Source organism: Emys orbicularis, chromosome 2, assembly GCF_028017835.1.
Source record: "Emys orbicularis isolate rEmyOrb1 chromosome 2, rEmyOrb1.hap1, whole genome shotgun sequence".
NCBI classification, from domain to species: Eukaryota; Metazoa; Chordata; order Testudines; family Emydidae; genus Emys; species Emys orbicularis.
Genome location: NC_088684.1, coordinates 118,571,624 through 118,643,712, shown reverse-complemented (window position 1 = coordinate 118,643,712; position 72,089 = coordinate 118,571,624). Strand labels below are relative to the sequence as shown.

The window sequence follows — 72,089 nt, the reverse complement described above, 5'->3', positions numbered from 1 at the left end:
GGACATGTCATACTTTCTCATTCCCCAGCATTCTGCACTATAAAGTATTGTTGAAAGTACGCAGCTCTAATAAATCTTGAGTTTGGTTTTGGTGTTGTATTTAAGCTCCTGAGGGTGTTCCGGGCTTTATCGATTTTGTTCCGGATGTCCTGACTTGTTCCACCATCCTGGCAGATGGTGCTGCCTGAGTATGTGAATGTTTCTATATTGGTGAGAACATAATCCTCTATCCATACTGGTGATGGTAAGGCAATATTAAAGGTCATGATATCTGTCTTATTGCGGTTGATTTTCAGTCCAATTTGCTGGCTGAATCTGTGAAGTCCAGGTCTTCAAGGGATGAGAAGAGTGTCCATTTAATGCCTCTTGGCATGTCTTCTGTTGTACGCCGCATTACCCAGTCGATGGCAATGTTGAAGAGGACTGAAGACATGACACATCCCTGACGTACTCCTGTTTTGACTTCAAAACTGAGCTCACTGTGATCAACACTGCATATAAAGTTGAAATAGAACTTTTGATGATGTTGATTATACGGAAAGGAATTCCATATGCCCGCAGAATGCGCCATAGGCTGGTCCTGTGAATGCTATCAAAAGCCTTCTCAAAGTCTATGAAATTTATGTAGAGTGCTGTTGCCATTCTAAGCACTGTTCTATTACGTTTCGTAGAGTGAAGATCTGGTCTGTGCATCCACGCCCTTTCCGAAAACCAGCCTACTCTTTTCTGAGAACACTGTCAACTGCCTCTGATATATGCTGGACTGTGATCTTACACAATACTTTGCTTGGCACAGATAAAAGTGTGATACCATGCCAGTTATTACAATCACTGAGAGTTCCTTTCTTTAGTATTTTCACTATAACCCCATTGGTCCACTTATCGGGCACTTTTTCCCTTTCCCAGACTGATGTAAATAGAGGGGCCAGGATAGATGCTGCTAATTTAGGATTTACCTTGAACAATTCTGCATTCAAGTTATCCTTGCCAGGAGCTTTTTTTTTTTAAGGATTTGATAGCTTGAATGATCTCCTCCTTAGTTGGGGTGTCTGTGTTGATATCAAGATCTTCTTCTGCCTCCTGGATGTTTGCTTCCTCTTTAGGTGGCTCCCTGTTCAGCAATTCTTTGAAATGCTCTCTCCAGTGCATTTCTTGTTCTTTTTCGGTTGTTAGTAGGTGCCCTTGTTTGTTCCTGATGAGAGTTTTTGTTGGTGTCTGCCAATTACCACTGATAAGCCGCGTCATTTTGTAGACGGTTCCTTGTTCACCATGAGCAGCTGCATCCTCTGCTTGTGTTGCCAGATTATCAATATAATGCCGTTGGTCCGCTCTCACAAGGCGTTTGACCTCCTGATGTGCCTTGCTATACTGCTCATGGTATTTGTCCTTTAGCTTCTGGGATTTTGTGTCTAAAACTTTTTTCTTCAGCGCTGGTCTGGTTTCTATGGCATTCCATGTTCTGGGTGTAATCCACTCCTTCCTTCTCTTCTGCCTGTAGCCTAGACAGGCTTCACTACTCTGTTTATACATTGTTGTTACTTTGTCCCACTTCTTGTTGGTCTCCTCATCTGCATTCCCCTCCTTTTCATCAAGGTCTGCAAGTGCTTGAAACCCGTTCTTTAACTGCAGAACGAAGGCTTTCTGTATTTCAAGGGACTTTAGCTTGTCCATATAATAACGTCTATGTCCCTTGTTTGGTGAACCCACACTTCTCAGTTTTAGCTTGATGGAGGCTGTCACAAGGTGGTGGTCGCTGCCAACATCTGCTCCCCTTCTCACTTTCACGTCTGTCAGTGAGTGTCGCCATTTGCCATTGATCATGATCTGGTCAATCTGGTTCTTATCTCTGCCATTTGGAGATCACCATGTCAGCTTGTGAATTTCACAATGTTCAAATAGGTTTCTGCCAATGACTAGGTCATTCATATTAAAGAACTCAACAAGCCTTTCTCCGTTTTCATTCATAGTGCCACACTCATGTCTTCCCATTGCTCTGTCATTGTTTGTGTTGTCCTTACCGACCTTGGCATTCAGGTCTCCCATGATGATAGTTAGGTCGTAGCGTGGTATTCTCTCTAACTCCGCCTGTAGTGTAAGGTAGAATTTGTCCTTTACTTCTTCATCATTGTCATTTGTCGGAGCATAACACTGAATCAGGGTGATATTATTATGTTTCCCTTTCAGTCTGGCTCTCATAAGTCTGCTGCTGATGGATTTCCATTCAAGCAGGGAATGCTCCACTCCCTTCTTCAAAAGGATGGCAACACTCTCATGGTGTTGTCCATCATCCCGTCAGAGAACAGCAAAGTTTCTCCCAAGGCTGTTGTTAATCTTCCTGATCCCGTCCATCTGCTCTCGCTGACTCCCAGCTGTAGCATCTCATCTCTGCTATGACCTGAGCTAGCTTCCCTGCTTTGTACATTGTCCGTATGTTCCAAAAAACAAGTTTGGTTTTTGTCTTGGTGTTGAGCACTGCAGTCTTCATGCCAGTGGCTTCCTTTCGGCTTTCACCACTGGCAGTCATACGGGTCATTGACTCCTGAAGGCCATCACACACAGTAATAGTCGATTTCTCCGTCGCTGTTTCCGTAACATATTTTGTTTTTTACGGGACAGGGTTGTTAGCCCTGTGCCTAACCCCCAACTTGGAGGACCAGGGTCTCTGTTTTGTCTGGCCCCTCCCCCACAGACCAATCCAGCATGGTTGAACCTACCAGGAGCAAAAAGCTGCTGCCGACACAGACTCTGGGGATCGTTAGAGCACGCAAGCTGTCCCACCACGAGAAGGCACGGACACCAGAGGACAGATCGTCCACCTACTGCCTGGTTAATGTGTATTATTAACCCTGATGTAAGGGCTGAGAGGCCTATTCAGTCTCTACACTCATGCTGTATTTGGCTTCTCTGATGAGACTGCTAGCAGAGGTAGCAAGTGGCATCTGTTGTGGTGGTTGGCCAATTTTATGATGTGGACCGTGCCCACTGGGAAGGGGTTGGAAGCCACCAACTCATTGCAAATAGGTCACAGGCCAGCACTCAGATGCCAAATTATCATCACAACAGACCTTGGCTGAATATGAACTAGCATTTTGGAAGTGAAAGGCCAAATTCTGATCTCCTTTACACTAGTGTATATAAGATCAGAATTTGACCTGAATGCTCTCCAAAACTCACCCTTCACCCTCAACTTCAGGCTCTATTCATGGCTGTTTAGAGTTTCTTTTCTTGTGAAGAATATTACTTTATTTACATTCCCTCCAAGCCCCAGTAATGCAGAAACCATAGGCGCCGACTCCGTGGGTGCTCCGGGGCTGGAGCACCCACGGAGAAAAATTAGTGGGTGCTGAGCACCCACAGGCAGCTCCCCGTGGCCCCGCCCCACCTCACCCCCCTGCTCCAGCTCACCTCCACCTCTGCCTCCTCCGTGAGCGTGCCACCGCGTCCTGCTTCTCCCTGTTTCACGGGGCAGGGAGGGAGGGGGGAGGAGGGGGAACGTGGTGCGCTGGGGGAAGAGGCGGGGCTGGGACGGGGATTTGGGGAAGGGATCCAATAGGGGCAGGGAGGGGGCGGAGTTGGGGCGGGGACTTTGGGGAAGGGGTTGGAATGGGGGCGGGGCCAGGGGCAGGGAAAGGGTGGAGTCGGGGCGGGGCCAGGGGTGGCACCCACCGGCGCCAGAGAAAGTTCACGCCTATGGCAGAAACAGACAACCAAAGCAATTAAGCAGATCCTAGGTCATAAGGTGGACTTCCCATTGGTTATGGCTGATGTTGCATCTTTTGCTCTTTACACAGCAAAAATAATTTGAAGAAGCCACATTAGCACCATTGTGACATCAACAACTGTGTCTCCTAAATGTACACAAACACGCAAGGCCTAGTTACATATACACTGCTTCTCTGGCGGACTTCTGGCAACTTCAACATAAAACACAGTGAATGCCACTAAAGGTTTCACAAACTATTTAAAGGGATATGATTCTATTCCTATACACTGCAGCTAGAATGAAACACATCTATAGGCAAAAGGTATGATCAGTTCTTAAAAATCCAACATATTGTAGTAGAGGTCATGACGATATACTGCCATTTTACCCTGAACAGGGATCTAAGATAAACATAACTGTAATTAAAAAAACTCATTATTAGAGAGAATGATACAGTGTAGTCGTTAGTTGGCATTGAAAATAAGCAAGCTGCTCACTTCCTTTTTATTAATTATTGTTGTTGTTATTTTAATGCACAAGTTTGATCCAAGCCATCCGTTAGCATATCTCTTACTGAAAGATCGTCCACTGGCTTTGAGGGCCTATTTAGAAACTGTGACAGAGTGCAAATTAAACTCAATCATTTTCCTATAACATCTTTAAACAATTAGTAGAAATGTTATTAGAGCATATGACTTATCTTGGGCCCAGAAATTTGTGCATTAAAAAAAAGCAAGTTGCTCCCAAAACACCATTTGAATGCAAATTTGAAAATATGCATCAGGAGATCAGCATAGGAAAAGAGCTTTTTAAAAAAATAGTCTTGAAGTTTTATTGTGAAGGATTGGAGAGATACATTTAGAAGTACCATCGTGGCTTAATAAATCTTCATAAATACCATTTATTTTGAGGGCAGGCACCCTGTCTCTTTAAATAGATTACATCTTGGTATAATCTCACAGGAACATTTATGTGGAGATTTTATTTAATGCAGTCTGTGATCTGTATAAACTTCACCATGACATGAGTCTAACCAAGCACTGAGCAGAACCGGGAGTCATGTGGGAGCTATATTTGCTATATTAGAGTAGCACAGTTCAATATACAATTTTATCTGCAGGAGCCTGCTGGGAATTAGAGATTAGTCATATGGGGATCTTTACAGCAGTGAAGTTTATGAGGGGCTGACTCAATGATTTTGGTCTAGTAAACTGTCACACAACTGTCCTGTTACTTAAAATTGTGTAAGATTTAGAAAACAGGGACTTAAAGCACTAGAATAGGGCTTGAAGTTATGGTGCAGGGAGAAAAGAAGGGCACAGAAAAAGTAAGTGAGAAACATAGAAAGATGTAAAGTGTGGTTTTACAGTGTTTGGGAAAGTGACTAGAAAAATGGAATTGGGGGTTCTATATTAATTTTTTTCTTAAAGACTCAATATCAAATTTGCTGTTTACAAGTCCAGAAAAAAAAAATTTTAATTGCTAGTCCTGAAAACTCCACTTGGGACCCACAAATCAAACTGTGGCTCTTTCTGCCTCTTAAATCTCCAGTAATGGAAAGTCTACCACTGGAATTTAGTTATCGGTTCTGGTTGAGATCCAGAATAGAATCCGGCTCATTCACCAATAGCAGTGTTGATCTGCTGCACTAGCAGGAGCAAGAACTCTTTAACAAGAATGTAAATAGATTTGATACAAAGATACATTGGGCCAGATCCTCTAACCTGCACCAAACCCAAATGAATAGACTTGGCATAGGACGGGAAGGGGTAGAATCCCCATCCCTGCCCCAAACCATGGAGAAGAACAAGAGCCACTCCATGGCTGTTACCCTACACTCCTTGGGGTGTTTCAGCCAAAAGTTCCACCATGTCTCAGATCCACCTTCAGACCCAATCCCAACAACTCCTCTATTTGGTGGAACACAGGTCTCTGTAACCCCTAAGGAGACAGCCCCAAACCTGCCCTTCCCCCTAACGAGATGTACATGCCAGTGTGGAAACAGGACAGGGGCAGGAATTGCCCTGCAGTAAGCAGACTGGTTGAGTAAGAACGTATTATTGCATAGTCACTTTTCTGACCATATCTGCACTGAAGGCCATTCATGATCAGCACCAACTACAACAGCCACTAATTAATGCTCATATATTAAATTGCAGTTTCCTTTACATCTTGGTCTCCATTAAGCTTCATTTCACAGCTCACAATTCTACTAAAGTACCTTAGAACTATCTAGGTGCTTATATGCCCCCTCATAACTGTAGTGTCTGAGGGCCTCCCAAATGCAAAGTATTTATCTTCACAGCATGACCAAGAAGAAGGAAAGCACTGTTATGTTTGTCTTTACAGATGGGAAACTGAGGCACAGAGAGATTAAGTCACTGAGTCACACAGGAAGTCTGTGACAGAGCCAGGAATTGAACCCATATCCATCGAGTCTCAATGCACTGCTTAAACACAAGGCCATCCTTCCTCTTTCCTAACACTGAATACTAATTCCTAAGCAGATTTATTCAACATATTTTTGCTTTTTTCTGATCACAAACAGCTTGCAAAATTCTTTGTTAGTTTCTTCAGGGAACAATTCTTGTCCTGCTGATTGTCCACAAATTGCAAATATTTACAAGTCACAGTTGCACTGTGTTAGTGCCTCACCAGCTCCACCATACCTGAGATTATTCAAGTTGAGCACCATACTAATCTATCAAGATACTATAATCAGAATAAATATCTCCTGCAACTGCATTTAAGAGAAGTTTATTTGCCAAGTGGTGTTTCCTCTCTTCTTTGTTATGCTTGTGAAGGAGCACTTTTGTTTAAATGAGAAGACAAATGATTAAGTCTCCAGGGTTCCCCTCTTCTCTGCAAGCAAAAGTATTCATTGTACACACATTAACCAGGGAGGGGGAAGGAGAGAATTGCAGAAGCCCCTTCTTCAGATATGGTCAGGACATCACTGAAGGAAGGATCTGTGCAGGAGCAGCTGCTTCTATGCCCTCAGACTGTCTGGTGCACATCCCAGTGGGGAGTTCAAAACAGCAGGAGAGGTTCTATGATCAGAACAGCTTGGCAACCACAGTAGGGCATTGAGGGGCACTTTCAATATGCCCTTAATTAATGAGGCTTTAGCTAATGAGCACATGTGATGCTACGGTGAGTTGCAGTGACCTACCTAAATTTTTGGCCTATTGCCACCACTGCTGATAGCTACTAGTTGGTAATAAACTAAAAAGTAAAGAGCAGACTTATAGTAGCTCATACTTCTATATGTTCTGAGCTTGATTTTTATCCCACCCACATCAGGTTTCACTGGTGTAACTCCACTGTGGACTTTGACTTTCGGAACCCTGACGTGGTTCACACCAGGAAGTGAAACCAGCTGGATCCAGGAGTAGGGCATGCAGAATGATCTGAGTGAAAAGCAATGAAGATCTGGTTTTTTTGAAACGTTCTTATCTGTGTCTCTGATAAGAAATTGAATGGCTCTGAGTTACTGCCTCTAGATCAGATATAATACCAGAAACATTACAAACTCTATCATCTTAAATATTATTATTCCTAATTTACACCAGCATAAGCAAAATCATGGTCAGGTATTTTATTTGTAAATCACACTAGACTTTGAGCTATCGCCAAACTCCTGGGCTGGAGACTTTTCTCATTTACATTACCCACAGACCAGCTATTGGCACTCATAGTGCAGTATGATTAATATTCTGTTGGACACAACTGAACTAAACTTGAAACATTTACATTTAATCAACCAAAATAGGCTGTTGACTCCAAACCCAGTATTCCAACAAGAACCATAAATCTCTGCAGCATAAAACTTTGGATGACAACACAGGAGTATGAAGTGGTACATGGGTTTCAGTCCATTGGTAACCAGTCATCAAATGGCTGCCAGGGATGGGGCGTGAAGAGAAAAATCATTACACAATCATTAAAATTAAAAAACATATGCCAGATAGAACTGAAATAATATGTATTTTAATATGGTCAAAGATAAAGTCATACAACTAGGAATAAAGAATGTAGGCCATACTTACAGGATGGGGGATTCTATCCTGGGAAGCAGTGACTCTGAAAAAGACTTGGGGGTCATGGTGGATTATCAGCTGAACATGAGCTCTCAGTGCAACATAGTGGCCAAAAGGGCAAATGTGATCCTTGGCTGTATAAATAGGGGAATCTCAAGTATGAGCAGCTAGGTTATATTACCTCTGGAATACGGTATCCCGTTCTGGTGTCCACAATTCAAAAAGGATGTTGATAAATTGGAGAAGGTTCAGAGAAGAGCCACAGGAATGATTAAAGGATTAGAAAATATACCTTATAGTGATAGACTTAAGGAGGTCAATCTATTTAGCTTAACACAGAGAAGACTGAGTGACTTGATCGCAGTCTATAAGTACCTACATGGGGAACAAATATTTGATAATGGGCTCTTCAATCTAGCAGAATAAGGTATAATAAGATCCAATGGCTGGAAATTGAAGCTGGACAAATTCAGACTGGAAATAATATGTAAGTTTTTAACAGTGAGAGTTAATTAATCAATCAATCAATCATTGGAACAACTTACCAGGGGTTGTGGTGGATTCACCATCACTGGCAATATTAAAATAAGGATTGGATGTTTTTCTAAAAGATCTGCTCTAGGAATTATTTTGGGGGAAGTTCTGTGGCCTGTGCTATACAGAAGGTCACACTAGATGATCACAATGGTCCCTTCTAGCCTCGGAATCAATGAATCTAAGAACATTTTAGAGGCAAATGCCTACACAACACTTGAATTTATCATAGGCACTGGATCTAACCTATCAACTGCAAACATAAGGCTTTTCCCAATAGACTGTTATCCCAGTATATTTCAGATAGATATTCCCATATAAGCTTGCATTTCCCAGGCTGAATCCCATTTTATTTCCTGCCCATATTTCCAACCTAGGTAAGTGACTTTGTACAGGACCTTGTGATCTTGAAAAGTAGCTCCCATTCTACCAAGTGCCATTTTTAAATCACAGGGACAAAGAGTCAGGAAGGAGGGGTGATGGTCACTCAGAACGTAAGTGTCCTCCACTGGCTGAGGCGTGCTTGCTCACTATTTGAAGAGGTCATATAGGGACCAGTATATTAGGTGGGACATTCTAACCTGCCTTAGCACTGCATGTGCTCATTATATAAGGGCATTTTAAATATGCCCCTGGTATTCTTTTTGGCTGATGATGAGCTATTCAGCGGAGCTTCTGGTTTGAAGCCCCCTACAGGAATGTGCAATTATGCTCATTAATTGAAGGGTACTTTTTGGTGATGGATACAACAGCTGCTTCGGAGTTCCCTACTGTAATGTGCACACATTAACCACAAATTCTGGGGCACTGGTGTTGCTGGACCCACAGATCAGCTTGCAACAACTATTTAATTACGTTAACAGCTGGCAATGGCATGTTGACTTGGGATGGTGGTAGATGTATTTTATTTTATTATTTTGCTGAGATATTGGTAATGGCAGAGAATCCACTGACAATAGGATGATTCTAACAAGCAAAAACTCTATTTTATTGAAGAAACAAGAACAGATATAATGAAGAAACTTCAGAAATGAAACATTACTCTTGAGCTTTAACTTTTGCTTGTTTTCATTTTAAAGCGATTAGACAGAGAGATTGGACAGTGAATTTTGTAATTACTAAGAAGGAACTGAAAACAACCCAGATCAACCTCCAGTGACTTGGCAAATAAGGGAAAGTTATGTGTAGTCTTTAAATTTAAAACAAAGAAACAGAGTTTTTCCTGGAATAAATATCTCATTGTTCAAGAAAGAGTAACAGAGTATGTATGCCCGCTCCCCTCACGACAGAAAGGAATGTGTAAATGAGCAAAACTGAAGGCAATAACTTTGTAATATTGTTTTTTCCCTGTTCCCCAGCATATTTAAGGCATGAGGTCTCAGACAGGTCCAGAGGAGATGCAATCACCATCTTAATGGCTAGAGGGCAGGGGTATAGGCCCCAAAACTTTGGGGGGTTTTAACATAGGATGAGGGTATGGAAAAGGTTGAGAACCATCAACTTTTTTGTGTAGTGCATGCACACACAAACTACACCACATGTAAAAGCATAAATATGGACATATGTCCGTTGAAGGGTACGAATGAGTTTTGTTTGTTTATTGTCAAGTGTCCATCTTCCAACGGATTAACGGGAATGCTTTACAAAAAATAAAACAAAACAAAATTATGCCACAATTTGGGCCAGCCCAGGTACAAATAGCCATGTAAATTGGACAAAAACCCTACAAAATGAGAGCAAAAGAAAAGGAAGACCTGGTCTAGAAAGGGAGACAAAAATAAGGTCCCACATGTACCAGTCTGATTACAAAAGCCTTTGCAGGGAGCAGCCCAGTCAATGTCTTCAGAGTAACAAATTCCACAGATGGGTCTCTTCCCAGCTGACCCTGTCACCAGATGGAACCTCTGAGAAAAACAAAGCTACAGAACCATAAGGGATACAAACCCAGGCACATTAAAAAGAGAAACTTGGAGAAATTCAGCTGAAATCCTGGCGTATCCTAGGAAATGGAACCCACTGCTGAAAATGGTGTTCAGCCTTGGTGTGAGCAAAGCTGAGCATGTCTAAATAACACCGTGTTTAAAACACACTTACTGCATCTTGGGTAAAATTTTCAAAAGCACTTAAGAGACTTAGGAGTCAGCATCCCATTTTCAAAAGTGACTCAGGCAACTGGAAGCCTAATTCCTATTGGCTTTCAGGGAGATGTAGGCTCCTAAGTGCCTAAGTCACTTTTGAAAATGGCACTCAGGCTCTTAAATCACTTAAGTGGCTTTTGAAAAATTCTCATCCCTTGTGTTAACATGAATTGTAAACTCTTCAGAGCAGGGACCATGAAATCAGTGAGAGTTAGGCACCTAAGAGTATGTCTACATGGGATTAAAAAAGCATGGCTGGGCTGGATCAGCTGACTCAAACTGGGGGTGGGGGCACTCGAACTCCAGGGCTGAAAATTGCTGTGTAGATATTTGGGCTTGGGCTGAAGCCTAAACTGTGGGACCATAATCCAAGCCCTGTTCAGCTGACCTGGGCCAGCCGTGGCTGTGCCTCAGGGCTTTTATCACCATGTAGAAATACCTTAAGTATCTTTGAGGATCTGGGCCCATGTCTTATATGTTTATACGGTACCTAGCAGGAGGCCCCAATTTAGATACTATCAGAATATAAACAGCAAGAGGAAGATCAGTTTCCAAAAGAAAAAGAAAAAAAAGACAATGGGTGAAGCAGAGTAAAACCCCATGACTGAGCCCACAGACAGGCATGTATAATAAAGTCTGTTTCACAGTCAGGGGAAGCTGAAATTTAACTCTCATTAATAGTGCAAGCAGGTTGATGGAACAAATTATTACCCAAAAGAGATATCCATCAGCACCCAAATATTTTGCACATTTAAGTGTGTGATCATTTGAAAAGACCTATTTCCTGCACTTGGGCTGTTAACAAGGGAGTCACTTGCGTACCTGTGATTGTGACTATTTACTATAATGTCAAACTCTTGGATGGAATCTGTTGGCTTCGTCATGGTATTGCTGTGTACAATACTACTATTTCCATACCTTTGAAAGGCCCTAGGCAAAATATTCAAGGTTGACAAGTGGCAGGGTGAAAGGATGTGTTGGGAAGAAACAATTAAATATTGATTTTTCTGGCCATGTGCATCAAGATAGATGCCAACACCTCATCCTCCTCAAGCTGGCCTGAAAAAAGGTGGCATCATCAAGTTTCAGAGGGTAGGAAGTGAGGTAGGGGCAAAGAACAGAGATGACAAAAAGGTCTATGCCAAGCATTGTCAAGAAACTCTTCTTAGCTCATCAAAAAGCTAAAGGTCTTTGCCAGCTCTCCAGGCTGGTGTAAAGTACTTTGCTGTGTACATTTAAAAAGCTGTTTCAATCAATATTAACTTGTAGGTATAGGCATCCAAGCAGCACTATCACCCTTCCACACTTCTGGGAGATGGTCATCTCATCAGGGTCCCCTCCACTCATGAAGCTGGAGGGAGCCATTGGGCCCTGATCCAGCAAAGCACTTATCTTTACATTTGTGAATAGTCCCTTTGACTTCAAAGGGAGAACCTGTGTTTAGAAGTTAGGCATATGCTTACATGTCTTGCTTATCCAAAGCCATCTACTCTCTGACCTTCTGCCTAACTGAGGCCATAAAATTTCACCCAGGGATTCCTGCATCTAGCTCAATAACTTGTGACAGCTCACTGTTGAGCTGAGATGCCACGGCAATGTTACTAACTCATAAGACAATAGTCATAGGCGTGCGCAGCCCATTTCATTAGGGTGTGCATCCAGGGAGCCCCGCCCCATCCATTCCCTCCTACTTCCCGCCCCCTGACTGCCCCCCTCAGAACCTCCAACCCCCCCTGCTCCTTGTCCCCTGACTACCCCCTCCTGGGACCCCTGCCCCTAACTGCCCCCCAGGACCCCACCCCCTATCTAAGCCTCCCTGCTCCTTGTCCCGACTGCCCCCCTAGGACCCTACCCCCTACCTGTCCCCTGACTGCCCCGACCCTTATCCACACCCCCGCCCTGGGACTCCCACGCCTATCCAACCGCTCCCCGCCCCCTGACAGAACCCCCAGAACTCCCGTCCCATACAACCCCCCCTGCTCCCTGCCTCCCCAACCCATCTCCACACCCCTGCCTCCTGACAGCCCCCCCCAGAACGCCCAACTCATCCAATCCCCCCCCAGCTCCTTGTCCCCTGACCACCCCCTCCAGAGGCCCCCCCACCCTAACTGCCCCCCAGGACCCTCCTTGCTCCCTGTCCCCTGACCCCTATCTACCCCCTCCCCCTGACAGACTCCGGGACTCCCATGCCCCATCCAACCCCCCCTGCTCCCTGATTGCCCCCTCCAGAGACCCCCCCGCCCCTAACACCCCCGCCCGGGATCCCACCCCCATACAACCCACCCTGCTCCCTGTCTCCCCCCACCCCTTATCCAACCCCCTGTGACGGGTTGGATCACAGAAACCTCCTTGGGAGCTGCCACCTGATGTGCAAAGACTACCTCTGCTCCTGTTTTCCCTGCCAGCTCAGGACTCCAGCACCCTGTCTTGCTGAGCCAGACACTCCCGTCTGCTCCAACACAGACCCAGGGTCTGAATCACTTGTCCCAGAGCTGCAAGTTTACCCGAAAACAGCTCACAGAAGTGTGCTTGTCTTTAGCACTCAGATGCCCAACTCCCAATGGGGTCTAAACCCAGATAAATCCGTTTTACCCTGCATAAAGCTTATGCAGAGTAAACTCATAAATTGTTCGCCCTCTATAACACTGATAGAGAGATCTGCACAGTTGTTTGCTCCCCCAGGTATTAATACATACTCTGAGTAAATTACTAAATAAAAAGTGATTTTATTAAATACAGAAAATAGGATTTAAGTGGTTCCAAGTGGTAACAGGCAGAACAAAGTAAGTCACCAAGCAAAATAAAATAAAATGCACAAATCTATGCCTAATCAAACTGAATACAGATAATCTCACCCTCAGAGATGCTTCGGTAACTTTTTTCTCAGACTGGACACCTTCCAGGCCTGGGCACAATTCTTTCCCCTGGTACAGCTCTTGTTGCAGCTCAGGTGGTAGCTAGGGGATTCTTCATGATGGCTCTTCTCCCCCATTGTTCTCTTCCACCCCTTTATATATCTTTTGCATAAGGCGGGAACCCTTTGTCCCTCTGGGTTCCCCCCCCCCCACTGGAAAAGCACCAGGTTAAAGATGGATTCCAGTTCAGGTGACATGATCACATGTCACTGCAAGACTTCATTGCCCACTTGCCAGAACACACATATACAGGAAGACTAACAGGTAAGCACAGCCATCTGCAGACAATGGTCCTGGTTAATGGGAGTCATCAAGATTCCAAACCATCATTAATGGCCCACACCTTACATAATTACAATAAGCCCTCAGAGTTATGTTTTATATTTCTAGTTTTAGATACAAGAGTGGTACATTTCTACAAATAGGATGATCACACTCAGTAGATTATGAGCTTTGTAATAAGAACAGGAGTACTTGTGGCACCTTAGAGACTAACAAATTTATTAGGCTGTAGCCCACGAAAGCTTATGCTCTAATAAATTTGTTAGTCTCTAAGGTGCCACAAGTTCTCCTGTTCTTTTTGCGGATACAGACTAACACGGCTGCTACTCTGAAACCGAGCTTTGTAATGATACCTTACAAGAGACCTTTTGCACGAAGCATATCCCAGTTGCATTATATTCACTTATTATCAAATCTTTATAACACTATCCCAGTTACATTATATTCACTTATCATCATGTTTTTATAAAACCATATAGACTGCACAACGTCACACCCCCCTGGCCCCGGACACCTTACCATGGCATGAGATGAGGCTCCTAGCCTCCCTGCGGAGCCAAACGCTGCCCCGCGGGAGCGCACGCAGCCCCGGCTCCCAGAGCACTGCACACGCGGCGGCATGGCTCCAGGAGAGGGGGGAGGGTGTCTGCCTCCCCGCGGAGCCAAACGCTGCCCCACGGGAGCACACAGCCCCGGCCCCCAGAGCACTGCACACGCGGCGGCAGGGCTCCAAGAGAGGGGGAAGGGTGTCTGCCTCCCCGCGGAGCCAAACGCTGCCCCGGCCCCCAGAGCACTGCACACGCAGCGGCAGGGCTCCAGGAGAGGGGGGAGGGTGTCTGCCTCCCCGCGGAGCCAAACACTTCCCCACGGGAGCATGCAGCCCCGGCCCCCAGAGAGCTGCGCGCGCGGCAGCAGGGCTCCAGGGGAGGGAGGAACGCGGGAGAGGGGCCGGCAGCTTGCTGCGCTCGGCCGGGCGCTCCAGCCCGGGAGCGCAGATCCCACGGCTTGCCGCACCTGGAGATGGGGGCCATTTGCCCATCCCTGCATTAGGGTGTGCCCGGGCACACCCCGCACACCCCGTGCGCACGCCTATGACAATAGCTTGTGATATAGATTTTAAAGCCAACAAATCTTTGGGCCTTGTTCTAGATCTGAGAGAGAAGAGTCCAGTGATTAGGACCTTTTTATTTTAACTCTGGCAAACACCCATATATCTAGGGTGCCATGGAGAATTAACATACCGATGTGGAGGCCAACATGACTTTTGGGGGAGGAGAAGGGGGTCGGGATTGAGGGTGGAAGAAAGAAAGGACGGGAGGGAAATTAAGTTTATAATGCAGCTCAGCTGTAATCTTAATAATGATAAAGTGGTTGCAGCAGCTCTGAAGTTATAATACTTATCTTACAGATGGGGAAGCTGAAGGACACTTTAGTGACTTGCTCAAGGTCATCTAGCAAATTAGAACCTAGACTGCTCACAGTCCTGTGCTCTAACCACTAGACACATTGACTCGAGAGCTATTGCTACTTGAATTGACCCCAGGAAGGTTTCTATAGAATAAGATTGTAGATTTGTTTTTATACAGCTGTATTTATCAATTTAGGAATCGAATAAATTATCCATTGAAGTGACTATTTTAATTCCTTCTTTCAGGTCTGGTGACCCATACACACACTGAGCAGTATCTTGCTCTGTGAGGTGTCCCATTTATTTCAAGGTGACAAGGGTAGCAGAATATGGCCCTTAATTTGTGAAAGAGAAAGTTACAGCACAGTGTATCAGTAGTAACCAGAGAAATATACGCCTGCTTCAAGGAAAGGAAAAAGCCATGATCTCCAAAATACTATTAATTGAGTTATAATGCATTATAGGTTTGTTGAGCTATTCTGGAGGTTTCACCTACAAAATCAGACTGGTCCCTGGCTTTAAGAATTATAGAATTGTTGGACTGGAAGGGACCTCGAGAGGTCTTCTAGTCCAGTCCCCTGCACTCAAGACAGGACTAAGTATTATCTAGACCATCCCTGACAGGTATTTCTCTGCTCTATTTGTAGAATCTCCATCATTGGAGATTTTAAAGAACAGATTAGACAAATAGTCTGTTTCCCTTTCCTCTGCACAGATTAATTAGATTTTTATTTCACTCGTCATCATGAAAGAAAAAGGTCTTTTAAGAAGGCCAGTAAAAACCACAAAGGGCCCTTAGAGGATCTCTCCCATTTTCCCACATTGCCTGATTTTATTGTATTTTAATTGTAAATATTGGCATAACACACTCAGCCGCTTAAGTTCTATAGTGGTGATATTCTCCCTCATAGAAGCTGGCACATGCCTTGAGGAATGTAATAATTAACAATACTTTGCACTTATAACAGCACCTTCTACCCAAGACTCGCAAAGTGCTCTACAAACATTAATTAGGCAAGTCTCACAACACTACACACAGGGTAAGATGAGGCAGAGGGAGGTTACATGACTTGCCCAGAGTTACAGGAAGTCACTGGATGAGCTAGGATTAAAACCCAGGGGTTCTAACTCAAGAGTCAAAACTTGATTGCCACAGATTATATAAATGTTCAAAGTATGATCCTTTGTGCTGTGCTCCATAGGCTTGGCTCCTGCTCAGCACATCCCTGTTGGTAGGGCTCGGACTATGTCTACACTTAAAACACTAAAGCGGCACCACAGCAGCTGTGACGCTGTATTGCTTCAGCGTAGACACTTACTACAGTGACAGGAGGTGTTCTTCCATCACTGTAGCTATTCTACCCCCCCAAGAGGCAGTAGCTAGGTTGATGGAAGAATTCTTCTGTTGACCTATAGCTGTCTACACTGGGGGTTAGCGCAACTTAACTATGTCTCTCAGATCCAAACCCATGAGAGACATGGCTATGCCAACGTAACTTTTCAGTGTAGACCAGCCCTAGGATATCCTACTGGATTCCTTTGGCTTGACTCCTTTTTGACTGGAGAAATACAAAGTTCTGGTCTACACTAAAAAATTAGGTCAAGCCATCTATGTTCTCAGGGGTGTGAAAAATCCACACCACTGAGCAGCATGGTTAACCACCGGTGTAGACAGGTCTAAGTCAACAGAAAAATTCTTCCATTGACCTAGGTACTGCCTCTCGAGGAGGTGGATTACCTGTGCCAATGGGAGAACCCCTTCTGTCAGCATAGGTAGTGTCTACACTGAAGCACTCCAGCAATGCAGCCGCAGCACTGCGGGCTGTGCCGCTGTAGCATTTCAAGTGTAGACAAGCTAATCCACTTGTAATGTCAAAATGAGATGTTCCTCGGAGTAGATAGTGTAGCCCTTGATAATATCACCCACCCTCTCCTTTCTTCCATTTGATCAACAATATTGACATTTAAATCATCATCATCATTAGGCATCCAAGTTTAGTCATCCTTTGAGATGAATAGGGCAGTTCACACTTCTCAGACTACTGTAGGCACTGTGCAAACTCAAGCAGACATTAACAAACTACATTCACCACCTGCTGTTGACCTCGCCTAGCTACATCAGGGTAAAAACTGATAAGTAACTTCCATTAGCTATCTTGATATAAAAACACACCTTTTCGGCAGTGAAGAGAGACATAAGGCAGGTCTACCCTAGACATTTACATCGGCACAGCTGCACCGATGCAGCTGTGCTGATGTAGTGCATCTGGTGAAGAAGCGTGGAGCCAATGGGAGAGAGCTCTGCCGTCGGCTTAATAACTCCACCTCCACCAGAGGCGCTAGCTACATCTGCAGGAAAAGCTCTCCCGCCAACATAGCGCTGTCAACACCGGCACTTAGGCTGGTATAACTATGTCACTCAGAGGTGTGAATTATTCACACCCTTGAGCAATGTAGTTATACCGAAGTCATTTTGTAGTGTAGACCAGGGCTTAGTTTTAGAGTCCAGCATTATCTCTCTCCAGTGTGCACAGAGATGTAGGAACAAAATCAGAACTGAGACTGGACCTTAGAAAGCAGAATGTCTGTTCGTTTTATCCAGCCAATTTAAAGAGACTCCTCCCTTGAGTGGTGCATACTCAAGGAATATATAGCTAGACTCAAGCCCAGGAGAAAGTGAAAATAAAAGGTTTTCCTACATAAAAAAAAAAAAAGATTTCTCTCAACATCCGTAATTAGTACATCTGATGAGAGAAGCAGCAAGGAAACAGCTTCAGGTTGAACGCATCACTTACTGACTCATTGCCATGAAGCTACGCTTCAACAGAATTCCTGGTGAACGGCTATGAAATATTCATCAGCTCATATTTGTAAATGGCTCAGCAACATACTGACTAAATGACCTCCAATGAAGCGCCCACATTAAAATGGAATAGCAGCCAGCTGAAACAAGGGAGCTACAAACTACACGTGTTTTGTCAGCATGGACAAGCAGCAAACACAAACAGAAGGAAATGTAGTTGGAATCATCATATTGACAGTGAGAAACAAATGAGGAGAGAGCCTGTTTATTTCAAGGAGACCGACTGGCAGTGCTGCCTACAGCAGCCATGAATGTGGCTACCTGGACTCATGTGTTCAGTCGTGTCCAGGTTTTATTTTCAGCCTTCCCTCAACATCAGAAAATTAACACAGCAGGGAGGGAGCATTCTTTAGTCTGTTCTCCTCTCTACACATTCATTGGTCGATCTTATTAACACCAGTGCGTGACACACCTCATGCACGTAGAGATCACAGATCAGTGACTTCCTAATGCAGGGTGCGATCTTGTGAGATGACGAATGCAGTCGGCTCCCACCAAAGTTAATAGGAACCAGGGTGTGCTCAGCTCCTTGCAGGATCAGAGCCATAGTTTGCATTCCTTCCCTTTGCATTTTGGAAGCTCACTCTTCTTCTACACACTCCTTGGACATATCAGACCCATAACTAGCATGGACGTCTGCCTACATACCTCTGTCCGTGCATTGGGTGCTTCTGAAAGAACACTGATACAGGGGGTGCTTAGGGATGCGGGTTGTGAGAAAGTGGATTTTACACTGGCATTGTTCTTCATCAACTGTCTTCATGCACACTGATCGTTTTGGGAGTTGCAGGAGGCAGGGGGTGTATCCTTTATCTCCATTTAAGTTCCCATTAGTGTAAGCAGAGTCAGGATGAGCTCTACCCTGACATCTGGTGGTGAATTATGGCGAGTGTGGAAAAGAACTCCAGGGGCTAATCTTGTTTGCATAGGCACACCCACTCGCCTGGCATGAAACAACAGCAACTGAAAGTGGTTACTTTGGCTGGTGTGGGATCCCCAGTTTCTCTGTTACTGGGGCAGGAAGAATAAAGTTTTGTTACCCTGATTCTGTGAATCAAGGCCAGTGGAACTGTTGTATGACAGAAGGACTGAGTGAGTCCTTCACCATTACCTAAGTAGCAATTGCTTGACAAGGGGCATGGGTTACAAAACCCAGTGAATTGAGAGAGGATGGGGACAGGTATTTGTACCTGATAGTATGGGTTCCCCCTCTGAGGGTTTGAAACACCAATTGCACCACCTCCTCTCTCCACTGTTAAATGTCAGAGCTAACTTTGATTCCATTAAGAGTCTAGTTACAGGCTGCTGAGCTGAATTCACTTTGGGCCAATGGTGCACCAGCACTGGGGCTCCCCTACTATACTATGAGCTGAAATTGTTAAGAGCTGAAATCACAAAAGAGCTAAAGTTATTAAGAGCTGAGATCACTGAGTGCTGTGTTAACTAGTGGGGGAGCCTGAAGCTACGTTGCTCAGCAGCTGGCGGAGCAATTTGTGGGGATGACTGGAGGAGCAGCGAGCAGCGCGGAGCCTTATGGGGCCGGTTGGAGTGGCCCAAGGAACGGCGAGCGGAGCAGTTTGCGGGGACGGCTGGAACGGCTCACAGGTCGGGGAGCGGAGCGGAGTGGAGCAGCTTGTAGAGCAGAGCAGTTTGTGGGATGGCAGAAAAGTGGACTGGCTCGTGGTGAAGGCTGCGGCGGAACCCCCATGGAGAAACAGATGGCTGGCCAGCCTCGGATCACGTAAGGTGCCCCTTAACACCCTGCGTGCCCCCCCCTTTTACTCTGGGGCTGCACTGACCAGGGACAGAGACTTTGGGGGTTGTTGGACTTTTGGGACTTTGGGTGGTTGCTGGACCCAAGAGACTTTGGGGGTGTTGGACTTTGGGGACTCTGGGTGATTTTTGGGTTGCTGGATTCAAGAACCAAAGGGAAAGGACACAGCCCAATTTGCTGGGGTGGGTTTGCTCATGGTTTGTGTTATGAATCCTGTTTGTGGTGTTTTTCCAATTTTATGCTGATGTCATTTACCTCATGTTATTAAACATTTTCTGCTACACTCAGACTCCGTGCTTGCAAGAGGGGAAGTATTGCCTCTTAGAGGCACCCAGGGGGTGGTATGTAATTGTCCCAGGTCACTGGGTGGGGGCTCGAGCCAGTTTTGCATTGCGTTATTGAAACGGAACCCCTAGATACAGAACCCGGCCCTTGTTGCTGCCAACTTAGATGGGCAGAAGGGTTACATTAGTATTCAGGATGTGAGATTTCCAAGGAGGTTTCCAGCTTTGCACTGCATTGCTAGTGACGGTTATTGCTTGTACTGGAAAGCTCCACATTGGAAATTGTGAGGCGAATGCAAGATAAATTGGGAAAACCTGCCAAGTGGTCTCAACACTCCACAATACGCAGAGGCATCAGGGCTTGGCTTCCCCCTTGTCTTTTTATAGGTAGGTTCTCAAAATCAAACTTTAAATAACCTTTGATTGCTTGCCCTAGGCTTTGCAGAAAGGTGAGACACTATAGACCGAGCCAGACTGGAGACACGGACCTTCTTTTTTTTAATTAAATGCATTGTGTTTGGGAAGATTTACATTCAGGTCAATAACTCTGTATTATAGCAAGATATACTGTACACTACCATTCAGAATTTAAACTAACAGTACCACCTGGCGGTTGATATAGAAATAGCTTTTCTTCAGGGTTTTTTTTTTAAACACTAGTAACAACCTTAAATATTTATATCTAATGTTATTGTACATTCTAGTAACAACCTTAAATATTTATATTTAATGTTACTGTACATTGTAGCCCACCCAGCTACACACCATCCACTTTAACAGTGGAAATGCCAAAGGGGAAGAAAAAGTAGTCTGAACAGACTTCCAATATTGATCCCAATCCAAACCTTTTGCCACTGGCATTTGTAATCTAGGATTTAAGAATGAGGGGCTTGGAAGACTAACCGGTGTCTAAAAATCTAGGAGGCATTGCTGGAGTTTATCTTCCACTGTTTATTTAAGGAGGTGAGAAAAGGAGAGGGACACCACATTCCGGCACAATTAGGTGCTGTTTGACTAATAACAGGCTCTGAAATGACTTGACTCCTTTTAGACTCCCAGTTACCTTCTCTTGATGTCCACAGATTTGGTTTAAAGAACACAAGATTGTTCGCACAGTGCAGTTGTGATCCATTGGTAGACATAGCCCCATACATTTCCAGTGTGCTCGATTGCATGTACAGTAGATACTGAGGCAGCAGTGTCCAATAGTTAGAGCAAGGAACTGGAAACTGGGAACATGGGGGTTCTATTCCTGGCTTTGTGACCACCTTGGCCATGTATCATGGGGTGTAAATACTCCATCCTGTCCCAGCAACCAAGCGGCTAATGCAGATACTGCTGGCCAAGGCTGATTGGCAGACTCATAGCAGCTGGGGAGATTAAAAGAGCTGGGAAGCAGAGGGACAGGGCAGATGCCAGAGGAGCAAGCGGGCTGAAGAAGGGAACTCCTGCCAGCAAGCTGCTGAGAAGCCACACAGAGACAGCATGCTGAGAAGGGACATCCGGGCCAACAGGCTGAAAAGCCTACAGAAACCAGAGGAGATAGGAAAGAGCTCAGGGCACAGCGGGAGCTGTTGAGTCCCAATTCTGCCTGGCTGGCTTAAGGGCCCTGAAATGGAACCCAATGGAGTGGGTGGGCCTGGGTTCCCCTACCAATCCCTGAGGGACTTAAGAACTGAGAGGGTTTCCAGGCCCCCTGGACACCCGGACCAGTGGACTCTGACAAGAATAAGGAGAAAACCCACATATCCCAGTGGGACTCGGGCAAGGAAAACTGACTGACCGCCTTGCCAGAGCAAACGCTGGTGTAACACTCCGCATAGCCAAAAGGGGTGCTTTTGCATCAGCATACCAGCCTCACACCATCACCACCTTGATGCCTCAGTTTTCTCAACTGTAAAATGATTGGCAATAATTTACCTACCTTTGTAAAGCACTGAGCAGGGGCAGCTCTAGCTTTTTTGCCGCCCCAAGCACGGCAGGCAGGCTGCCTTCAGCGGCTTGCCTGCGGGAGGTCTGCTGGTCCTGCGGCTTCGGCGTACCCGCCGCTGAATTGCCGCAGAATCCGCTGGACCGGCGGACCTTCCGCAGGCAAGCCGCCGAAGGCAGCCTGACTGCCGCCCTCGCAGGGACTGGCAGGGCGCCCCCCGCAGCTTGCCGCCCCTCCGCGGCTTGCCACCCCAGGCACGCGCTTGGAGCACTGGTGCCTGGAGCTGCCGCCACTGAGTTCCTTGGATGGAAGGCAATGAAGAAGCCAAAGTATTGTTATAGTTCTAAAGTTACTCCTGCAGTACTGTACTATTTGATCTAGTTGGTGGGCTGTTCCATGACAATTATACTTGGTCCCAGGGTACAATCCTGGCCAGTTAATATTAGGCCTGGTCTACATTTAAAATTTAGCTACAATGCTCAGGGGTGTGAAAAATCCAGATCCCTCAGCACCGTAGCTATGCCAACCTAATCCCCAGTGTAGATTCAATTAGACTGACAGAGGACTGCTTCCATTGACCTCACTACTGTCACTTGAGGAGGTGGAGTTCCTACAGCAATGGAACATCCTTCCCTCACTGTAGACTGCATCTACACTACGGGGTTATGCCAGCATAGCTATGGCACATAGCAGCACTTTGCCACTATAATCCCCGCAGTGTAGACATGGCAGTTGATTTCCTTATAAAGGATTTTAAAAAGATATTGAAAGAGGTCCTTTAAAGAGCATCTTCCAAACAAGGGAATCGTAAGTTAGATGTTTTTAAAAAGCTTGTCTCATGCCACAAGCTGTAAAATCTAGTAAGGAAAAATATCTTATTGTGTTCACAAGTAGATCTAACCAAACATTTTTTGTGGAATCTCTTTTTCTGTGAAAAATGCAGATTCGAGTTAACTGAAAAAATTTGTGTCGATGTTGTCAAACTGTTCTGGTAAAAAACAAACCAACCCAAAACCAAAAAATGAAACGTTTCATTCTGAAGTTTTCAAAACAAAATGTTTCAGTTTTTTAATTCAAAATGACTTTTTTTGAAATTCACCTCAATTTCATAGACAATTTTTAAAAATATAAAAAAAAAACTTTTTTTTTTAACTTTTTGTTTCACGGAACATTTTAAAAAAATTGTTTCAGGTTGACCAAAACTAACCTTTTTCTAAAAAAAAAAAAAATTCAGTACTGTAAACAAACTGAAAAATCCGTTATTCACACAGTTATAATAAATTTAAGGGAAAACTCCTCCACGAGTATTTATTTTGGTTTTGGGTTTTTTTACTCAGATGTATTACAAGACACCTAGGCTAAAAGTTTCAGCTCTGGATGTCCAAAGTTAGATGCCTAAATATGAATTTAGATACCTAAGTGGCCTGAGCACTGTAACTTATATATAAAGTATTGATTTAGGTGTCTACCTTTAGAGCCTCAATTTTTAAAATTTGTGGCTTAGGTTGAATGCCCAGATTGGCCATAATTAACACAGGATCACTTCACTGTGAGTGATCCATGACCTCCTTGAGCAGCTGCATGACCACTTGAAGAATGGAACTATCAGCATCAAGAATGAAACTCATTTACACAGACGACACAGCCATTTTAAACAGTTTTCCCTCCTTGTGGATGCTTATCCAAACCAAACCCAAACCTTGCAAGGGTCCCCTCCAGTAACTGTGTGACTGACTGGATAGAATTTCATGTGATTATTCTTAAGGTATGTCTACTCTGCAATCATGGTGCGTGAGTGCAGTTCGTGTAGACATCCCTGAGCTAGCTTTAATGTAGCTAGCTCTCGGGTACCAGTAGTAGTGAAGCTGTGGCAGCACAGAATTCAGTATGGACTGTACAAACCCGTCCAGAATCCTAGGTAATTACTTGAGCAGCTTCACTGCTACTTTACCCGAGCTAGTTAGATTATTTGGACACAACCCTGATTTTTCCCACCACCTGCCCCTCTTTCTCCAAGTCAGCTATAAAGAGAATTTGATCCAGAACAGAATTGACATTCCTCACATCAGAAAACTACTAGGGCACTATTGACTCTGCTCCATTTCTGTCAGAATGTCTCAATAAGTATTATTAAAGAGATACCTGTATGCTTGTATATGCATTTCTTAGGCAGTGAGTGGTGCTGAATTTACTCCATGGAGGCAGCCATTTCCCCCTGAACATACAGAAAGTTCAGTTAGCTAAAATGGAGCCAGACTCCCATTGATTTCACCTGGAGAAGCAGCAGACTACAAAGAAACACAAAACAATATGCTTTAGTTCATCTGTCTCTGCTGTGGGAAGCTGTCACTTCTTACAGTCTAAGCAGTGCTGATTCACATTGATCCAAAGTTGCACATCATTGCTGCAATGTTGGCAAACAAATATAGTCCACCTGGTAGAGTGAATGGGTTTTAACACAGGCATTGATCCACTGCGGTTTTGATTCCAATACCAGTTTAAACACAGTGGATTGCCAAACAGCTGCTCTAGCTCATGAGCACACGGTCATGAAGTTGTTGCAGAAGAAACCGACTCCTGACATAATGAAGCCCACAGAGTGGATTGAAAGCCAGAGGCTGTGTTCTTAGCTAATTAAAGATTGCTCACCAGAATAATTTCACACCACATCACTACCACCAACATGCACAGCAAGTCAAACCACTCAGTGTTGGAAGGGGCAATGCAGCCACAGTGGAAGATCTGACAAATATTGTAATGACTCCTTCCAGTCGGTAAGAGTGCTCCAGAGAGGCCAGCAAAATCTTTCTCACTGGGATACAAAATTCAGAACAGGAGAATGTTCTTTCTATTTGCACCATTAGCTGTAAGTTGTTACTTTCAGCATTAGGAGATCTTGAAAGCCTGCATGACTCAAAGGTAAAAATTTCATTCTGGCCTTGAGCCTGTGAATCTTTGCATTGTGAGCAACCAGAGCTGACAACCGGTGAGCACAAGTTAAATTTATGCATTTGGTATAGTCTCTGCACTGAGCAATAGTAAGTCTCAATTTCCCTGCCAGCCTCTTCCGTTATTCACAAGGGCACAAGGTAGGAAGGCTGAGATACCAGCAAAGAATGGACGTTTCTGAAGACACTAATTCAAAATGGCACCTTCTTAACGTCTCAGTTCCTTGAATATATAGTTATCTCTGCTCATTTTAGTCACATCACAAACCTTGTGTTCCAAGTACAAGATGCACTTTTTTGTTGTTGTCATCTCTAATCTAACCACATAGCTGCATGCCCATGTAAAAATACAAAAGAAAACACTACCCTGCACACATAATTCTCATGCTGGGGAGAGGATGAGAGAGAGAGCAAACCAACATGAGAGATGTTTGTCATATCACTTAACAAGCTACTGGAAGATGCTCCATACTACAGTCATGAGTGACAGTGCAAGAATCTATATAGAACAGAGTAGCGACAAGTGTAAGTATACTATTCTTTACTCCTGTTAGTGGCGTTGGCTCTGCAGGGCTCTCAGAGGGAAACCAAGGGTACATCCACATTGCAGCTGTGGGTGCGAATGACAGTTTGTGTACCCAGGCTAGCTATACTCACTAAAAATAGACGTGAAGAAGCCGTGGAGCTGGTTTCAGCACCATCTGCACAAGCCCACAGAAACTCCTGGGTACATACTTCCTTGTTTGACCAGACACAGCTTCTCATCCCACAAGTCATAGAAGTCTGGGAGGGCTGTTCATGTTTGAAGGAGTAGTCCACAGAGGAGATGGGATTGGTAATAAAACTCTTTCTAGGGGGGTCAGTGTGTCCCTTCCAGGATGTTTGTCTATAAAATACTTGTTATTTGGTACAACCTGGTACATTCCAAAGGCACCTACAAATGATTTTCAGATGTAACTGTTAGAGCCAGTGACAGGATGGTGTCAGAAAAAGGTGACTTTGCTTCATCTAGAGAGAGAGGGACTGTTTTGCCACATGGCCCCCTGTGCACGGTCTGAGTTCCCTGAGCTCATCCGCAAGGCCCCTGTCCTACCCAGGCCACATTTAAGTCTCTGGAAGAACCACTTGTCATCCTCCCTTCAGTGAAGCAGGATGACTTGTACCAACAAAATCTGTGCTTGTTGCTCTGCTTCCCCCAAGTCTGTTGATCCGTGGACTGTGCGGGGGGACCATCAGTGGGGGGGAACATCCATCCTTGCATGTCTGAAAAGCACCTACTGCATTACAGCACTGCTATGAACAAAAATAATTATTGAATATCCCACTATGGCAATGAATCCTATAATCACAACCTTGACCCAGGAGACTAAAGAATAAGCCCTCTGACTAGAGCAGGATGGGAATTGTTTGATGAAATCATTTTTGATTGGAAAATGCTGATTCATCAAAAAACAAAAAAAATGTGTGGGACCATATCAGTTTTGATAAAATTTCATCAGAAAGGTTTCTTAGGCCCAGGACAGAATTTATAGTCAGAGACAGAAAGAGATTTCCCCCACCCCAGAATAGCCTGCAACTGGGATGCAGGTTCAACTCCCTGATCCACCCTCTCTCTCCCGTTACTACCACATCCCAGGTGAGTGCCCTGACCATTGGGGTGGGGGATCTCTCTCACTCTAATTTTTTCACACAAAAAATCAAGAAAGTCTGTGGAATCGGGAATTTTTTTTAATCGCGAACATTTTCACAGGATGGAAAAACCATTTCTGACCAGTGAGCACTCTGATCCTTTTCGGAACACAAGCGAGAACACAAGCGTCTTGAATTAAAGAATGAAATCCAAGACCAGCACCATTATGATCATTCATAATGTTTGGCTTGAGAAGTCATGTTTTTGCTTTAACAGCTTCTAGCCGTGACACTTTGCAAATTGCAGTAGCACTGAATATACAGGGACACTCCCAAGTTTCAACTGTTTGTAGTTCTTAGTGGGCAGAGCATTTTATTTTGAATGGTTTACACTGATTGTGTTATAATCAAAATTAACCACAGCCTGTACACAAGTAATTCCAGATACAGTTTCCCTATCACATTCCCTGGGTAATTTCTTTTGCTTTAATCAGACATCGCTATTGGGTGTGTTTGATCAATTGTTCGATCAAACCAAACAGATCTATAGCAACCCTGCCCTTGGCCAGGGTGCATGTTCTGCATGAAGCACAGTTGCCTGGGTTCTGAACCTGGCCACAGAGTACATGCTTTACTATTATACTAGTGCCTAAAGAATGCAAAACTAGACATGGGCCTGAACCACATGATTCAGATCTGGCTTTCATGGGCTGTATGGGGAGCCATAACACACACGAGTTTTTAACAAAGGATAGTGCCAGTTGACTTTCACCCTTACTAGTACATTAACATGAGTGTATATTTTAAAGATTCTGTGCACGGTGAACAGGACTGGAAACTTCCTTTAAAGAAAAAAGCTGTGATTAATCCCCCCAAAATTAGGGCAGGTAGAGGGTGGCATAACATCGGAGTTGCAGCTCTTACTGGCCAGCTTTGGTAATTGAAATGTCGGTTTTTAAAAAAAGACATCCAGGTTCAGATTCTGGTCTGATTGAAGTCAATGGGAAAACTCCTCTTGACTTTAGTAGGGCCAGGATTTCACCCCCAGGAGTTACAGAACCGAAGGGCTCCCGTTGTTAAGTATTACTTCCTAATAAACTTGTTGCATGCATTTTTGTTTTCTCAACCATATATGTGCTTCTTTTTTGTTCCCCCTGTAACTCTACTCAATGGCAGAGTGACAGACAAAGGAGAAAGCCACTTTTCTAAAGGCGTGTCTCATTAATCTAACACACGTGCCACCTTGCAGGATTTGAAATAGGGAAGATGCGGTGAGCCAGCCTAATATTTTACCAAGCCACGGGGCCAGCTTCAGCCTTGGTTCAGCTCCACCAAATAGACTCGCACCTACCTGCTGCAGGGCTGAATTTGGCCTGAAGGTTTTTCCCAGTTATGCTCCAGTCCAAAAAATTCCTGCTTTAGCAACTGAATTTTGAAAGCCAATTGAAAATCTTGATTCTCAAACCCAACAGATGTTTGCTGGAGCTAAAGCAGCCCTGGCTTCTTTACTGTGTATTCCTCACTGTCTTCCAGAATTGCCAGTTTACACGTGCCACGTTGTATGAAACAATTAGCCTGGATTACAAATTTACAACTTCAGTAGTGTGCATGTATACAGCCAGTACATATGCAGAAAAATCCAGAGCTCTGGCTTAAAAGAGAGGCAGAGGAGGAATGTTAATCAATGCAATGCCAAAAATAATTAAATCAGGACTTGAAAGGTGAGTCATCATTGCACACCTGAAATAATTTTTAGCACAGCCAAAAGTAACGGAATGCTTCCTGAAGCTGTGTTCCTAAGGCTCAGGCTCCAGGGGAATCGAGTCTACTGAACAACAAAGCTCTGTTCTCTTTAGCAAAGAAACTCACTGCTAAAATAAATGTAGTGACAATCAAATTCAGAAAGTGGAGCTTACGTCCAAGTGGAACTTAAACTCAGGGGAGAGGAGTGCCACATTAGGGCATTTTCTACCTCCAGACATCACATGAAGCCAGCAACCCTTACTCACCTTGAGTAGTACCTTCCTTTGCAAACAGTCTAGTTGAAAGTAAACTGGCAACTCATACAGCAAGGTACTACTCACTGTGAGTAAGGGTGGGAGAATATAATACTTAGTCCTGTCATGAGTGCAGGGAGAGGACTACAAGACCGCTCGAGGTCCCTTCCAGTCTAATGATTCTATGAATTTTGCCTACAGTGTTTTGCAGCCTGAAATGCCAAGTTAAGCTTGTCTTACACTCTGACCCCCCAACTACAGCATGAGAATGGAAGGTGGGGGGAGATTAAATAGTTATCTATCTAGTTCAACAAAGAATTAAGGCTGCGGAGTGGAGCTTTTCCAATGAGAAGGTGTTAGTAGATCATTCATCATTAGCTTAAACTAACATGAAACAGAAAGCAGAAGTCTGAACACACGGAACTAACACACTCAGAATTCTGATTAGCCACTTGCTTACACTACGTTGTTTCAAGCTGTGAGCCTGTATTGGATCATTTAATCCTTGTGCAGGCGGTTAATATAGTAACCTCTTACAGTTGTCACAGTCATTGGAGAGAGGAAGTGGAAAACTACCCTCCTCGCCTTGGTGACAAGAGAGAGAAATAATTACAGAGACCACCTCACCTTCACCACCATGAAGATGCTTAATGCTGCCATTCTCATTTTAGTCCTGTTTTACCCCAGTCTCAGCACAGAGTGGCCTACGCACACAGTCTGCAAGGAGAACAATTTGGAAATATATTACAAAAGTTGTGGTGAGATCTTTAAAATTCCATTTTATATTTACAGGGACAATAAAGTTGTTATTGCATACCAGGGAGGGTTCCTATTCCAGGTGATGGACGAAAGGGTTAAGTTTCTGAGCAAGCCCTGATTTTCTAGTTGGAATGAGCTTAGTCATTCAGTTTTTTTGCTTCATAAAAACCTCCTGCTGAGATCAAAGATAACAGGGAGAGGAAACAAATCATGTAAATTCTCCGAAGATTAATAAATAGCTGCCAAAAATAGAGGTAATTTAGCACAAAAAGATTGTGCAACTGGGATTTTTATCTTGAAGTTAGACAAAACCCTTTAATCTTCATCCTCCTTACCCCTCTTGTGAAATCAAGGCAGGAGGCTGTCATGGCATTGATCTACTGTTTTCCTAAGGTAAAGTTTGGCTGTGGAGGTGCATGTTTTCTCTTCTCCCACTTAGAGTGACAAGAGACCCAGTGTGACAATAGGAAGGAATCAGGCTGTTGAAAGCTGCTACCATGCTTAGCTAGACTGCAGCAGACATGCTTAACAGAGGCATTTCCTGTGGACTGTAGGTTTGTTCTTTAAATCTGTTGAAAAGAAAAGGAGCAAATGGTGCTGAAATAGCTGAAAATGAATTCGCTAAATGGTGCTTCCTTTTCAAGTTGGTTGCTTTGCTGGCCTTGCGCCTCTTCTATCGTACTGATCTGCTTTACTACTGGGACAAAGGGAATTAGATTCACAGACGCCTCATTCATATTACGCACGTGATGTGAAAAGTGATTCATGGCAAATGAACACCCTAGAGTTTGTTTTTCCAATTCATCCAGACACAAAGGGTTCCCCATGAGGCTTTTTCTCCCCTGCAGCTCTCCTGCAGCTTTGCAAATCCATTAAAAATAAAACCAGCAAGTGGCAAGAGGAGTAAATAAATATTTGTAATAAAATCCTTAACCAGCCCATTCCTATGAGAACAAAATCAGGCTTCACGTATTATAAATGGATCTACTGTTTTAGGAAAAATTTAATTAGATATTGGATGGAAGCTTTGCCGTTACCTTTATTTTAACAATAATTCCTTGTGTGAATTAATTCCCCCACCCCACCCCCCAACATGTCTCCATTAACAAGTAGCAGGCTTTACAGAGGCAGTGGGCTAAATTTCGAGTTGCTTTAAATTGTGAGAAGAATTGCTTGCTGGGTGTATGTCAGTCAATGATTCCCCCCACCCATCTCAGCTTATTAGCCAAAATGTGTTGATTTAGAGCATACACCTCAATTGCTGTTTCCCCATACACAGATACTTTCAGCCAGAATAATTATTTATATTGAGAACAGCAAACAAGAAAGAACATAATTAAGGTCCCCATGACAAAGCCCCATTCTGCTCTCACATCCATGAGAATCAGGCATAGCTTTAGAAGGCAGTGGAGTTACACAAGTGTAAAACCAACGGGAGAGCTAAGGGCACATCTAGACTTCGAGCTAGGGGTGCGATTCCCAGCTCAAGGAGATATCCCCCGCGCTAGCTCTCATCGAGCGAGCACACTCAAAACAGAATGTCACTGCAGTGGCATGGATGGCAGGAGGAGCAAGCCACCTCGAGTACTTGCTTAGGGTCTCAGACAGGGGCGTACTCAGAGCAGCTCGCCCCTCCCTCTGCTCGCACCGCCATGTCTACACTCTGTTCTTAGTGAGCTAGCTCAATCCGATGTCTCCTCGTGTTGGAATTTACACGGCCAGCTCAGAGTGTAGATATACCCTAGGTTAGTTCCAACATCTCTGGGCCTGATTGTCCTCTCACTGACACTGGGGCAAACCAGGACTAACTCCAATGAAAGTAATGACATTATTCCAATATAAGAGACTGGCATTGGTGAAAGGAGAATTGGGACTTGCGTCTCCACTGACTAGAGCTGATTAAATATATATGTAAACTTTTTTGGACAAAAAATGGATTTGACTAAGCTTTTTCATTTTAGTCAAAAGTTTTGGGGTTTTCAACAATATACTACTCCAGGGATATACGACTGGCAATGCAAGAGGCAACCTCACTTTTCTCCATGCAGCCGTGTCAAGGGAGGGGGGCTCCTTCACCCTGGATTTCTCTTTGCAAGCAGCCCTCGCGCACTCTTACCATAGCTTACTTTATTTATAATATTTTATGCAGCTTCATGTCGCATCACCATAAAGTATTTCCCAAGGATTCTCATAGGGTGAAAGGGTGGGAAGAGAGGTCTCACCACTCTGAGATTCTGGACTTCTTTGCCCTTCCTTCCAGCCCTCCCCTCTCCATTCATATCTCCCATTTAACAGGCCCCAGCTGACGAGATGAATCCCCTTCTTAACTGGTTGATCACTCCTAATCAACTGTCTCCCAACTTGGCCCATGCAGGGATGCTTACAAAGTGCATAGATTGGTGAGCCCCCGCCCAAGCTACTCCCACTGTGTCAAAAGCCCCATCAGCTATTCTCATCTTTCATCTGTGTTGATAAATTGCTTTCCCAACGGACCTTCTTTCAAGCCAGGAAACTTTGCCTGTTACACTGCATAGACTTATGAGATACTTCAAATGCAGCAATGTCCAGAAACCACAGGGCTGCTTGTCATGTCAGAAGGATAGCTTTTCATGGTGTCAGTGTGAGGTCAAAGGTTCGGAATAAGAGCTTAAGTAGCTGCCTAGCCCAGGAATCCTGGACGTTGGTGGAATGGGAATAATAATAAGTACTACTGTACATGACAGGCATGTTCTGCTGAATGACAGAAGAACATTAAAGGTGAATTGCAAAGCAAAAGTGGAACATTCATTTTAACCCCACAAATCCAACTGGGAATATTCAGCCCAGAAATAAATGTTAGCCAACCTCTGTAAAACTCTTCTCCCTCATTCCCTCCCAGTCTGAAAGCCTCAGGGTACTTCCACTGAAGAAATCCCAGAATGCATCATTCTGTGACATCAGATATGGGTTACAATAAGGCTATTAGGGTGAGATCCTGGCCCAACTGAAGTCAATGGGAAAACTCCCATTGATTCAATGGGACCAGGATTCATTCCGGCTATTTGTGATTTTACATCCTGGGATATTGACAATGCTGGAGGAAAAACGAAGTGGATTTCAGGAAGTGAAAGAAAATTTTAACTAAATTAATCAAGATTAATAGGGCTTAGTTCCAGCATATAAATCTGGTATTAAATGTTCATTTTTGCTTTGCAGTTCACCAAGATGGCAACAAAAATCTAACTAAAGCCAAAATAAGGTCAAATGTTACTATGTTGAGTGCAGTGTAAGACCTAGACAGATAACTGAAGATAGGTAGAAGCAAAGAATAGCTCAATTAATGACAAAGAGCCATGAACTGCAAGAAAGGCACCAAAAAGAAATAAGAAAAAAAATCCGGATCAGTAATTCCATAGTGAGCAACCTAAGATGAGAATGCGGTGGCCCAGAGAAGTAAATAGGCTGCTACACTGTCTCCCAGACGTAACAGCTAGTACTGTGAGCATGTGAGAAAACTAGGGATAACTATATAGTCTACCAGGGTATAAGTGATCAAAGTGAAGGAAGATCTATCATGACCACAAATTACTTCAGAAACCTTGGAAGACATATTAAGACAGAAGTAACACAGGCCATCTTCTTGAAGATCCTTCCAATGCCAAGAGCAATTAAGAGAGAAGAGTTATATGGAGGACCAACTGATGGATGTGCCAGGAGTGTAGAGAGATTGATTTTGCATTTATTAGAACGTGGAACAATGGCAGATTGTGTTCAGCATGATTTACTAAGTCAAAAAGGATAGCTTTCATACATCTCAAGTGATTTGGCATTCACTTGCAACATATGAAATAAGGCAAAAGCAATTCGGAAAAAATTAAATGTTTTAACATACTCAAATGCCTCTCTCATATGTAATATATATTCAGTGTCTACAGAAACAGAAGACAGGGACGAGATCCAAGGTCCATTTAGTTTTGTATCCTGTCTCCGACAGTGGCCAGTTGACCAGATGCTTCAGGAGAAGCTATAAGCGTGCTGCAGGAGGCAGATGTGAGATAATTTGCTCCCAACATTAAATCTCATCCCACTGTCCGATAGTTTGAGACTGGCATAAGCCCTGAAGCATAGAGGTTTAATATCCCTTCCACAATTTTTATCATTCATTATATATGAAACATGTAAGAAGAACTCAAAGTTATCAAATGTGAAGCTTCACTCCCAGTTTAATCACTTGTTTATTACTTTGTAGTCTGTCTGAGTGCCTGTTTTATACAGCTTTTCAGGAAAATCAGGCTAGAAACATCATAATATTTTAAACTCTTTGACTAAGTGCCTGAGTGAAATGGCAATTTGACAAAGTGACTAAAAGCTTCAGTCATTTAATCAAGTGGTTTGTTGGACAGAATAGACCAAATTCTCTCTCAGATTCCATGGGGATGGGCACATCAAAGAGATAGAGTTAAGGCCATCCCTGGTGAAAATTTCATAGATTTCAGGGACTTGGATTAATTTAGTCCAATGACTGTAACATCGGTCTAGTCTCCAAATAGTTCAGAGTAACTAACATACCCTCTTTGGGGCAGGGACTATCTCTCTGCTCTGTTTGTACAGCACCTAGCACAATGAGGTCCTGGTCCATGACTGGGGCTTGTAGGGGCTACAATAATACCATTTTTATTATTTGTATCTGCCTTGTGATTGGAAGATTAACTGCATTTTTACTCTTGGTCCCCTATGCATATATTCCTGGATATTAGACAATATTTTGTTTAAGAAAGGGATCACCTCCACAAGGGAGAGGGCTTCCAAGAAGCAAACTGCCTGGCAGACAAATATAGTCAAGTGATTCTTACATTGTTAACACTATTTTGCTGACTAAGTGAAAAAGAGGAATCATAATAGGAGAGTTTTATCCAGAGATATGAAAGGAATCTGCAACACGAAAGTTTGACTCCGATCCCTTTGTACTTCAGAGTGACCTCTACCACAATAACGCTCTTGATCTCTTCAGTTTACATTTTAAAAGGTAATTCTCTGGGGGAGGGGAGGAGAAGGTAATGTAGTTAAGTGCTCTGAGCAGATTTCAGTGCTATTCAAGTGTCATGCTCCTACTCTGAAAGTGCATGCAAACAAAGCTGATGGAGCGTAACTCTGACACACCCACCAGCGGTTGCTTATAGTGTGTTTATATAACTGTGATTTGGTTAGTTCATGTTAATTAGCATTCTCAAGTGTTCAAAGGACACCCTCCTCAGAGAGTACACTAGGCACTTGCTGCTGTAGATATCTAAGGGGGTAATGTATTTTCCAAGTGCTTTTATAACATAGTTTCTTGAAGAGTCTTATGGTTAGCCAGTATTTGTACAACTATCATATGTTGGTGTCAACACTTGGAGACAACTAGTTTCAGCTGATTGAACAGCCCCTCCTAGACATACATACTCAACTGATTAACCAAAATCCAAAAACCAAGGTCCAGATTCCAGAGAAAACAATAATAAAAACAAATGATAATAATAAGTAAATAAAAAGATTTCAGAGTTCATTCAAAAAGCATTTGGTGATCCAGATTTGGCCCACAGTCCACTTATTGACTACCCCTGTTCTAGAGGATGGGATAGAGGTTTTTAACAACCCCCATCTCCAACTTGGAGTCTGGGGGCTTTCTGGAAAATAAAGCAATGGGTATATCAATTATTGAAGACTTCACTTCCAGTATGTATTGAGCAACTACCAGGGAATTTCAGGGAATGCTTCAAAAGGGATGATACAAAGTCAATATTTGGGTTGACATCTGGAGGGACACCCAGACCTTATAGAAGGCCATCGGGCCCAACTTGGTTTTCTGGCTAGCAGAAAGAGTGTTTAAATGAGAAGCTGATTTCACACCTCATATCCAGCTTTTTCTTTAATTTTTTCAAGTCAAATCAGGCCCAATGTTCATGAACTGAAATTTCAGGAGAAGGGTAAACAAACATATATATAATCTTAAATTCAATAATCAAAATAGTCAAGTGGGCACATTTTATTTGCAGCACTCAGCTGACTATCTGTAGGTATACCATAAAAGCACCTCCATATTTAGGAATATGAACAACCATTAGCTTTAGTTAGGAAGAGAAGCTATTGCTCTCCTCTTCACAATTTCCAAACTACTATGGAGGACTTAAACTGGAAATATTGGCTGGGAGCTCCATGGCTTTGGGCTCTATTTTCACATAGCAAATTTGCTGCCTATGCTTAAATGGGACAAAGTAAACCTTCATGTAGCTCCTCTGTGGTCCTCAATTCTTTATGCAGGAACATGCCAAACTCCAGGCAGATGGATTTCTACAAGAGTAAGCTTAGGGTACGTCTTCACTTACATCCGGGTCCGGATGTAAGCAATCGATTTTCTGAGTTCGATTTATCGCGTCTGGTTAAGACGCGATAAATCGATCCCGGATCGATCCCGGAAGTGCCCCGGATCGATCCCGGAAGTGCTCGTCTTCGACGCTGGTACTCCAGCTCGGCGAGCGGAGTACGCAGCATCGACGGGGGAGCCTTCCTGCCGCGTCTGGACCGCGGTAACGTCGGACTAAGGTACTTCGAATTCAGCTACGTTATTAACGTAGCTGAATTTGCGTACCTTAGTCCGAAGTGGGGGGGTTAGTGTAGACCAGCCCTTAGTCCACTGCTCTGCCCTAAAAGGTTGCAGTTTTGTACCCTTTGTTATCAGTTTTCACTGGATTAGAGTCACAAATGGAAATACACTCTCCGATTACACTGCATTTCTTTAATCTGATTGGGACACATTCTGATCTGAAAGGGTACAAAACTGCAACCTCTTAGGAGTGGACTAAGGACTCTTAGCAGTGGACAAAGCATACTCTTGTAGAAAGCCATTTGCCTGAAGTTTGGCGTATTACTATGTAAAGGGTTGAGGAGGAGCACAGTGGAGTTACAAGTAACTCTACTGACTTCAGTTGACTAGTGTAACACTAGTCTATAGAGTTACTTTGGTATAACTGAGTTCACAGTCTGGTCCATTGTGCCCCAAATAGTTAAAATGAACTGGCACATGAAATTGCAAGCCCATTATCAAGAATTCTTAATGAATCTGTAAATTCAGGGGTTGTACCGTATGACTGGAGAATTGCTAACATAGTTCCTATTTTTAAGAAAGGGAAAAAAAGTGGTCCGGGTAACTACAGGCCTGTCAGTTTGACATCTGTAGTATGCAAGGTCTTGGAAAAAATTTTGAAGGAGAAAGTAGTTAAGGATATTGAGGTCAATGGTAATTGGGACAAAATACAGCATGGTTTTACAAAAGGTAGATCGTGCCAAACTAACCTGATCTTCTTCTTTGAGAAGGTAACAGATTTCTTAGACAAAGGAAACACAGTGGATCTAATTTACCTCGATTTCAGTAAGGCATTTGATACGGTTCCACATGGGGAATTATTAGCTAAATTGGAAAAGATGGGGATCAATATGAAAATTGAAAGATGGATAAGGAACTGGTTAAAGGGGAGACTACAACAGGTCATACTGAAAGGTCAACTGTCAGGCTGGAGGGAGGTTACTAGTGGAGTTCCTCAGGGATCGGTTTTGGGACCAAACTTATTTAATCTTTTTATTACTGACCTTGGCACAAAAAGTGGGAATGTACTAATAAAGTTTGTGGATGACACAAAGCTGGGAGGTATTGCCAATACAGAGAGGGACCGGGATATCCTACAGGAAGATCTGGATGACCTTGTAAACTGGAGTAGTAGTAATAGGATGAAATTTAATAGTGAAAAGTGCAAGGTCATGCATTTAGGGATTAATAACAAGAATTTTTGTTATAAGCTGGGGACACATCACTTGGAAGTAACAGAGGAGGAGAAGGACCTCGGAGTATTGGTTGATCACAGGATGACTATGAGCCGCCAATGTGATATGGCTGTGAAAAAAGCTAATGCGGTCTTGGGATGCATCAGGCGAGGTATTTCCAGTAGAGATAAGGAGGTGTTAGTACCGTTATACAAGGTACTCATCTGAGACCTCATCTGGAATACTGTGTGCAGTTCTGGTCTCCCATGTTTAAGAAGGATGAATTCAAACTGGAACAGGTACAGAGAAGGGTTACTAGAATGATCCGAGGAATGGAAAACCTGTCTTATGAAAGGAGACTCAAAGAGCTCGGCTTGTTTAGCCTAACCAAAAGAAGGCTGAGGGGAGATATGATTGCTCTCTATAAATATATCAGAGGGATAAATATCAGGGTGGGAGAGGAATTATTTAAGCTCAGTACCAATGTGGACTCAAGAACATATGGATATAAACTGGCCATCAGGAAGTTTAGACTTGAAATTAGACGAAGTTTTCTAACCATCAGAGGAGTAAAGTTCTGGAACAGCGTTCCAAGGGGAGCAGTGGGGGCAAAAGACATATCTGGCTTCAAGACTAAGCTTGATACATTTATGGAGGGGATGGTATAATGGGATAGCCTAATTTTGGCAATTAATTGATCTTTGACTATTAGCGGTAAATATGCCCAATGGCCTGTGAGTGTGTGTGAGAGAGAGAGGTGGGGGGAAGGAGGGGTCTGCTGCTGTCTGAACTTACAAGACAGCATGCTGACACACTCTCAGCACCCCAAAAACCCGCTCTCTCTCCCCCCACATACACACAACACACTGCCTGTCACACTCCACACACACCCCATTTGAAAAGCATGTTGCAGCCACTTGCACGCTGGGATAGCTACCACAATGCACTGCTCTCTGTGGCGTTGCAAGAGCTGCTAATGTGGCCACGGCAGTGCGCTTAAATCTGACAGTGTAAACACACGGCAGTGGTCTCCGAAGACTGGTTTAACTCCCAGCGCTCTACATCTGCAAGTGTAGCCATGCCCATAGAGAGGCAGATTTACTACAGTGACAGACACACCACTGGAGGAAGTGTCTACACCACAGAGGCACAGCTGCAGCACTACAGCTGTGCTGCTGTAGCATTTCTAGTGTAGACATGCCCTTAGTGGAGTCCAGGTCAGCTACTCTTCCCATCCCCCAAAGGTCTTTGCCATATGAATTGAAAGGCTTCTTGAGGACCAAATATACAGTGTTTACACTCCACTTTTTTTTCTTAATAGAAGCAACAACATGAGCTGTCAGATATGAAGCAAATCTGTAAAGCATGGGATCATATTTTATAAACCCAGAATGACTATCTTTGATCACTCAGTAGTACCATGCTAACGGGTTGTCTTCTTTATTAATCTTTGCAGCAACTTTAATTTTACATAACACCAGTTTCTGCTTTTCCCATCACCCCAAGTTAAATCAGATTGCTGGTCTCTCTCCCTTGGTGTATATGTTATCTGTACATGGACTCTCTTTTTAATTAAAGGAAATAAGCTTGCTGGGAGCTTTAGCTGTTAGGGAGAAGTTAGTGGGTGGGGAAAACTCTTGTTTCCTGCTTCTACAGGGTAAATGTTAAATCATGCACTTGATAAAAGAAGGATCTCTCTCCATTACTCATTGTTTTATGGCAGCTAGATTGAGCCAGATGCTTCATAATTATTTATTTATTTATCTTCCTCAAGCAGTCTCCTGCAATTGCTTTTGTTCCTGAATTATTCAAAGCCACATGAAACCAGCTCCCCACTGGTCTTTTCTAGCATCGATTCCTAATGGACAACAATCAAAGAACTAGAGTTTCCCTTGAAAACGTTTTCATTTGCGCTATTCAAAATACCTCGGTGTGACAGTTTGAATGCCCATCTGGCCCATGATCCCCAGAGAGATGACTGATCACATGGTGTCAGCCCTTCCTCCTTATTTCTAGTTGCTATATTGCATTAAAAGATAGTATTTCCAACTAACTCCTTTCCAATGTAGGCAATTGCTGTCGCTGTCACAGGGACATTAAGGGATCGCAAATGGTAGGGGAAGTAGTCCACAAGGCAATTAATATTAAGATATGGTTCCCTCTATGAAAAAGCATGGGACTACCCAGACATAATTAAAAAATGCCAAAACAGTATTCTAAATTATATTTACAGAGTACAATGCATCAAGAAGAACTGTAAGGAGCCTGTGATTTTGTTAATTATTAAGACATGCAAAATTGGAATATTTTATGGGGGACAGGTTTAGTATTAAATAGGTTAGCCAAAGTTATACCAGATAGCTAGTAAGACCTTGAGATTAGCTCTTTGTTGTGTAAAGTGGAGGTCATCAAAAAGCACATCCACCCCATAATAACGTTAAAGACCAAGAACTGAACAATGGTGGTTCATGAGCAGTCTCATGGTAAATTTACTGTTTAGGTGTACCACAAGATACAGCTTCTAGAGACCTCCATTCTACCTCATTTAGAGAATGTTGCACATATAGGCTTTAGTATAGCTCTCAACCCTCCAGAGACGCCTTCAGTTACCATGAGAGCAGGGCTTTCTAAATGGGAGGTGGGCTTCCCTGGCAGATGTACAATCAGTTTATAGGAACCGTCTAAAATAATCCAGAAAAAAAACCTCTCTAGGCTCTGATGTCTTCTCATCCAGGAGGAGGATGTGATTCACCGCTGTGCTACTCCAGTGTTATGCTGGTGTAACTTCACTGACTTCAGTGGGAGTAACAACAGCATAAAACTGGAGTAACACAGAGCTAATCAAGTCTGCTTAAGGAGGAGATTTTAGTGATGCTGACCCTGCTAAGCACTAAACACCAGCCTCTCCTGGATGATATTTGCTGAGTCAAGAGAGTTTCTTATTAGAGATTTGAAGAACCGCCACAAAATGAATTCCATATACTGGCCTTCTTTTCATCTGAAAATGAAAGACTTCTGTGAAATGATTCAATGGCAGGTAGTGAGCAAGTCAAAGCAGTTTCCTTAAGGGTCACATGGCGCTGATTACAACTTATTGCCCCACCTCTGCGGCTGATTTCAACCCATTCTGTGAAAATGGGACACATCCGGTATATCTCCATGCAGCCAGACACTGTTGTGCGTAATTAGCAAAAAAGTCTGACATCCAGAGTGCTGTACACATTTCTAGCCACAGGACCCTTTGTAGGAGTCTTTGGTTCTATTTCATACATGAAACAGGACTGATTCCCAAACCACTATGGCAAACATTGATGGTCAGTGACATACAGTGATACCTTCCATGTGTTCTTTAAACAACATGACTACACATTTGCCATGTGTGATTTATTCTCTCATCTGCTCCCCAGAGGGAGAAGCGTGTGGAGTGGAGGTTCTAGTTTTGGAACGGTGGTTTTTGCTTTTTGTTTAATATAAACACACCTCTTGCTCCATGTTAGAGAGGCAACGTCAAAGCAATGGACCTTGCACTTGGAACAGCGAGTGATGCAGTTTGTGATTGTCCTTAGTTCCTGGGGGAGTTTGTTCCACAGTCTCAAACCACCCCCCAGGGAAGGTTCAATCTCCCACACCAATGAGCTTTACTCTTATTGCTGAGAGTTCCATTGTGCCAGAGGAGCATAGTTGCTGACCAAGTTCTTTGTCCTGGAACTTTGGACGAACCTTAAATATTCTGAGCCCAGGTCATAGAGAGCTTTGAAAGTAAGGACTGAGTCCTTGAACTTCATTCAAAATTCTATGGGAAGCCAATGTAGCGAGTGGAGGACACGTTTGAAGAATCCTTCCATCAACCTAGCTACCATCTCTCAGAGAGATGGATTTACTACAGCAACTGAAGAATCCCTTTCTTCACTGTAGTAAGTGTCTAAGCTGCAGCTGTGCTGCTGTAGCGTTTCTAGTGTAGACATACCCTTAACCTCAACATGTTTTTTCAAGCTTTTATTGGCAACAATGAGGTCTAGAAACTTTCCCTTTTTAAATTCTGATATAATCACTTGACTCTGGGAGCTGGGACCTCAGGCATAAGCCTGTAGTGTCCACACTTAATCCAGCCCTTTTGTACATAATTGCTATTTGCAGTACTGACAACCCCAAATGTTTGATACTCATGAGTCAGACTGAAAAAAATATAATGACATTAGCTTAAATATCATGAGCTTTAAAAAATATATTACATTTTTTAGGATCTTCTGGGTTTGAAACTTTCAGTTGCACATTTTCAAGCTTTTCTCTGCAACCAGAATGAGTGCTAGAAACTTACTCTTTCAGAAATGAAAGCTAGGATTCACACATAATCACTTGTCTCCAGGAGCTGGGGCTTTAAGTAATACACTAAATATCACACGAGTTTGCAGCACTATTGCAGCAGGGTGCACAGGTACTTTGCAGCCCCAAAGACACGTGACATTCCTCCCACTCCACCTCTGTGATGCCGACACAAGCCGAAGTGTGGGGTTTTGGAGACAAAACCCAGCAGGAATTCTGCACTGGGTTTCAGAGTGCACCCCCGAGCTAAGTGAAATGCCAAGCAGCACTTGAAGATTCAAGTTAGCAAACTCAGTGTTGACTGTGACTCTGAGGTCAATGTAGACCAGGACAAAGTGTGCTCAGCCTGGTGTCAGCTAATCATGATTAAACCCTTTCAGTTGCAGAACTACCCAGGGTTTAATCACCATTAGCGGACATGAGTTTATACAATTTGTTCTGCTCTACACTGAATGCAAAGTCACCGTCAGCATTGCGTCAGCTAACTCCGTTCTTCACAACCATGTTCCAGCATGGTCCAGTTTTGGAGTGAAGGCAAGTCCTAAGTGGAGGTTCATCAAATAGAGTGTACATGTGCATAATCTGAGACTTTCATTCTGCTTCAACAGAGGCCATCTCAGTTCACTATCAGTGGGTTCCACTGCATTTCAAATCTCTCTCTGAGGGTTCAGGTTAATTTATTCAAATAGACATTAAAAGGGAAGTGTTGAGGGAATGCATAAATTATGGCATCCAAAACAGTTGATCATTCTTTATCTCCTTTGTTCACTTGGATGTTGTGAGGATTAGTTTTGTTAAGAGCTTTGAAGGTGAAAAGTGCTGTTTAAGTGCTAAGTATTTTTCCCCTCATGCTCATTTCCAGTTCCTGCAGCACTGTACTGTCCTTGTGTGACCCTAATAAAGCCATTCAATACAATTGCATTGTTTATCAGCTCCCAAAAGTGTGATTTTGAAAGGCCAAAAGGTACCAGAATCATACTGGAGAGCTTCTGTAATGCTCTGAGATGTGCAGAGATGTGAACTCTATCACACGAGCACCACAAAGCTCACGTGATTGCTGCCTCTAATCTGCTGCACTCATTTATTATAATGACTTGGAAGCAGTGGTATTTTGAGGCAATATCAGGTTACTTCAAGGTGAAATTGAACCCAGAGCAAGGTCAACAAGAGGGGGGAAAAGACAAGCACAATTCTAGAACAGATCATCAAAATTATTAGAACAGACCTTTTTCCACTGTGGCAGTCCAGTTTCTGCAATGCTGCAGGAATGCTGGAACAATTTGTATAGTGGGGGTGCTGAGAGCCATTGAACCAAACTGTAAACCCTGGATATGATGGAAACCACTTCATGCCAAGGGGTGCAGCAGCACCTATGCAATGTTGTGTTAGTCACACTGATGTGAGGCCTGCTAAGGAAAACAAGACAAGACAAATACATCTTTTTTTTAAATGTATCAAGTGAATTTCTTTGAAACTCCAACCAACGGTATTTTTTGGATGGTCTCAGAGGTGAAAGTGGGCCGGTATGGGCCGGTACGGCGTACCAATAAGAAGTGGCCGCCGGTACCAGCCCGTACACAGGCCACGTTGCAGAGCTACCCAGGGTTTAATCACCATTAGCGGACATCGCTGCCTCTTTTGCTCCCATCCCAGGGCTGCCGATGGGGGGCAAAAGGGGCAGCTGCTCCAGGGCCCGGTGATTTAAAAGGGCCCGGGTCTCCTGGCCACCGCTAGCACGGCAGCGGCCAGAGCCCCGGGCGATGCAGGCCAGGCAGGGTGGAAGGGCTGGCTAGGGGAGACTGACCCCCTCCCCTTCCGCCTGAGGCCCCGCCCCTTCCAGGGGCCCGGAGCCGGGCCCCTGTACCAGTAAGTAATTTACCTTACTTTCACCCCTGGATGGTCTACTCACTCTTCCAGAATAATCCAATAGAATTCACCTACTAGCTACAAGGAATGTCAAATGAGATTGAAATCCAGCACTATGGTGCCACTGCACGCAATGTGCCAGGCAATCTATATATAAATACAGACTGCAAGGAATATCCCTATAAACATTCAGGAAGTAGTGAAATGAGATAAGTGCCATTGTATCTGATTTGTCAGATCAGTGGGTAGTGTTCCAACTGATGGCTGATGAATAGCAGAGAGTCAACAGGGGTTCCAAATTCTAGCTCAAAAAGAGCAGTGCGGCCCTGGTGAAAGCTGCAATCTCAATGTTGAATACAATCGAAACCTCAGTAGCATCCGTGGGTCCTATTATGTTCAAAGAAGGGGACAGAACTTCAGCTGTAGTCAACCGTTTAGACCAGCTGAGGATCTAGTTGAGCATTTGTACCTGAAAGTAGTCGCGTGAAAGTAGTCAGAACTAGAGATAGGCTTGAACCCAAACCGCAGATCTAGACACCCCTATGCCTTGAGGAAGTTCAGCTCTAATTCCTAACGCTGGGACTCAGACCCATCTCAAGCAAAAATATAAAGACATAAAAATGCCTATTTTTCCGTTAAGCATTTACTTGCAGAAAAGCTAAATGTTTTTGCAAAATTTCAATCATCATTTCAAATGTTGGTAACATATCAAAGCTGAACTGGAATAGCAAACTATCTGAAACCTGAAGAAGAGTTTCTAGCTTTAATTATGGAAGAGATAACAGATTGAAGGAGTGGGTGGAGGAACGACTGGGATCTGGGAACATACAGTACTGTGCACTATGAAGTGTTGCAGGAAAGGGAATCATCATGTATTTTATAGTCAAAAAGGTAAATGTTTTTGCTTTGCATATGTGAAAGACATAACATGTAAAAAAAAAAAATCAGTCTAGATGAGTCACTTCTGACTGAGGCAAACAAGAAAGAACGAGTATAAAGTCTCCATGAGACAAAATACATTGATTCACTCTTGGAACATTGTGCATCTGAAAACCAAAATGGCAGCTGCTTCACAGTTGCTCCTGTAGGAGACAGGGGATTCCTCCACATTTAAAGGGTCAGTACAGAAAAAGCAGAATAGACTCTCCTTTCAGCTACATAGCTACCCAGGCACAGTAAAATTTGCAGACATCTTTATTTAACAAAAAAAGCCTACTTTGGGTTCTCTACGTTCCTTTAGCTGCACCCACTCTGCCTACTTCTCACTGGCACTGCAGCTCATCCTACCTTCCCCTACTCAGGAAGAATTGCTACCAAGAGGTCCCATCTCCACTACAGAACTATCATGTTGGACTGTAAAGTTCTACACCGATGTACCATAGAGAGATGGTCAGAAATGTGTGTCCCCAACCCCAGTGGAAAGTTTTGACTTTTCAGCAAAAATTCAAAAGCCATAAAATTTCTTTTGGGAAATTCCACTGCACATTCTCATGTGAGCTGTCGTTTGAGTGCCTCATACCTCCATTCTCCTCTACAGTCATGGTTTCTGGACAGACAACATCTTGCATGATGCACCACAGTCTCGCCTCTTGTAGAAGCATTGTGATGTCTCATGGGAGTCCCATGGCCAAAGCACATCGTGGAAGATGTAGTCCAGCTGGGGAGCCCAGTCCATGAAGGAGAACAGGGGCATGAGGCACTTGAACTGAAACTCCCATAAGTTCAATATTTCAACAAAAAGTCAACCTTTTCCATAAAAAGCAGACACCTTTCACGAAGAACTTCGTTTTGTCAAAAACCCAGTTTTCCACTGAAAAACAGTTTTGACTAAAAAATGTTGACCAGTCTTCGTGCCATGATTCAGTTAGATGGTTAAAAAACAGACCAGTCCCATCTAAAAGAGCAAAACCAAACTGTATTTGTTGCAATATCATTTTGTAACTGTGTCCCCGTATGAAAACTTCAGTGTTGGAACTTTTAACCATTCAACCATCTGTAGCTCTTATGCAAGCTCAACACATTACAGAAAGCAGTGGCAGCAGCACCTAGAGTAACACTGGTTGATACATTTGAGCCACTGACTCCTGATTAGTCCAAAATCTGAGCAGCTGCTTCCTAAACTTTATCATCACACTTTGCATTAAATACAGAAGTGAGAGATTCGCTTGCAGAAGCAAAGAGGAAACCAACCCCTGAGAGGGGACAGAGAAAAGTGGGGAGGGGGCCCTAGATGCTTTAGAGAAAAGAGAAGTCTAAAACCATATTTCCCACAAGAGCAAGAAACGGTTCTTTTCACTTCATTGCAATGACTTTTGAAACTAAAGTTGCAAAATAAGAAGTGACAGGAAGGGGGGAAAAAAACAAGCCATCAGGTCCCTCTGACTCTTGTGTAACTATTAAACAGCTCCCTTGGCGCTATCCTCCTTTTCTAGTCCGTCACACAACTAAAGGGACTCGTTCATTGAAAGAAAAAACAAAATGCAGCTCACTGGCATGAAGCCTTGGGCAAATATCATTGCCTTTTTGTCTCACTGCTTTATTTTATAGTTATTTTTAAGAACAAAAATTAAGTTTTGGGTGGTCCTTTGGAGAGCTTACATGCTTCCCTGGTCTAGGGTTGTTTGGGTTTTTTTTACGGTACTCACCCATCTTCTCTTTACCGCCTCTTGCTTTTTCCTTTCCATTTGTGCATTTGAGTCACCAGGCTTCATTGCTCACAGGTCCCTCCACACTTTCATCCCTGCTGGCCCCACCTTCCAGTCACACGTATAGTTTAAACCTGTGGGAGGAGGAGGACCATTGTAAAGACAGCATTCAAACTGGAACACAATGCACTGCTGCCACATCAACCCAGCCTCACAGAAAACAATCTTGACTCCAGCTTGGGGCGCCATTTCAGATTTTGATGGCGGGGGAGGGGGGACAACTTTAACCATGATTCTAGGGGCTACTTAGGCACCTGAAAACTCTAGGGGTTTTTTTTGCAGATAATAACTTAGAAATTAGCTGTATCTCATTCCTATATAAAAAAAGAGAATTAAATATTAGACCCACTTAGCTCTAATACTAACATGTTCTCACATCTTATGTCAAGTCACTTAAGGGACACTGGTTAGGTTTAAAAATTTAATGTATATTCTTAATTTGTTATGAGGGCTTGTCTACACTACGACATTGTCGACAAAACTTTTGTCTTTCATGGGTACTTTAAAAAGCCCCCCTGCGAAAGACAAAAGTTTTGCCGAAGCAAGTGGCAGTGGGAATGCAGCTTTGTCAGCAGGAGCACTCTCCTGCAGACAAAGCTAACGCTGTTCGCGGGGCTGGAAGTCTGCTGACAAAGTACCAACAAAGAGCATTTACACACGCTGATTTTTAGAATAATCTAGATTACTTTTCAGAGTAACAGCCGTGTTAGTCTGTATCCGCAAAAAGAATAGGAGTACTTGTGGCACCTTAGAGACTAACAAATTTATTTGAGCATAAGCTTTCGTGGGCTACATCCGATGAAGTGGGCTGTAGCCCACGAAAGTTTATCCTCAAATAAATTGTTAGTCTCTAAGGTGCCACAAGTACTCCTATTCTAGATTACTTTCAATCATTTTTTTGCAGTTCACCAAGCTTGGAATAGATCATTTAACTTTGGAAACATCCTAGTAGGCCAAGGCCCTGTCAGTTTATACTGTACCTGCCTGGGGCAGGTAAAACACGACAGCGGCCCAACACTGTAGCATTTAATTTCAGAAAGGAGAACTACACAAAAATGAGGGGGTTAGTTAAACAGAAATTAAAAGGTACAGAGCCAAAAGTGAAATCCTTGCAAGCTGCATGGAAACTTTTTAAAGACACCATAATAGAGGCTCAACTTAAATGTATAGCCCAAATTAAAATACATAGTAAGAGAACCAAAAAAGTGCCACCGTGGCTAACCAACAAAGTAAAAGAAGCAGTGAGAGGCAAAAAGACATCCTTTAAAAAGTGGAAGTTAAATCCTAGTGAGGAAAATAGAAAAGAGCATAAACTCTGGCAAATGAAGTGTAAAAATAAAATTAGGAAGGCCAAAAAAGAATGTGAAGAACAGCTAGCCAAAGACTCAAAAAGTAATAGCAAAAAAAATGTTAAGTACATCAGAAGCAGGAAGCCTGCTAAGCAGCCAGTGGGGCCACTGGATGATCAAGATGCTAAAGGAGCACTCAAGGACGATAAGGCCATTGCGGAGAAACTAAATAAATTCTTTGCATCGGTCTTCACGGCTCAAGATGTGAGGGAGATTCCCAAACCTGAGTCATTCTTTTTAGGTGACAAATCTGAGGAACTGTCCCAGATTGAGGTTGTCAGAGGAGGTTTTGGAACAAACTGATAAACTAAACGGTAATAAGTCACCAGGACCATATGGTATTCACCCAAGAGTTCTGAAGGAATTCAAATGTGAAATTGCAGGACTACTAACTGTAGTCTGTAACCTATCATTTACATCAACTTCTGTACCAGATGAATGGAGGATAGCTAATGTGACACCGGCGGCGGAGCAAAAAAAAAAAGCCAGCGGAGTGCCATCCCCCCGCCGCCGCCAGGTGGCACAGCCCAGTCTCCATCCAACTCTATGGTGGCTGCAACAGCTGAGCGCGCCCCGGCCCGGAGCTGCCAAGCCTACGTGCTGCGCTAGATCCCCGGGGCAGCCTGGCTCGCATCCCGGCCGCCCTCCCCACCCAGACCAGGCCGGGCCGGGCCGCTCCGTGAGCCATGGGTGCGGCGCAGGAGGCCCAGGCCTGCCTCGCCTTCTACCGGGGGCTCAGGTGGAGGGAGCTGCTGCGGGATCTCTGCCGGGCCGTGCTCACCTTCCTGGAGAAGCTGGACTGGAGCAGTTTGCAGGGTGAGTGCTGGGGGCCACCCCCTCCCTCCAGGCTTGTGCTGCCATACAGCTGATCAGCGCAAGCCTGGGAGGGAGGAGGAATGCGGCGTGCTTGGGGAAGAGGCGGGGCAAGGGCGGGATCCAATGGGGCAGTGAGGGGGCGGGGCTGGGGGCAGGGCCAGGGTGGGGATTTGGGGAGGGATCCAATGGGGGAAGGAAGGGGAGGGGCTGGGGGGCGAGAGCCCCTCCAGGCTCCGCCTGTGCGCTGGAGCGGAGGGCAAAATTGCTTGTTTGTCCAGTGTCCCGACCGAACATCGGTCGGGACGCGGGACAAACAAGCAAATATTGGGACAGTCCCGATAAAATCGGGACGTCTGGTCACCCTACTCCAGAGGTGATCCCGGCAATTACAGGCCGGTAAGCCTGACTTCAGTACCGGGCAAACTGGTTGAAACTTTAGTAAAGAACAAAATTGTCAGATACATAGATGAACATAATTTGTTGGGGAAGAGTCAACATGTTTTTTGTAAAGGGAAATCATGCCTCACCAATCTACTAGGATTCTTTGAGGGGGTCAACAAGCATGTGGATAAGGGGGATCCAGTGGATATAGTGTACTTAGATTTTCAGAAAGCCTTAGACAAGGTCCCTCACCAAAGGCTCTTAAGCAAAGTAAGCTGTCATGGGATAAGAGGGAAGGTCCTCTCATGGATTGGTAACTAGTTAAAAGATCGGAAACAAAGGGTAGGAATAAATGGTCAGATTTCAGAATGGAGAGAGGTAAATAGTAGTGTACCCCAGGGGTCTGTACTGGGCCAAATCCTATTCAATACATTCATAAATGATCTGGAAAAATGGATAAACAGTGAGGTGGCAAAATTTGCAGATGATCTAAAATTGCTCAAGATAGTTAAGTCCCAGGCAGACTGCGAAGAGCTACAAAAGGATCTCTCAAAACTGGGTGACTGGGCAACAAAATGGCAGATGAAATTCAATGCTGATAAATGCAAAGTAATGCACATTGGAAAACATAATCCAACTATACATATAAAATGATGGGGGTCTAAATTAGCTGTGACCACTCAAGAGAGAGTTGTTAGAGTCATTGTGGATAGTTCTCTGAAAACATTCACTCAGTGTGTAGCGGCAGTCAAAAAAGCAAACAGAATGTTGGGAATCATTAAGGAAGGGATAGATAATAAGACAGAAAATATCACATTGCCTCTATATAACTCCATGGTACGCCCACATCTTGAATACTGCATGCAGATGTGGTCGCCCATCTCAAAAAAGATATATTGTAATTGGAAAAGGTTCAGAAAAGGGAAACAAAAATTATTAGGGATATGGAACAGCTGCCATATGAGGAGAGATTAATAAGACTGGGACTTTTCAGCTTGGAAAAGAGACGACTAAGAGGGGATATGATAGAGGTCTATAAAATCATGACTAGTGTGGAGAAAGCAAATCAGGAAGTGTTATTTACTCCTCATAACACAAGAACTAAATTAATAGGCAGCAGGTTTAAAACAAAAGGAAGTATTTTTTCACACAACGCACAGTCAACCTGTGGAACTCCTTGCCAGAGGATGTTGTTAAAGCCAAGAGACTAACAGGGTTCAAAAAAGAACTAGATAAGTTCATGGAGGATAGGTCCACCAGTGGCTATTAGCCAGAATGGACAGGGATGGTGTCCCTAGCCTCTGTTTGCCAGAAGCTGGGAATAGGTGACAGGGGATGTATCACTTGATGATTACCTGTTCTTTCATTCCCTCTGGGGCACCTGGCATTGGCCACTGTTGGAAGACAGGATACTGGGCTAGATGGATCTTTGGTCTGACCCAATATGGCCATTCATATGTTCTGAAATCATCACATGTCCACTTGACTCCAGGAGCTGGGGCTTTAAGGAAAACAATAATTATCATGAGACTCATGACAAAATCATGAGAGTTGGCAACACTGCTTTTATTTCTATTTAAAGGCTAGTTACTTTCCAAAAGTCTCTTAAACACAACACTACAGTGATTGAGTTGCAGTTCTCACAAAAGAATATTTAAAACCAAACAACAAGAAAATTCCACATTTTAAAGCTTAGAAAAAAATTGAGACTTCTGAGGTTTATCAGGGCCACTGCAGGCAGGAAAGGAAAATAAACAGGCACAGGAGCTCTGGGCAGCTCTTCCTCTTGAAAGAAAGTTGGTGGGTCAAATCTTCTACTCCTTAATCCAGTAAAACTTCTATTGCCGTCAGTGCCTCCACTCATAGATATTAACGTGTGCTTAATAACTATATACTTCATACTTAAATATCTGAGCCATCTTATCCTGGGCTACACATTTTATACTCATTGGCTGAGGGACTACATTTTCTGGCATATTCTGAACAGTGCTGAGCACACAGATGGTGCCCAGTGAATAATACAAATCATGATAATAATCATCAACTTTATGGACTCTATGGATGTAATTTCTATTCTTTGTTCTGGAATTGGCCTGGATACAGCTGAAACTCTAAGAATTTGAGGCATAAATACATCTGATACTTTTATGACACTTTCTGATTCCTTCCTTTTCTCGAACTCAGAACAAAAAAAATGACAAAACAAAATGGTTTTCAGTTAAAATGTAAAATTGCACAGCAGCTATTGCTCTACAACCCAGAATGGGACAGAACCTGCCACCTCTTGGGAGTTAAGTGATTTCCTCTCATCCGACTCTCATTCTCCAGCCTTCCTGACCTCTGTGCTGCTTTTAATGCTGTCAACCAGGGCATCCATCCTAACCTCCTGGGACCATTTGCTGGAGTCTCAGAGAACTGGCCACCTTGGTTTTGCTCTCATCTATCAGAGTCCTCTTTTTTTGGCAGCATGCAGCAGAGAGATAGTTCCTTATCCAGCAAATGAGCCTTTCTCTGAAAGACCTGAGTTCTACTCCCCCCATAGACTTCCTGCATGATCTCAGGCCAGTGTGTTAAAGACAGAGTTTCAAAACCTTTTAAAAAGAACAGGAGTATTTGCGGATACAGATTAACACGGCTGCTACTCTGAAACCTGTCAAACCCTTTTAGGCACCCAAAGATGCAGCTAGGCATCTAGTGGGGTTTACAAAGCACCTAACCTTCTAGGCACTTTTGAAAATCAAGCTAGGTCCCTAAATACCTTTGAAAATCTGGCCTTTAGAATGAATGTGCCTCAGTGCCCCATCTGTACAATGTACAGCACTGCTCTACCTCACCGAGGGGCTGTGAGGAGAAATAGCTTAGACCTTGTGAGGCGCTCAGATACTACGGTGATGGGGCCACATAAGTACCACAGGTATAGTGGGAACTTCTCTATACCATTGCTATCCCTTCCCTTGGTTTTGGCCCCTTCTTTTCACATACATCCCCAAATCTCCCCCTTTCTGAATGTAACCTTGGCTCAGAGGGCTTGGCTGTATTTTTTCTGAGACCCCTGTGTTATCTCTAAAACAACCTCCTCCCGCCCAGCCACCCACTTCCCCAGGAATTCCTGTTTTACAGGCTAGACTTCCAGATCCTTAATTTAATCACCAGCCCTTCCTTATCTTAATCACCCTCCCTCTGTTTGTAAACAAAATACTGACACCCTGCCCCAGGGGCACATCTCCTCTGCAGAACTTACATTTCACACTAATGCTGTGCTGTAGCTAAGAGCTCCACCTGGAAGCTCGCATACCTCCTGTACGAAACTCAGGGGGGGCTCCTGCCCCACTTTGCCCCCCTAAATGGTGCCCCGCTAGAATTGCAAAGATGTGAAACTGTCCCTATCCTACCGTTTTCAGTTCAATAAAATGTCACCTACAAAGCCTGGGCTAAGGTTTTCAAAAATAGGAGCATAAAGTTAGGCTCCTAAGTCCTTAGCTAGGCACCTAAGTGACCTGATTTTCATTCACCACGCAACTTCCCCTGAAGTCACCCATGGTTTCTGAAATGTTTTTAACAAGTTTGTTTTGGTCTACGCCCGGGGTTCTCAAACTTTATTGCACTGTGACCCCCTTCTGACAACAAAAATTACTGCACGACCCCAGGAGGGGGGACCGAAGCCTGAACCTGCCCGAGTCCTGCCGCCTTGGGTGTGGGTGCCAAAAGCCAAAGGGATTCAGCCCCAGGCAGAGGGCCTGTAACCTGAGCCCCGCCACCAGGGCTGAAGCCCTCGGGCTTCTGCCCCAGGTGGTGGGGCTTTGGCCCCAGCAAGTCTAATGTCAGCCCTGATGATCTCATTAAAATGGAGTCGCGTCCCCCTTTGAGTCCTGACCCACAGTTTGAGAACTGCTAGTCTATGCTTGCAGTTAAACCAGTTCAGCACTGGCTCAGCTGCAATTGTTGTCAACACCCAGCATAGGGTGACCAGATGTCCCGATTTTATAGGGACAGTCCCGATTTTGGGGGCTTTTTCTTATATAGGCACTTATTACCCCCCACCCCCGTCCCTATTTTTTACACTTGCTATCTGGTCACTCTAACCCAGCATCAGAAATGGATATGTTGACAAAGCCTTAAAGTATTAAATAATTTAAGGACTGGCCAGGTCCTAATGGCTAGAAAGCAGGAATGTAGGGGGAGGGAGAGGATTTCAATTTATACAATTTATATATGGTCAGTTTCATGCTGCTATTCAGTGATAGGCAGCAGTAAAACTGACAAGAATCATGTCAATTTCAGACAGCAGCTGCCAGGGTTTGTTGTACCCCAGCTCCCAAGCATCCAGCTTGGAGGCATTTTTCATTTCAGAAACATCATGTTTCAATGTTGAAAAAACAAACAGATTTCAATTCGGAAAAAAAAATGAGTTTTTGGCTTTTTGTCCTGATTCAGGATGAAAAAATTTCCAAAAAATTTCACATACCTAAATTAAATTTCCCAGCCAGCTCTATTAGGCATTACTGCAATACAAATAGAACAATAAATAATAATTATAGTATTAATTATTATTATTTCAGTGGTTTGAGCATTGGCCTGCTAAACCCAGGGTTGTGAGTTCAATCCTTGAGGGGGCCATTTGGGGGGGGGGGGGATAGTTGGGGATTGGTCCTGCTTTGAGTAGGGGGTTGGACTAGATGATCTCCTGAGGTCCCTTCCACCCCTGATATTCCATGTATGTTCTATTATTAAGCACAAGTCACTGTGATAGAGGGAATGAGCGTTTAGGGACACTGAAAAGTGCAGCTGTGCAAGGACTCTTGTTTCAACTGAGTCCTGATTGCCATCTCTGAACTCCCATTTTGAGTTGTCTCTCCCCACAGCAGGTCCCAGCCACATTCTGGCTGAAAGCAAACCTAGTTGGGATTAGCGTGATGTCGGTGAAATAGGCACAGAGCAGTCTAATCCTTTAGCCACACGATGTCGGAGTTTGGGGATTATGTTTGGGAGGATTTCAAAGAAAATATGTGTGACTTGATTTTCATAAGGATTCTATTCTTTTATCATTATTTTTTATGAAGTAGAGTTCCCATGCATTGGAAATAAAAGTAAAAATCAATTGCCTGTTACCTTTTGACAGATCCTGTGCAAGATTTTGCTCTTAGCATCGACGGTTGTTCCAATATCTTAACGAATACTTTTAACATCAGAGCTGCAATGGTCTTAAGTAAGTAAAGTGCTGTTTTTGAGTGTTACAAATAAGATACTTCATTGTGCATGTGTCAGTGTTAAAGAGGGTCTGATGAATAATAACCAAGTGCTTTTGATAAAACATGAGAGGGTTTATCGCTCTCATGCGAGGGTCCAGGGGCTCAGACACAGATTGGGCCTCAGGAGGCATAGATTGTGTGACCTTGAGCAAGTCACTTCACCCCTCCCCACGCCTTTGTTTTCCCTCCCACCCTTTGTCAGCCTGTTCACATTGTAAACTTGTTCGGGCAGGGGGTTGTCCTTTGGGTATTGTCTTCGCTGCAAAGTTAACTCAAAGTTACTCCTCCGGAGTTAGCCTAGCTAGAGATGTTTCAGAGTAGCAGCCGTGTTAGTCTGTATCCGCAAAAAGAACAGGAGTACTTGTGGCACCTTAGAGACTAACAAATTTATTAGAGCATAAGCTTTCGTGGGCTACAGCCCACTTCTTCGGAGTGAGAGCGGCCACACTGCAAAATAACACTTGAGCTGCTGTGGCCAAACTGGCCCTGCGCTCACTCATGTGCAGCACTAAGACGTCTGGGGACATGTCTGTTTTCGGGGGTCACAAGCGAGACAAGTTTGAGGGTTATATTACAATCCTTGCACATGCTTGTTCACAACCCCTGACTGCAGGGTTTGAATCCAGTAGCCTCAAAAGGAAGCTACTCTTCATTCACTACATGTCTTGTTATCTACCACCAGGGACATTACAGGGCAATTTCTGTATCGCATAGTGTTCTATGGTTTCAGGAACTCTCAGTGAAATTGGGGCCTAAATAAGAAAAGAATAGGATCTTTTTAAAATAAATAATAAACTAATAATTTAATTCATTTAATTAATAAATTCATTATAAAATAAATAATAATAGCTCAATTTCCAAACAGTTCTCTCCCTGAACTCTTCTTCTGTTTTCTGCGTAGGACAGAACATCAAAGAACTGTCAATGGACATTAATCTCATCATAAATGGGAAGAGTATCCTAGCCTACTCACAGAAACTCTGTGAGCCGAATGGCCGAAGGTTTATTTTCTGTGGAAAGAAAAAAGGAGGTAATTTTACCTAGCACACTAAACACTTGATGGGTGCTGAACACTGCAAGCAGGACACACTTGCTGTGCTGCTGAATGTACCACTACTTCCTAACATTCTGTTTACTTCAACAGAATGTTAGTGGATGACAGAAACACAGTAGGAGAGCGTCCTTTTATTTTTAAAGTCTTCTTTTTGCATAACGGGCTCACTAGCTTGTGTTTTAATGGCACAGAGGTCTGAGTGCTATATACATCAGAGTTCAAGGGGAATTTAGAAGGATAATCTATAACTCAATATATAATGTAAATAAGTAGCCTGGGCCTACACCCCTTATGTTCAGTAGCAGTCTTATTTCAGCAAGACTGCTTGCATATCTGAGGACTATTGCAGGATTGTCTCCTATTTTTGTAAAAGCAAGGGCTGAGCTAATGAACAAGATTACTTGAGAAATGTCTCCTATCTCAAAAGTTGTGTTTCCTGTTCACTGATCCATAATCCTTTCATAGAAGTTGCGCCTGAGTAAGGATTAAAGACTGCAGCATTTGGACCATGATAAATTTTGGTACCATCTAAAGTGTTTGGTTTTATTTAAGGATCTCTAATAATAATAAATTCTTACTCTTCCTGATGCTATGCTCATCTCTTTGGGATGATTTGAAAAGAAAGGCGGGTGGAGGGCAATTTCCTAGGGAGTTAAGAGAATGGCAGTTTAGTAAGTTAGTTTTGAAAGCTATTTTCCCCCAGTCACCTGCATCTCCATCAGCGCTACGGTAATTCATTTCCTGTAGGGCTGTGGGTTTGGTGACCGCACACTGCACTGTTGACAAGATGACCTCAGGGGAATTGCTAAGACATTTCACACAGTACAGAGATATCAAAAAGAATAGCAGAGAAATACTGCACGAGCAACCAATTATGTAAATTCTGCAAACCAGATAGACAGAAAAATTAAATTCAGAGGCTGTCTCAATAGTGTATTGAATTAAAGAAAAAATAAGACACCCCCAGATCTACTGGAAGACTGTCTTCTTCTGACAAAGTGCTTAATAACACCCTGCAGAAAACGCATTAAGGAGAACTAGAGTCGATCCTGAGCCCAGCACAAGCTGCTGTTTACACATTAAGCCACACAGCCAAACCCTTCTGGGGTATGCAGATCCTTAATCTTAGCCTGGCAGGGAGATTGTTTTCACTAATTGAAGTACATCATGATATAAAACAACACTTGATTGTTTAAATAATGCCATGTATCTTCATTTAGAAGCTGCCCTCAATTAATGACGGAACCTTATCACACAGTTGTTAATAGAAGCCATGTTGTTTAATAGCCACCTTCATTGGGTAGCCAGGACTTTACCATGCAATCCACAGAGGGAAGGGGTTAAGTTTGGTAGATGATGGGGCTCCAAAACTGAGATGTGGTATTTCTAGATAGTCAATGTACATTTTTACACTATGTTGTAATGCAGTTTGGTCTCCAGCCCCACATGGAGCAGCTCAACACAGCCACATTTGAAGGCTGTGTCTGCACTAGCACTTTTGTCGATATAACTTATGTCACTCAGGGGTGTGAAAAAACAACCCTCTGAGTGACATAAATTACACTGACAAAAGCGCCGGTGCAGACAGCGCCATGTCAGTGGGAGACGCTCTCTTGCCAACATAGCTACAGCCGCTCGTTGAGGGTGGTTTAATTATGTTGACAGGAGAGCTCTCTCCCACTGGCATAGAGCAGCTACATGGGAGACCTTACAGCGGCGCAGCTGCAGCGGTACATCTGTGCCACTGTAAGGTCTCTAGTGTAGACATGGCCCAGTTGTTAGCATTGTTGTTAAACTTGACCATTGCCCTGTGTAGAGAGGGCCATAATTTGAGCTGTCAAATATGAGGTGAAGGAAGTGTGAAGATGGCAGAGTGTTCTCTTTTTAGGGCTGAATTTTGTCAATTAGAGCCCCATCTTCATTGCACATTGAGTAACATTTGTAAAGCAAATTTTATTTGACCTCAGTTTAAATATAGTTGCAAGCAGGTTTTGGTTGGCCACTGTAGTGAGAACAAAGACTGTAAAGCTTTCTCCTACCCCGCTCCTAAAAAAGCCACAGGCTTTATAGTTTGTTCCATTTATAGATCTTGTGGATCTTTTTTGAGAGAACTAGGAATATATGGGGCTGAGAGATAGGAGGGTGTAGCAGAAAGTAATTGAGGAGGAGTCGAAGGTGGCTAATAGAGAACATTTTCCTTCCTCTATTATCTTTTACTTCTAGATGAGCAACCCATGATTAGAACTGTCTTGTCAGAACAAACATACATGGATGTTTTACTAACATCTTCGTTTCAATTATAGTATTTGTTACCTATCTTTTTACTTTTATTTAAACAAATTGTATAATGGTCACAACTGGACTAGCAAAGCTCACGAGGGCTCTCAAACATGATTCCGAACAACTTATGTCTGTTTCTTTGAGATCTAAACCTATTATACTCTCTTCTGTTCCAAAGAAGGCAAAGAGGTGAACTTTAGTAGTGAAAAAAATCATTGCTAAAGTCTTTGTGGTATTAAGTTTAGAGATGAGCTTCCTCTCTCTAGGGAGGAATTTTTCTGATCGTCGTTCATTTCCCACACAAGAAAATAGTTACCTAAGAATTAGGGTTGCTCAAGTGCCCATCAACACAGTCACAAAAACCAGAAAAACCACCCATTCTGGTAACATTAGGATCCACATCCAGCACAACTCAGAGACCTTACCCAATTAATGCCCAAACACACTCACAGACTTTTGCGACTGCACAAACTCGCTTTTTCAGATCCAACATAGGATGCTCAAAGCACACACCCAATTTCTTGCAATCACACTCAACCAAAAAACCTTAACTCGGACCTTAGTTACAAATGACCATACACATGTAATGGCTTGTGTGTAGAATGAGTTACACTTGCAGAATATGAGATGTGAAGTTAGGTATTTCTTTTGAGTGCAATTGTGAGGAAATGGACACGTATTCTCAGCAAGCAGCTACACCAAAGAGCTGGATTCTGGTCTGATCTGCCATATGACCTTCAGCAAGAAACTCATCCTCTCCACCTCAGTTTTTCCCACCCATAAAGTGAGTTAAAGATACTCACCCAGCTCCAATATTTATAGATGAGCACTGTTCAGATCAGTTCTGAACCAACAGAATTCATGGCAGTTGTGCCATTGAGTTGAATGGGTGCAGGATCTGGCCCTAGAAGAGCTAAGTATTACTGTATGATTACTCACACAGAAAAAAATAAAAATTCTATAAAGGTTTAAAGCCCAGAAAAGGAAGAGGTGGGTGCAGATGTACTGGGGCCTTTATATAGTGTAACAAGTGTGAGAATGTTCAAAGATTTTCAGCCTAAGAAAGAGTTGAGAAAGAGGCGTCAGAATTTCATTATAGGTGTTTTGTCAGAAATGAGAGGCAGCTTCACAAGAACAAGTAACTTGAAGTAATTCTCAGGAAATTCTTATCCGCTCCACTTTCTACTGTAAATTGCTAGAGACCTGTTGATGGCAGGGAGAAGGAGTAAATTACTTTTGTTAGGAAGTAAGAGTGAAAAGAATCCACAAAATAGAAAAGAAAGCCTGAAGTCAGCAGTACCTAGAGACCTTTTTATGATGTTCTGAAGAAAACCTCTTCAGTCATGTTAGCCCTTAAGAGAAGGGTTGAACATGGAAGATAGTGCAAAACAGCCAGTGTTCTTGGGACATTAACAGATGCTGTGACTTATTAGTATCTTGCAAATATGAAGATGGGGGAAATTTTTTACTGGAAAGTTTACCATGATTTGTGAATTGATCCCATAAATAAGATCAGTCTTTCACACTATATAACCTATGTGAACTCAGACAGGAAAGTTCCAAAGAGGCAATACTTTGCATTCAATGCACAAAGCTAAGTGTTTGTCTTAGTTATAATTACTGCAACTAATTTATCTCATTTGCCCCCCACTGATAGGTAAATGCAAGGGTTTAGGAAGATGTACTGTATCAAGAATACTATGTTAAACTGGAATCCCAAAAGCAAGATATGCATTCAGTTGGATTCAGCCTTGGGAGACACTGTTTTCTGCTGTAGCCCCAGCTCTGTAAAGTCCATGGAGAGGCAATCACACTGGTTTCAGGGTCCTGGTTTAAACAACACAGCCACCAAAGTGGGTGGTTCTGGTCAGCTAGGGGTTTGGTCATATTGATTCAGAATATCTCTTGGGAGCCGCCAGTAGCTGAAGATTAAAGCTGCTCTCATCCCCCGCAGCAGAGGCCCACCTACTGGTGAAGGGGAGAAGAGTCTATTTCCCCATCTGTGAAGTGGAACTGATATTCACCCAGCTCACAAAAGAATAGAACTCGGGGGTGCACAACTCCTATCCCCCTACTAAATTCCAGATCGGCTTCCCCAGATGCCCCAAAAAATAGTACTGGTGGTGGTGGTTTCTGCTCCATACACAGTAGTCCTAGGAATAGCTCCTACTGCTACCACCTCAAGCAAGAGTGTGGCCACAACGCATGGGCAGGACCTCAGGGTCTCCTAATGGGGGAAGTACATCTACAGCCCAGGATTGCCTTAATCTAGCCCTGGTGGGATGGTCAAAGTTTGACTTATGGTGTAGTAGAAAAATTAGCATCTACCTTCCCCAGGGAGATATTAGCATCCCCACACGTTCAGAAGCATGTGTGTTGTATGATCTTGTCTAATTCAGTTTCAAACATAGGCTTTGCAAAGCTAGGACACCGCCATTTCACTTTCAATCTCTTGCCAGTTCTGAAATACTCCAGGGCTGACTTCATTGACTCACGTGATCTGTGAAGAGTCTCTATCTCCAACTGTTAGAGAAGGATTCAGAGCCCATACTTCCTCCACTTGTGTCCTCTGCTGTTGTCTTGTTGGGCAGTTTGATCCTGGTTCCAAGCTGCCTGTCCCACTTGCTGCATTTTCCTTCTCAAACACAACCCACTGCAGGAGATTCTACAGAAAGGGGTTGCTTTCTGCACTGCACTGTCCACACCAGCACTTTACAAATAAGACAGCTCCCATCTACACCTCTGCTTCTGCAAATGCTTAAACCCCACTTTAATAAAAGAGGACATGAAGGCAGAGAGGGCAAGTGACTTGCCTAAGGGGCCCAAAATGTCGACATCAACACTAGGATTAGAATTCAGGATATTTTAGCTGCTGACCCTAAATCCAATTCACTAGACTACAGCTGGCTCATGGCCTGGACTCTCCAGCTGCTTCACCTGTGCCATGGGAAGCATTTTCCTTTTCAAAGAGCTGTTGCCATGGTTGCTCACTTCTGCGCATGAAGCAGGAGCCTTAGAGTCTGAGGCTTCTCTGCTGCATCGAGTAATGACTCAAAATTTTAAAAATACTGCAAAACCCTGTTCTGTTTAGTTTTGCTAAATACTAGACAGGAATTATAGGCCCGGATTCTGCAGACATTGAAGTACCTGCACAACTTTACTCAGATGGGCAGTGATTACACTGGGACTCTGCATAATCTCTCTTACACTAAGAAGATGGTCCATACCTTGACACTTCTCTCAGAGAGTTGTTGTCCATAAAGCTTTTTTAAGTCCTAGAGCACTTGTCACTGAGGGTTTCAAAGTATTGCTATAAAATAGTGCATACTATCAGCTGCTTGTTTCCTTTGTGCATTGCACAATCATCATTCATTTGTTTTTCAGAACATATCTACTATGAAGGGCCTGTCACACTGGGAATCCATGAAATCCCCCAAGTAAGTTCCCTGTGGTTATGTCCTGAAATCTAAGAGTTACCTAAGAGCAAAAAGCGCAATAATAATGGGTGATTTCAACTATCCCCATATTGACTGGGTAAATGTCACCTCAGGGCATGACGCAGAGATAAAATTTCTAGATACCAACAGTGACTGCTTCTTGGAGCAGCTAGTCCTGGCACCCACAAGGGGGGGGGAGGGCAGCAATTCTTGATTAAGTCCGAACTGGAGCCCAGAATCTGGGCCAAGAGGTAACTATGCCTGAACCAATCAGTAATAGTGACCATAATGTACTTACATTTAACATTCTCATAGAGGGGATAAAAGCCCCCCAAAACCTACCATGGTAACATTTAACTTTGAAAAGGTGAACTATACAAAAATGAGGATGATTGTTAGATGGAAATTAAAAGGAGCTATCACAAGGGTTAAATGCCTGCAAGTAGCAGGGGTACTATTTAAAAACACCATAATAGAGGTTCAGAGTAAATGTTTACCCCCAACCAGAAAAAACAATAAGAGGACTAAAAGAATGCCACCATGGCAAAAAATCAGAGTAATGTTTAGAAAGACATCTTGATGTCACTGTGGATAGCTCTCTGAAAACTTTAGCTCAGTGAACAGCAGCAGTCAAAGAGGCTAACAGAATGTTAGCAACCATTAGGAAAGGGATAGAAAATAAGAAAGAAAATATCATAATGCCACTCTATAAATTCAGGTGCCCCCACACCTTGAATACTGTGTCCGGTTCTGGTCGCCCAATCTCAAAAAGAATATAGTGGAACTGAAAAATGTTCAGAGAAGGACAATAGGGATGATCAAGGATGTGGAATGGCTTCCATACATGGAAAGACTAAAAAGATTAGGGTTGTTCAGCTTAGAAAAGCAACGACTAAAGGGGGATATGGTAGAGGTCTCTTAGACAGGATACAGTGACAGACGGACCATTGGTCTGACTCAGTATGGCAAGTCTTATGTCCTTAAGAACCACCACATGGTCCTACCAGAATGTCCCTAGTACAGTAACAGATTCGCTCTTCTAGTACTGGAGGCTGGGGACATTCAGCAGGTTAGTTTTCCCCATATTTGTAGTTTGTCCCTCTAGTACAGTGCCCTGCCCTGACTCTTGCATTGGTAGCAAGGGAAGCAGCGCCTCCTGGTGATTCCTAAGAGGAAGGTCACCGCTGGAAGGAACCATTAGCACCACTGGAGCAATGCTTTCTATACCAGTAGTTGCTGCAAGGAGCTTAAACTCGCTGAAGTCTTAAGATGAGAGTCGAGGGTAGTGGGGAAGGGGAAGAAATGGAAAAAGGAAGAAGTGGAGAGGAGGTGAAAGGAGTTTAGACTAGAGGACACAACCTCTCTCTCCCCTCTTTTCCTTCCCATCAGTCCCTCCCTTCTACTCTCATTGGCCTATTTTACCCCCTCCCCTTCCCTGCTTATCCATTATGCCTTTGGAAGTAGCATACTCCATACTGAACCAATCTCCTGCTTGAATTTCAACAGACAGGCACACAGTGCCAGAGATGCTGAAAGCCTTCTAGCCTCTGTTTACCTGCCCAGGCACAACTAAACGCTGTGCTCGGCCAGGCAAAGACACCGACCATTTGCCAAAGAGTTGAGGAGGCCAGTGGAAGGGGGCAAAGGGGTCTAGCTCAGAGTGGCCATTGGTTAAGAACTTGCAGGTGGGGAGAATCATGGCCACCAAAACTAAAGTGTACAATCCCATTAAGCAGTCAAGGACCTACTACCGCTTCATTCTGCTCATGTTGACTAGTATATAACTCCATGAGACATTGATAAGCAACTTGGCCCATAAGTAGTCCCACTGACTTCAGTGAGACCACTCCTACAATAAGGTACTTAATGTGAGTAAGGATATATATTTCATAGATTTTTAAGGTCAGATGGGACAATGAGATTATCTAAGAAAACCTTCTATAAGAATCTGGCCCTGTGAGAGTTAGGGAATCCAGACCTAAATAAGAAAGACAGTCATTCTTCTCAGATTTTTTTATTTATAAAAATTCAGTTTTCCAAATTATCAAAAAGTTATAATAAAGTTTAAAGAAATCCAGTCATTCTAGAACAATTGGGACAGGTCACAACAGCCCCATATCCATGCAAAAGACTATAGAGCACTGAAGAATTAATACATTTATAAGTAACAGAACAGGAAACCAACCTCAATTACCTAATAAGGGCCTAATTCTTCCACTCTGACCCATGGGGAATAAGGTACTACTCAATATGTATATGGGTGGCAGAATCTGGCTCTATTATTATAAACATTGATCTAATATCAGCCACCTCAAGAGAGTCCAGAGGCGACGCATGGGGAGAAGGCATGCGGGGTCACGTGCCTCCCCAGATTTCTACCAAGGTTTGCCGGCCCCGCTCAGTTACATGGTGCGGCTGAGCCCCCCTCCCTGCGCGGCAGCTGCTGGAGCCCATGAGCTGCGCCCCACGGGGAGAGCCAGAAGCAACAGCTGGGAGCCACAGGGAGGGGCTGCTGCTTTCCAGGCAGGGAGACTGAGAGTAAGGGGGAGGGACCTGCCTCAGGGGGAGGAGGGCAGTGACTCGAGCTATTTTGGGGGTGGCCAAACCTTTAAATTTTGCCCCCCACTACCACTCACAGCAGATATGAGTTGTCTCTGAGAGACTCTGTTCAGTGGAATCCAGCATAGGCGCCAATTTTCCCTGGCGCCGGTGGGTGCTCGCGGCCCCCCGCCCCTGGCCCCACCCTGACAATTTTCCCCCATGGGTACTTCAGCCCCGGAGCACCCACGGAGTTGGTGCCTATGGAAACCAATACAAACAAGGCTATATACTCAGGAGCCATGTTGTCATGGGGCCTCCTCCGGAACCTACACTGTACTGTCCCCAAAGAGAGGTTCAAGGGGGAAGAGGCCAGTTACTGTTGCAGAAATCCACATGGTACAGAGAGGAGAATCCCCAGGAAAGCAATCAATTACTAGATGCACACACCCGCCGCCTCAAAGCCAGAGAGCCCTGAACATCCAGAGAGGTTTCTATGGGTGGAGGCCAAAGGCAGTACTGCTCCCCCGAGCCTCCACACTTCTGGTAGGTTTCCTGCCCAGTTTCTGCAGAGAAGACCAAATGTGGCTCAAAAATCCAGAATTAAAACAAATTTCTGTATTAAGTCCTCCTCTCAATCTCTTAAGTGAGCTTAGCCACCTGACTTTCCCAATACTTCTGACTGTTAGGAGGAGACAGATATTTTGACCTATTAAATTAGGATGTCCCCTAAGCCCAGGTCTACACATTTAGACCGTGCATAGTTTCTCTTCTACATTGGGCAGAGTGCTGATGTGAAATTGTCCCCAGAAGGAAGCGTTATTGTTTCCACCTGTTTTGTTGGAACTAAAATACACCAAGTTCTGTGTCTGTGTCCTGTGTTTCTACAGATGATGCTTTTTTTTAAAATACCCAATTAATATGTTAACGTCTGTGAAAATTCATCTGAAGTTATAATAGTGCAATATTTGAACAATAAGATTAGAGTGGGATGAATCCCAGTCAAAAGAACATTTCTCCCACTCTGATTACACAGCAGCTGCAAAGTAAAGAGAAAGCCTTAATAACAAAAGCCAAGGTGCAATTGTTTCAGAAAAAGCAAAAAAAAACTTCATGGACCTGAAAGAAATTTTTAAATATCAAAGAGTTTTATTTCCCTATGGAAGCATTTACCACCATGTTTTAATTTTGAATTTGCTGCGCTATCAACATTTGACATGTACGAAGAGGGACATTTGGCAAGAAAAATGGGCCACACCTTTTATCGCCATTGAAACATATTTGGACTGGAAGAGCTTTCAAGGGGGGCATAACTATTTTAATGAAAAAGGGGTCTCTCTCCTATGAAGAGAGGCAGTTCTGTACTATTTGTGTGCTAATCTAATGTTTTGCTTTTGTTTCACACAGGGAGAGTACACAGTTTCAGTGAAGCTGTATAATGGAGATCATCTCACCGTTGCTTGTGCTGATTTTACCATAAAAAATAAATAATTTTCCCCCATATAAAGCAAAGAAGCAATCAGAAACAGTTCATTTAAAGGGGCAGGTCACCAAAATAGTGCAAGCTTTGTAGCTAAGAAAGTTAGTTATATTCTACATCTACAGTGATATTGAAGGAAATAATTCCACTCAGAGGTTCGGGTGCTATTCTTGTTTATAATCTATTGCTTTTAGGAAGTCACTAGAACCCTAAGAGGTAATTTATCCTATGACATTCACTGTACTCCATTTGTTTTTGTTTCTATAATATATGGCTGCTTTAAAATAGCAAGAGTTTTAAACGCTCAAAAGCCTTCTAGTCCACTAACTACAGAACTGAATGAAACAGGCATTGCCCAGTGAGCTGTCTAGCAGGAGGAGATCATAGCTTGGTGCTTGAACTCTGCCCTTTTTTCCTGGGCTACTGGAGGCAGGAGGGGACTTAGCACAGTGGTTCCCAAACACGGGCATGCCTGCTAGAGCGATGGCTTTTGTGATTGACACTAGGCAGGGAGTTCCAACCACAGAACCCTTTCCTACCTGAACTTGGTGCAACGAATGTCTGTCTCATTTTATACATGCTGGATCCAATGATAGACTTAGATTGTCCCAGATTTCAATTTTGCTCAGTCTGACATGATATGGGATTTGGAGCAACCTTAGTTTAACTAAATGAGAGGCAGGCCAACATTATAGCAGAGGAGAGGAGTTGCAGTTACTGCATTAGGAGAAGAGGGCACTGGCACTGCCCAGGTCTTACTCTTGGAAATATATGCCTTGGGAACCACTATATTGCACTCAGTCTCTGGTGGGGAGGAGGGAGTGCCTCACATTATCCCTTCCAAATTCAGTACAGTTCAGTACTTAGCACAGGGCCATTTAAAAAAAAATTAAGCTTCCAATATCTTACATTGGCTATTACAATATCAAGGTCAGGAAGGCACCCACCCCACAGTTAAACTCTCAACATGCGTTCAGTATTATGCACTTAACATTTGCAATCAATACAATATAATGTCACAAAAAGCTGCAGATACCAGCTCATTTATTAACGGTGAAGAAAACCAAATTATTTATGTTCAGGAAGACATAAGGAAAGTAGGGAAAAGGCCTACATGATGTGGAAGCCTCTTCAGACATCCCGATTGCAGCATTCATCCACATACTTTTATAGAAGCTACAGCATAACCTCACTGTAGCCCTGTAGTGATAGAACATCCCCAGCACTTTCTGTGTAGACTCTTTTTAATAAACCCATGAAAGAGAGACCCAAGAATGTGAACAGAAGTATTCCACCTGCTATTTGAGCAATCCTTGTGTCATATCTGTTCTCTGGAGTAACAGCACTCCACTCTTCGATTTTTTGGATTAGCTTTTTTGTTTTTTACGTCCTTTTTAATGACATGTGAACGACCCTGCTTCTATGCTATTATGTCCATCTGCTTCTCAATAAAGTCATATGAAAAAGAGTCCTTTATGTTCTTTTTTCTGTTTAGGTATTTTGCCTCTGAGGTCCACCCAAAAGGTAAAGCAAAAAACTCATAGAAAAAGTTACAATTTCTTGCTTGAGACTTAAATATCCTCTCCTCCCTGGCTTTAACAATGCAGAGAAAATCAGGATAAGAGATATAAGCCATCTTCAATTCTCTCAGAAAGAACCATTCCCCAACTGTTGCCCCGAGACCTCATCAAAAGAATGCATCTCTGAACTAACAGTGCCCCCTGATAAATAACCATTGTGTTCTGAGATGGTCCTCCATTTCCCATCTATGCGGTGGACCTGTTAAACCCAGTTTCGCCAACTGTGTTCCAGTTTCAGGGACCTGATCTACACTATGCAGTTTTACCATGACTGAATATAGTTGTGAATAACCATGTTAACTGACAGTGCTCAACACAAATTAACGGGCAAAGTATAAACTTGGACAAAACATTCAACACACTGACAGCTAATTGTGATTAAACCTTGCTCTGATCAGGGTTTAAACATATTTAGCTGACGCTATGTTGAACACAGTTTATCCTAGTTTCCTGCTAAACAGTACTCAGCATTATGTTAGTTAACTCAATGAGTCACAGCTGTGCTCAGCGACAATAAAGCTATACAGGGTAGACCTCTGAGGAAGTATGGGATATCAGCCCACATACAAACAGTTAGGCAGCATGTTGCGTGTGGATGTGCACACAATGACTATGTTGTGGAAAAGCCACCATGGAGACTGACTTTAACTTTTTGTAACCTGCCCAGAAGAAGGTATCACAAAAATGGATACAAAAAAAGTTCAAAAGCTTGTACCTTCCACCAGAAGTTGGTCCAATAAACGATATTACCTCACCCACCTTGTCTCTCACAGAAAGAGTTGTATTTATAGGTTTTCCCCCCCTAAATTTAAGCCCTCTCTACAAGACTCCTACATGGTTACAAAAGTCAGAACAAACTGACATGGAGAAGAAACCATCAAAATCGCATCTAGCAGCGTTAGTAGCACACGGAAATGTTCCCTATGTCCAGCTCGCTTCCATGACAAACCTTGCCGCTAAAATCCTATTGGATGGCCTTGCCTTCAACCAACCAACCATACCAGATGAAAAACAATCCCAAGGGCCTTCACTAGTTGAAACACCTCCAACTAAAATAGGTGTCCCCTACGACCTAGACATTGCCTGGGCTACCAAGTTCTTCAATCCAGAAGCATACCTCCAAAAATTTCCATTACCGGAGAAATAAATAAACTGGGCATCTCTTACTTAAGGTGTGGTACTACCTGTGTGCTGTGGACAATCAGTTACGCAATAAACTACACATCCGAGCAACAAAATCTCATCTCCGGAAATCAGACTTCTATTGCCTGAGCTAAAATAGATCTCCCTTTGGTGTTAACTGTAGCAGGTCCCTTAGGATATGTTTACACTGCAATAAAACACCAGGAGCGGCTGGTCCATGTCAGCTGACTTGTGCTCACAGGGCTCAGGCTGCCGGGCTGGAGCCTGGGCTCTGGGACATTCCCCCTTGCAGAGTCCCCAGAGTTCGAGTTCCAACCCGAGCCCGAATGTCTACACTGCAATTTTACAGCCCCACAGCCCAAGCCCCGACTTGGGCCAGCCAGGGGTATTTAATTGCTGTGTATATATACCCTTAGCCTCTTGATGGACTAGCTACTAGAGGATCTCACACAAATACACATACATAAAGCCAGTACATCACACCAAGATCAGCTGAACAGTCCTTGGTTTCCGCACAAACACTGCTTGTCTCTTGCTGTCAGAGAGAATTAGGTAAATGACTAAAAATAAACCCAAGTTCTTACTCCCCAAATAAAACTGGAAACACATTTTATTCCTGGTGGTGTACTCGAACCCTTTGCTCAGTTATTTGCTATCTAAGAACTAAGAGGCTTCCCTTGCCAACCCTGCTCCACAGCTTAGCAGCCCATAGCTTCATCTGCTTCCAGATTAAAAAGTGGCTCAGTCCCTTCATCCTGAAAAGCCCCTTGGCTTAACCCAGCTTCTCCTTTTATTTCCTGTTCATAATCAGCCTCAGCTGGGCCCCTCCAGGCTTGGCAGTTTCTGCAGGACAGGGATTTTTGTCTTCTCTGGTCCCAGTATAGCGTGTTAACCCCATCATGTCCCAAGAAGGTGTGGGGCGCAGCCACACTGTGATGCCTGAATTAGAACAGATTTAGCAATTACAGCATTTGTCTTTCCAAAATAGCCTTAAAAAGCTAAATAAAGCTACCATAGCAACAAACAAGTTCTGATTATAGCTGGGCTGTGTTAGTGTGAGAGCACATCCTCCAGTGATTCACAGCTCTAGAGAGGAGGAAGGATGCTTTCACAGAAACAAGGACCTGTGAACTTCCCAATCAGCTCTCCTTGAAGCCAGGAGGAGGAGGAAGCAGAAATGAAACCGATGGCTAGATTCTGTGCTCAACGACTTCCCTGAAGGAACTGTGTGGGTTGGAAACAACTTTGGGGATTTGTGTAGTATTCTGTTGTTTTCAAAGGTGCTATTCTTTTCTCAAAATGAGTGCATGTATTTTTAAGGATCCTTTTTAGACTCTCGAGTGTGTCTCTAAAGAAGGCTCTGGCTGCTCCATTTTATTCTTTCATTGGTTCTCTGGGACACAGTGGTGGGGGAGACCTCAGAAGGGTCTGAATCAGGATAATGGCAAATTAAAACATGAAGTTATCTTCGTCCTAGTCCTATACACCACCCAGCTCTCATTGCAACAGAATAGCACACCCATATTCTGATGAAGGATCCATGTGGCACCTAGGCCCCACTCTTTTAAGGAACTGAACTGAGAGGGGCCCCATGTAACACAAAGGTCCAACCACATGTGCTCCTGCAGGACTGGGGGCCTGGATGACGCTGTGGTTGGCACATTACAAATGCATAAAATGAATAGATGATGTGGATGTGGGATCTCAATGCCTCCAATGTTGTAAAGCACATTCCAGTCGGGAGCCCCAAAGCAACAGAAGGACTTCTGAGAGCGGGTCTGCACTTCGAAGAATAGCCAGCACACAAAGCTAAGGACTAAAGGACACAAAGGTCTTGTCTAGATGGCAAGTTAGTGCGTGACAAACTGGGGAGTGTATCTTTAGTGTACGAGCGTTCATACACTAACTGGCTGTGTGGACCCTGCTACCACACACCAAAAGTTCCTTGGTGCACTTTGACCTACTCCCATTTGAAATAGGAGTAGGGCAATGGCTGGAAGAGCAGTCACCACCCCTCTGTGTCAACTGCATAGGGTATTGGGGCCACTGGATCTGTGTAAAGGGCTCCCCTACTGCTACACCAACAGTTACCTGTGCAGGAAGTAAGTGGTGCAGAGGACTTGGGGTGCCCTTTACATCACAGTTGATTTTCATCTATTTTGCAAAAATAAATAATTAAATAGTACTTGCCCCCAATGCTACAAATGCAAAACCTTCCCCTGCATGGCATGACAGAGCTGGCTGGAGGAGGTTATACACTGTCTCTTGGGTTCTGCTGAGAGGGGCCCACATGAATTGTTTTGCAAGGGTTACAAATTTGTCTCAAGTTCCTGGAGACCCCCCGCTACAGTGAGGCTTATAATTAATATCACAGCATGGCTGTTGGGCAATTTGGGGCCATCTCTATATACATATCGTTTAAAAAACAAAACATTATGTCATCAAGATTTTATACTATTTAGATGTGACTCATTGTACCATCACCACTTGGCCATCTTAGCCATTGTTTGTTCCACTTCCTCTAACCCTCCATCTGTCTGTTTTGTCTTCTTTAGTTTGTAAGCAGAGCTGGTCAAAACTCAGCATTACTGTCTCACAGAAAATTTTGACATTCCAAATTAGACCAAAAACAAATCTTTACAAAATTTCCCACAAAATGGAAATTCAGAAAAAAAAATGTTTTGGAAAAATTTGTTTTTATAGGAAATATCATCAAAATTATACACAAATTGGACAAATTCTGAAGCACAGTGAAGCCTGAGGTACAAGACCATGCTGGACTGACAGAGAAGTAAAATGTGAACAGCAATGACAAAAGAAACAAAGGAGACACATTTCAGAGTAGCAGCCGTGTTAGTCTGTATCCGCAAAAAGAACAGGAGTACTTGTGGCACCTTAGAGACTAACAAATTTATTAGAGCATAAGCTTTCGTGGGCTACAGCCCACTTCTTCGGCCTGGTCCACACTACCCCCCCACTTCGGACTAAGGTACGCAAATTCAGCTATGTTATTAACGTAGCTGAATTCGAAGTACCTTAGTCCGAACTTACCGCGGGTCCAGACGCTGCAGGCAGGCTCCCCCGTCGATGCCGCGTATTCCTCTCGCTGAGCTGGAGTACCGGCGTCGACGGCGAGCACTTCCGGGATCGATCCCAGAACACCGATTGCCTGCCGTCGGACCCGGAGGTAAGTGTAGACATACCCCGTCTGCATAAGTTAATGCCACATTTGTTATACGTTTTAAACCCATGAAATGAAAGAAAAGACATTTGTGTTTGAGGTGGATAGAAAGATCATTATTACAAGCCTTTTCTAAAAGGTATCCATCATCATTACTATTACCTAATACTAGAAGTTGGCCCAGGTACTAGAAAACTGTTGGGATCAAGAGAAAATAACATTTTCACCAGTTGAGGGCCTCCCACATGCAAAACTAACTAGCCTGAAAGAATTGGAGACAAGCAATTAGTATCAGCCAGCAGACAATTGCCAGGGTGATTTCAAGCATCTCCAAAAAGCCTGAACAAAGAGATCAGACATACAAGACACACTAAAAGAGACCAGGCTCTTGCTTAGATGGATTTCCAGTACAGTGGCAGCATTAGGCACCTGCAACCCATGCAATCGTTGGCGGCCCCGAGGCAGCCCCCTGATATGGTAACTGAGTTACAAATGAACGCAAGCCCAGCCCAGCATGATGATGCAGGGACGCAAGCCCACCCAGTGTCAACACTTGTAGGGGTCCAAGAACTGAGCTCTGCAGGGGCTCACCATGAGACAAATGCCACCCCTGTTCCAAAGGAGTGTATTCTGTTGGTAAGGGCCCACCTGCTATTTGGTCTGCCACTCATGAATATACAAGATGGTAAAACATCCTTTGGCATTGTCATAATGTATCCACTATCTGGTTATACAATAATCCTGAGGCTATTTTAGAGTGAGATGATAGTGGCTGGTTTCAGAAATTCAGTTATCACTGACTCACACGCTGAGTAGCCACCCATGGGCTTTTCTTTTTTCCTCCTCTTCCCACTCTCCTCACTCTGCTCTGCCACCATCAATCTAACCACAGGACAGCATGACGCTGAGTGTGAAACAACCAGAAAGGGGCTCAACTTCCCGAGGGTTTAATCACGAGAATGGCACTGCTGAGAGCCAAAACAAATATTTTCCAGTAACCCTGTGTCTTTTGTTTGCTTGCGTGGCTCCCACTTACTAGCTTTCTTATGGTAAATTTTACAGCTGGAGTTAGTAGAGAGACAAGGTGGGCCTATTGCTTCTCAATGCGCTGATGGTTTCTTCCTTATTTAGTATTTAAACACTTGTATTTAATATTGAATGTTCTCCATCCCTTCCAAGACTAGATTGTCACTTGTTTTCCCTCCCTGCCCTCCCTTTATCATGCTGAGAGCTGTCAGCCTGAAAAATTCTGGGGTCTTTTGGGGGAAGAAGTGGTGGGGAATGGTGCACACATAGCAGCGGTTTTCAACCTGTGGTCCACGGATCCCTGGGGGTCCACAGACTATGTCTAAGATTTCCAAAGGGATCTGCACCTCCATTCAAACTTTGTTAGGTGTCTGCAATGAAAAAAGGTTGAAAATCACTGATCTATAGGGTTTAATTATTTAATGCTTGATATGCTTTAGTCACAATGCAGCTGGCTCTGTCTGATCCATATTAAGGATTCTTCTGTCCTCTCACTACTGAGCTAGATCCCAGTCCTGCAAAAACATAACTGCTTAACTTTGCCTTCAATGGGACTATTCATATCCTGTGCATATGTGCAGGATCAGGTCCTTTGTCCCCACATCAACCACATGATGCCAATAACTTTCCTCCCTCTGTCTCCCTCCCTCCCTCTCTCTAACCATCTCTGAAATGGAAACAGCAGTGGCTGTTGCAGTCCT

General features: G+C 43.6%; 1 protein-coding gene across 1 annotated transcript; it reads left to right on the top strand.

Annotated features, from left to right (window-relative positions):
* The first annotated feature begins 29,082 nt into the window (after positions 1-29,082).
* On the top strand, positions 29,083-64,469 carry LY86 (lymphocyte antigen 86). The gene is made up of 5 exons (XM_065400240.1): positions 29,083-29,203; positions 53,540-53,626; positions 54,571-54,699; positions 60,388-60,440; positions 64,386-64,469. Exons 1-5 carry the CDS (start codon positions 29,083-29,085, stop codon positions 64,467-64,469), a joined length of 474 nt encoding a protein of 157 aa, XP_065256312.1.
* Positions 64,470-72,089: the final 7,620 nt, after the last annotated feature.

Coding starts and splice junctions, on each gene's coding strand:
- LY86 (XM_065400240.1), top strand. CDS start 29,083: ATGAAGATGCTTAATGCTGCCATTCTCATTTTAGTCCTGTTTTACCCC. Junction 53,627..54,570: donor CAGAGCTGCAATGGTCTTAA/GTAAGTAAAGTG, acceptor TTTTCTGCGTAG/GACAGAACATCAAAGAACTG. Junction 54,700..60,387: donor CTGTGGAAAGAAAAAAGGAG/GTAATTTTACCT, acceptor TTTGTTTTTCAG/AACATATCTACTATGAAGGG.